Source organism: Salvia hispanica, chromosome 5 (genome assembly GCF_029641045.1).
Source record: "Salvia hispanica isolate PSC_SH4W2 chromosome 5, Shi_PSC_v1, whole genome shotgun sequence".
Classification (NCBI taxonomy): Eukaryota; Viridiplantae; Streptophyta; class Magnoliopsida; order Lamiales; family Lamiaceae; genus Salvia; species Salvia hispanica.
The window spans coordinates 10,965,532-11,036,698 of record NC_142696.1 but is presented as its reverse complement, the minus strand read 5'-3'; the positions used below and the strand labels follow the sequence as shown (position 1 = coordinate 11,036,698).

General features: G+C 36.8%; 6 protein-coding genes and 1 pseudogene across 15 annotated transcripts; 4 read left to right on the top strand and 3 right to left on the bottom strand.

Annotated features, from left to right (window-relative positions):
* Positions 1–15,161: 15,161 nt before the first annotated feature.
* LOC125186698 (uncharacterized) lies at positions 15,162–17,889 on the top strand. Its single transcript, XM_048083112.1, has 3 exons — positions 15,162–15,687; positions 16,450–16,884; positions 17,461–17,889. Exons 1-3 carry the CDS (start codon positions 15,264–15,266, stop codon positions 17,661–17,663), a joined length of 1,062 nt encoding a protein of 353 aa, XP_047939069.1. The 5' UTR covers positions 15,162–15,263; the 3' UTR covers positions 17,664–17,889.
* Positions 17,890–26,691: 8,802 nt separating this feature from the next.
* LOC148926275 (uncharacterized) lies at positions 26,692–27,519 on the top strand (annotated as a pseudogene).
* Positions 27,520–28,075: 556 nt separating this feature from the next.
* LOC125189143 (cytochrome b561 and DOMON domain-containing protein At5g47530-like) lies at positions 28,076–31,349 on the bottom strand. Of its 3 annotated transcripts, XM_048086381.2 has the most exons (4): positions 31,264–31,349; positions 29,633–30,228; positions 29,088–29,342; positions 28,076–28,694 (listed from the first exon to the last, which is right to left on the bottom strand). In XM_048086381.2, the coding sequence occupies exons 1-4, from the start codon at positions 31,301–31,303 to the stop codon at positions 28,383–28,385; spliced, it is 1,203 nt and encodes a 400-aa protein (XP_047942338.1). In that variant the 5' UTR covers positions 31,304–31,349; the 3' UTR covers positions 28,076–28,382. The 3 variants fall into 3 exon arrangements, with proteins under 3 accessions (XP_047942338.1, XP_047942337.1, XP_047942339.1); XM_048086380.2 differs by lacking the exon at positions 31,264–31,349 and having other exon boundaries at positions 29,633–31,137; XM_048086382.2 differs by lacking the exons at positions 29,088–29,342; positions 31,264–31,349 and having other exon boundaries at positions 29,633–31,137.
* Positions 31,268–34,171, bottom strand: LOC125189145 (uncharacterized). 2 transcript variants are annotated; one of them, XM_048086386.2, is made up of 4 exons: positions 34,025–34,171; positions 33,433–33,534; positions 32,773–33,267; positions 31,268–31,777 (listed from the first exon to the last, which is right to left on the bottom strand). In XM_048086386.2, the coding sequence occupies exons 1-4, from the start codon at positions 34,045–34,047 to the stop codon at positions 31,462–31,464; spliced, it is 936 nt and encodes a 311-aa protein (XP_047942343.1). In that variant the 5' UTR covers positions 34,048–34,171; the 3' UTR covers positions 31,268–31,461. The 2 variants fall into 2 exon arrangements, with proteins under 2 accessions (XP_047942343.1, XP_047942340.1); XM_048086383.2 differs by having other exon boundaries at positions 32,773–33,534.
* Positions 34,172–37,462: 3,291 nt separating this feature from the next.
* Positions 37,463–40,666, top strand: LOC125186833 (putative ADP-ribosylation factor GTPase-activating protein AGD11). Of its 7 annotated transcripts, none has more exons than XM_048083294.2 (10): positions 37,463–37,704; positions 37,818–37,847; positions 38,544–38,621; positions 38,703–38,787; positions 38,874–38,949; positions 39,505–39,668; positions 39,729–39,891; positions 39,962–40,078; positions 40,152–40,247; positions 40,307–40,666. In XM_048083294.2, exons 3-10 carry the CDS (start codon positions 38,564–38,566, stop codon positions 40,541–40,543), a joined length of 996 nt encoding a protein of 331 aa, XP_047939251.1. In that variant the 5' UTR covers positions 37,463–37,704; positions 37,818–37,847; positions 38,544–38,563; the 3' UTR covers positions 40,544–40,666. The 7 variants fall into 7 exon arrangements, with proteins under 7 accessions (XP_047939251.1, XP_088914091.1, XP_047939249.1 ...); XM_089057965.1 differs by having other exon boundaries at positions 38,528–38,621; XM_048083292.2 differs by having other exon boundaries at positions 37,771–37,847.
* An 8,436-nt stretch (positions 40,667–49,102) lies between these two features.
* Positions 49,103–52,002, top strand: LOC125186062 (U-box domain-containing protein 44-like). The gene is made up of 3 exons (XM_048082379.2): positions 49,103–49,911; positions 49,981–50,284; positions 50,367–52,002. Exons 1-3 carry the CDS (start codon positions 49,195–49,197, stop codon positions 51,800–51,802), a joined length of 2,457 nt encoding a protein of 818 aa, XP_047938336.2. The 5' UTR covers positions 49,103–49,194; the 3' UTR covers positions 51,803–52,002.
* A 3,660-nt stretch (positions 52,003–55,662) lies between these two features.
* EMB2765 (P-loop containing nucleoside triphosphate hydrolases superfamily protein) lies at positions 55,663–67,946 on the bottom strand. Its single transcript, XM_048082817.2, has 15 exons — positions 67,594–67,946; positions 67,154–67,296; positions 66,039–66,128; positions 65,353–65,415; positions 63,758–63,844; positions 63,514–63,663; positions 63,273–63,424; positions 62,427–62,661; positions 62,212–62,322; positions 59,897–60,955; positions 59,534–59,797; positions 59,083–59,268; positions 57,825–58,979; positions 56,758–57,108; positions 55,663–56,297 (listed from the first exon to the last, which is right to left on the bottom strand). Exons 1-15 carry the CDS (start codon positions 67,868–67,870, stop codon positions 56,088–56,090), a joined length of 4,533 nt encoding a protein of 1,510 aa, XP_047938774.1. The 5' UTR covers positions 67,871–67,946; the 3' UTR covers positions 55,663–56,087.
* Between the last annotated feature and the right edge of the window lie 3,221 nt (positions 67,947–71,167).

Genomic DNA, 71,167 nt, shown 5'->3' with positions numbered 1-71,167 from the left:
TAGGGTACCCAAAATTTTCGGATCGGGTGTCCGCGGGTATCCAATTTGACAGGCCTATGTATTTGCACAATTGTGAAATTTGATTTTCTTTTTATTTTTTTTATAATTTATTTTTGGGTGATTTTTTATTTTTTTTTTATTTTTTTGTGTTATATTTCAATTCAAATTCTAATTTTTCGACTAAGATGATAATTTTTACTTTCCGTATGGAACATAATTATGGCTTTTACAATCATTATTGTAATTTATCAATATTTGTAGGATTTCGGCAATTTAATAAAACAATGCTCCCTCTGTCCTCGAAAAATAGACAAGTTTTACTATTTTGGTTCGTCCACAAAAAATAGGCTAAGTTCAAAAAGAAAAGTTTTCAACCAATATTAATCATGCACATCATTCTAAATATGGACTCCACAGTCCACTAACACTCATTTATCACTACCTTTTCCCTCCCTCTCTTACTTTTTTTTCTCTCTCTCTCTTACTTTACCAATTATACATTAAAACCTGTGTCATTCACAATCTGGTCTATTTTTAGCGGACGGAAGGAATATTTATTTTATACTACAAATTAATAAAGTTTGCTATTGTTAAATTTTTCATTATGCTAAAATCTTTTTATTTTTTATATAAATTAAACACCTTCACGGTGGAGGGTTGAAGGGTTGAGTAGGACCCTCATCCCCTATATATCATCAAACCGAAAAGTCATACACTAAGACTATCCCAAAAGTGGATTGTCGAATAGAAGCATCAACTAAAACCATAACTAAAACCGGAACGGAAAACAAAAACTATTAAAGTTGAAGGAAAAGCAAAAAAGCCTCAATCAAAATCGGAAGTTCGGCATGCCCAGCTACTCCAATCTACACAATGCCTTGACCCGCGCTGGCACCGAGGATCCTGAATAAAAGACCTGTTCTCCAGACTGCATCCCGATCCCAGCAAGAAAATCCGCTGCCTTGTTGCCTTCCCTGTATATATGAGAGACTTTCCACTCTACACCACACAAATTCTTCTTAATCCTTAACATGTTAATACAGACTTCTACTGGACCGAGCTGGTCAGAAGCCATCCAATGCACCACCCTTTCCGCATCAGCCTCGATCCATAATTTCCTCCCTAGCTACGTAGCCAAAGACACACCAAGCAGAAGCGCCGCAACCTCATCCTCCAATCCCGAATTCCCTTCCACACCTGCAGAAAAAGCAGCAAGAATGACACCCTCCCAGTCACGCAGCACACCCCCACCCCCAGCCCTATGTAATGAGTGCGAAAAAGCCTCATCTACATTGAGCTTCAACCACCCCTCATCCAGAGGGCGCCAGAGGATCCTCACCACTGCCCTCCTACAGCCCCTTCTAACCTCTCCAAGCATCACATCCAGCTGCGGGAAGCAACCCCCCCACTGATCCGGACCTAACACCTTAGCCAAAACCAGATTTCTCAACTGGGAATTAACTCTCCTAATTACATTCTCAGCATCAAAGATTTTTTCCCTATAAACATTTTCATTTCTCTCCAACCAGATAAACTAAAGAATCAAACAAGGCATAATAGTACAAAGGTGCTGCCCTGTTCGACTTCCCAAATGTCTTTGCCACCACCTAAATCTTACCTCAATGTTCTCCCCCATACCTACGAACGCCGGGATCTGAGGGAACCACCTTGCAAAATGTTGCCACACTCTCCTAGCCACGTCTCCGTTCATGAAAAGATGTAATCTTGACTCCACTTGTGGTTTTACACAGCATCTGCACATTGATGCTAGTGAGATTCCTCTCCACTGCATCTTTGTATCCACTGGGATGCGATTTGCCAAGAGGCACCACATGAACATCGATATAGAGAGTCCAATGCTTTTACCCCAAATCATCTCATAAATCAGCCGCTTTCCTGCTCTTTTCCGTACCAAATTCCAGGCCGAAGCTGTAAAGAAGTCACCATTACTAGAGAGCTTCCATCGGCCCCTATCTCTAGATCCTCTATCAAAGGGTGTTTGCAGGATCCTATCAGCAATCTCCTCCGTAAGACCCTCTTCCTCCAACAGGAGCCTCACCCTTATCTCGTCCCACCGATCTCCTACCCATAACTCATTTACTTTCAAAGAAGGACTGGAAGGGGTTGAACTGCACAAACTTACAAGGGGCAGATTTAGGACCCAGGAATCGTACCAGAAACTGATGTTGCCATTCCCTAAAACCCACCGAACATGTTCCCGACAAATGTCTCCAACTTTGAATAGCCTTCTCCACATAGGGCTGAACCTGTTTGATCTATATATCACCAAGGGAAAAGAGATTGAGCAATACTTCTGGAACAAATATTGAGCCCACAAGGAATTCTGCTCTCTAAACCGCCACCACAACTTGAGGCTAAAAGCCTCTATCGAGTCAGCCAAGCTTCTAATCCCCAATCCTCCCTCATCAGTAGGAAGACACACTCTCTGCCATTTAATCCAATGAGTCTTCTTCATAGAATAGCAAGACCCCCACAAGAACTGAGCCATCACTTGCTCTATCTGCTTCACCGCCCCCTTTGTAGGGTCCAGCACCTGAAAAATATGTATTGGGAGAGCCCCACGGATGCTCCTTATCAGAGTGAGACGACCCCCAAACGACAAGTGCCTATGGCTCCAATTATGAATTCTAACCGAAATTTTATCCTGAATAAACATAAACAAACTTGTCTTTTTGGGTCCCCGAAAGATTGGGACTCCAAGATAAAGAAACGGGAGACACCCCTATTGAAAGCCACTCACCTCTTTTACTTCACTTGCCCAGGCGAGGTGTTTCTTATCAAGATAAAAATAGCTTTTTCCCACATTTACTTTCTGCCCCGAGACCTCCATGTCGTGGAGAGACAATCTTTTATCTCCAAAATAGTTGAACTTTGTGCCTGCGAGAAAATAATAATGTCATCTGCATATGCCAAGTGAGATAGTATACCTTGTTGTGCGATACAACATCTCCTTACACCCCAAAATGAGGCGATCAAGCAGCCTCGACAAATAATCAGCTGCCAAGACAAACAGTGAAGGAGAAATGGGGTCCCCTTGCCTAAGGCCTCGTGTGGATTTGAAAAATCCAGCCACACTCCCGTTAATAAGAACCGAAAACCAGCAAGGAGAAATGCAGTTTTCAATAAATCTTACCCATCGGTCCGAAAAGCCCATCATTTTTAAGATTTTAAGCAAAAAAGGCCATTGGACTCTATCATACGCCTTCTCCATGTCAAGCATTAAAAACATGTTTGGGGACACTACTCCTTTCCAGATTTCATGGAACAATTCTTTGGCCAGAAGCACATTATCACTTAATAACCACCCTTGAATGAATCCACTCTGATTAGGAGCAACGATCAAGGGAAGGATGGGAACCAGCCTTGCGGTAAGCAGCTTGGAGATAATCTTGTTCATCACATTGCACAAGCTAATTGGTCTAAACTCAGACCACTTTGACGGATTTTCCTTTTTCGGAACCAGGACATTCAAAGTTGCTACAATACCTCTTGGGATAGGGGAACCCGCAAAGAAATCCATAACAGCGGCAACCACATCATCCCCTATGATCTCCCAACACGATTGAAAGAAGAGGGCAGAATACCCATCCGGGCCTGCTGCACTTTCTGCATTGATACTAAAGACGACCTTCCTTATTTCTTCCACAGTGGGGGCCTTCTCCAGTAATTCCATGTTCACATGGGAAGGGAGGGTAGAAATGAGCTCCACATTCGGTTCTTCCAAGGGTCCCACCTCCTCCGACAGAAGGCCCTTGAAGAATTTTTCTGCTGAGCTCCGAATGTCCACCTCCTCGGTCAGGGTCTGATCTCCATCCTTGATCATGAGGATACGAGATTTAACTCGCTTCTGCTTAACCCAACCTTGAAAGAATTTAGTATTCCTGTCCCCATCCGCCACCCATTTCAGAGCCGCTTTCTGACGCCAGAAGTCCTCCTCCATCTTAAGCCTTAGAAGAAATTCAGTTGTAGCCCTGTTCATATCTGCTCGAAGCTCAGGGGAAGGATTTTCCTCATATTTTCCAAGAGCTTCTTTGGCCTCCACTTCCGCTTTTTTTAACCTCTCGCTAATATTGCCAAAGATCACTCGATTCCATATTCTTAGACTCCTCTTCAGCCGGCTAAGTTTGATCTGCATATTGATCATGCATGTAGTGCCCGTTTCCCCCCTCCAGCACCTTTCAACTTCCTTAAGAAACAAGTGATGCCGAACTCACATATTTTGAAACCGAAAGGATGGCTTGGCTCGAGGGCCCGGGCCTTGGCATCTCACCAAAAGCGGGCAATGATCTGACAAAAATCTAGGAAGGTTTGTTACTCTAGTCGATTCAAATAAATTTGCTCATCCTTCACCAATAAGAACGCGGTCAAGCCTCTCGAAAGTATTTCTCCTGGCCTAGGTAAATTTTGAGCCATCCGCACCCACATCAAGAAGCTGACAGTCGCTTATAGCCTCAGCGAAATCTATCATTTCTTTAGCCTTCCTCCCCTGCCTCCCTACACTCCCCTGCCTTTCTTCCTCAGAAACAAAGATATTAAAGTCACCCCCTACCAACCATGGAAGACCGTCCAGCTTAGAAGCTAGATCCCGAAGCTTATCCCACATTCCTCTCCTTCCCTCCCTAGTGCATTTGCCATAGGCAACTGAAATGAAGAAAGGGCCAGGGAAATCAGGAGAAACATATCTACCATGGAAAATTTGATCAGAGTCGTCCCAATCATCAACCTTAATGTCCTCAGCAACAAAAATCCAAACCTGTCCATTGCAATTACCCCCTAAACTGTAGTCCGAAGACCCTGCTCAAGAAGTCCGGTCTAGGATCTGTCATAGGCTCAATTATAGCTAACACTGAAATTCTATTCTCCCTCACCAATCTCTTGAGGATGCTTTGGGTGCCTGAATTGGCTACACCCCTAGCATTCCAAATCAGAATATTAAGCGACATGGGACACCGTAGATGCCAAGACCCCCTCACTGAGCCTTCCCTTCTTTGACACATTTTCCTCCTCCCTCTTTATCAAATCCAGAGCAGCCCCCCTTTTTTCCACCGTTTGTTCCTGCTGCATCTCTGAATCACAATCCACGTCATCCTCATCATCCCATTCCTTCTCATCTTCATAGACCTCGCAATCAAGTCCCCATTCGGAAGCATTTTGAGATATTTTGGCTTAGAAGAACCCCGAGCTAAGTCCCCCAGGGACAGCATATTCGAATCCACTACCATAGAAGACAAAACCGAGAACCTGTTTGTAGAATCAAGAAAAGGGGAATACTCATGTTCCCCCCCTCCACTTCGGACACTCTCACTGTCCGAGCCACCAAAAAAAGGGTAAGGCTCAGCCTCAAAGGAAGAGGCACTAGGGGGATCAAAAAAAAGAAACTGGATGGGTGGTGTTCCCCGACAGACCTCCTCCACCAGAACCAGCCAAACCCTCCAGAATCCCTTCCCCAGCACCCCCCTGCAAAACAGCCGAGCCCAACCCCCTTTTCCCCTGCTGCTGAAAACCCACCCCACCCAGATCCTCCCCCTTGTCACGCCCCTGTCCAGCACCAACCCCAACAACTTCACCCTGAACCCCCCCCCCCCCCCCCCCCTCCCCCTCAGCCGACAACCCTGACCCACCAGCAGACCCCCCAACCTCTTGCCGAACATTCCGAGCCACTGGTCTATCATAGACCCTTCTCACCGGCTTCTCCCTATTACCATTCGCATAGCACACTTCACTAGAATGACCAACATGCTTACATTCTTGGCAGTATAACGGAATACGGTCTCATCGAACTGATTGTCTGATCTCCCTCCCCTGAATATTAAGGATGATCTCTTGAACTTGCATTTTGGATATGTCTATCTCAATGCATACCCTAGCAAAGGACAATCTAGAGCGAGAAATTGTTGCATGATCCACCAATAAAGGTTCCCTAAGAAGGCCTCCAATTGCAAACAGTGCAGATTTTTCAAACAAGTGGATAGGGAGGCCTATCAAGTTGCACCACACCGCCGCAATAGGAGACTCAAAAAACGGATCAAAATCTGTAGTCCACTTAAACACTCTCATGGGGTGACGATCAACGAACCAAATAGGCATTCCATTAGGCCCATTTAACAATTTTGCATAGTCATCAATCAAGGAAAACTGCACCAAAATATGCTTAGCATTTATATACTTCCAGGAGAACTCACCCTTAAATTTCATGCCCATGAAAGCTTTCTGAATATAGAGCGATGAGGGGATCGAGTGAGAGAATTTTCCCACAATCGCAAACCCCAACTTTTCTGCCAAGTATAAAGTCTCTACGCTCGAAAATTGGATTGAAGGGAGCCCACAACACTCTCCCGGCACGCCCATTTTCTGAATCTTCTCTGGTTCAAAGCTCACCGGTAATTTTCCCCCCGAATGCACCCCTTCTGTCAAAGTAGCCTTATAGTTTCTTGTCCCAGCCCAACTGCTACCATTTACTTTAGAACTCATACCCCCCTTACTGATATTATTCATCATCTCCTTAACCGGCTGCTCCAACCTTGGCATCTCCTTTCCCCCGCCTCCTCTGACTTTGTCTTTGACTTTCGCAGCCCAGAGACTTTCCTTACACAGGGGCGGAAACTCCTCAGCTGAACTACCTCCACAGGCGCCTCCCCCGCTCTGCTCCCCCATAATACAATCTATCCCTCCAGATACAGCAGTAGCTTGTGCCACTTGCCCACCAATAAACTCCATCTCCTGCAAGGGTTGAGCCGATATTAAGTCCAAAGCTAAGTCCAGTTTCACCCCATCCAACATCAACTTTGTCTTCCCTGCACAGATAACACCCTCATCTGCCACTTCTCCATGAGAACTAAGAGCAGCAAACACAGGATTTTGGTCATCACCCTTCCCTGAAACCAACCCCACAGCAGCCCCAACTACTCCTTCAGCCCTCAATCCATCCCCTGCAACCACCAAAACTCCCTCATTAGAACCCAAGCTCGCAGCAAACTCCTCTTTCCCTGAAGCCAACAAAACACCAGCCTCATTCCCTTCCAGTCCTAGACCACCCAGAACCCCTTCTCCTACCTCCAGACATTCCGGAATAACAGGAAGCACAGACGAACCCCTATTCCCCACCCCTTTCTTCCCCTTTCTCAACACCGAACCCATTTCATCGGAGCTCTTCTTTCCCGAATGCCTCAGAGACTTGCCACGTAAGCCCCCCTTTCTCACCTCCAGCATTCTAATGAGAGGGGACTTAGGGCTCGAGATCGCCCGCCGATTCTTCAAAGGCGACGAGCGCAATCCCCTCCTCTGCGTAACCCTCCTTGGTTCAGCCAAATCAACTTTGCAAACATCAATTGGAGGCTGAGAGAACAGATCAGAAGTGAACCCATCCGCAGAAACCTCCTCCGGCATCTCCGCCATTCTCCCACCGGAAACCCCAACACCCAGCCACCCACCAGAGGCCCGCCGGCCGCACCCCGACAACCCACCGGCAGCACACCAGAAACCAACCAAAACCCCCTACAAACCTTCAAAGAAACAGCAGATCGAGAAAAAAGAGGCAAAAGAGGCAGAATGGAATCGTTGTGTGTGAATCGCCCATACACTGTGTGAAAATCGCACACAGTGGAGGTAGCCCAAGAATTACTATTGCTAAAATCTGTACTTATGTTATAAGTTAACTCAATTAACAAAAAATACATGCAGGAAGGGTATACATGTCTTTTCACACATATAAACAAATCATCTCATTTTACTCCCTACGTTCCACAATAATAATCACAGTTTGTCATTTCAGTTCGTCCCACAGTAAAAGTCACATTTCACACCATAAATAGTAAATAGGTCTCACATTAAACTAATTCACTGCACTCACATTCTATTATAAAACGAATATAAAAAAGCGGACCTCATATTCTACTAACTTTTTCAACCCACTATTTTATACATTTCTTAAAACTTGTGCACATCAAATGTGACTCCTATTATGGGATGGAAGGAGTATATCTTAAGCTATCAAACACTACTGTAAAATTGTGTTATCTTACAAAATTAAGATTAATCATCTCACGTTGAGTTATCACATAATTTTATAACATGTATCCTATCATGTAAATTGTAGTATCTCCTATCTTAACTACTTCTCTCTAATTCTGTGTTGGGTTGATCAAATAAAAGAAATGTCAGATTTACTCAACTGTCCACATAACTAACTCTAAAACGGCCCAACAACTCTAACTAACTAGCTGACTAGCTGAAGCTTCTTGGGCCCAAGACTCTTGCTGTGGATCACGCACCCCTGATCCATTATTTTGCATGGACACAGGATACACATAGGTATCTAAGAGTAACCACAATAGGCCACTGCGTGGCGCGGCTGGGCCGCGATGGTCTACTGCAAGTAGAGGTGCCCACGATTCCAAAACCGCGAGGGTGTTTCGCGGTTATGGTTCCAAATCCGCCTGTTTCGGTTTTGGTTCTGAATCGGCGGTTTTTCGGCGGTTTTTTTAACAATTTTTCAAGATTCCGAACCGCCGGCTATTTGCGGTTCTGGCTTGATTTCGGTTCGAAAATTTTTGAACCTGAACCTGAACGGAACCACGGTTCAAAAATCGACGGTTTCGGTTCAGATAAATTCTCACGGTTTCGGTTCGGAACTGTAATCGGCGGTCACGATTTCTGTTTTAACCGCCAGTTCGGTAAACCTTGGGCAGGTCTAAAGCAAGGTAGGAGGGAGCCGTGATGGTGGAGGAACAACCATGAACGCGGCGGGGTCGTGGGGGAGGCGGCAGAGAGAGCGGCGGCGGCGTGGCTCCAATTTCCGATTTTTTTAATATTTTTTATTTTCTTAATTAATTTTATATATAAACCTATTCCGAATTAATTTTATTTCATCCAATTAAAATATACCAACAATTGATAAAATAATGTGATTTTTGGCTATGGCGTGGTTGTACAAGTTTTTTGTGGATGTGCTGACTAAGCGGATAAGTTTTTTTTTGTTGTGGTTGGCTGTTCCGTCTTATTGTATACACTCTGACAAGAATTTCAATAAATACACATGATATTATTTATTTATTTATGAATTCAAATATTTTTATTTAATTTGATAACATATAATATATCTTGCTTTATTTAATTTAGTTACAAATTTTCTTTAAATGCAATATTTAATTCAGAACGATGCAAAATACAATAGCAATGGAATAAAAATGTTAAAACTCTTAAATCTTGTCCCACATCGACTTGGTGATAATCCTAGCTCCTCTATATAAGTATGGATAACCCTCCCCCTTATAAGGCCTTCTAAAGGGTGAGTGGCTCATATCTAATATAGTATCAGAGTGGGCCCAAGTCGGTGATGGACTATATCTCTTCTCTTGCCTACCCACGTGATGGAAGTCCGATGTGTTATCCCGGCCCACACTTAAGGGATTGTCCCACATTGACTTGGTGATGATCCTAGCTCCTCTATATATGTGTGTAATATGTATAATTCTTCCCCTTATAAGGCCTTTTAAGGGGTGAGTCACCATTTCTAATAAAAAACATCAAATCTAATATTACAAAAGTCTCACTTCAAGAAAAGAAAATAAACAAATTACTGAAAACAAAATAAGCTAAAATGGTTCCTCAATTCAGAAAAACAAACTTCACTGGTTTTACAAACAAAAAACAAACTTATACAGATATTAATACAGAAAAAGGATTTAAACACTTCTCAATGACTCTAAATTGCACCTCGATTACAACTACAATATTGCATTTGTCACATAGCTGCATCACATGTGATATTGTATTGCATCATATGTCCATAATATTGCATTATTAATATGCGAACCATGACTATATATTACACTACCATAGAAACTGAAAATAAAACCATGGAATTGAAAATGAAATAAAATACTTAAATATGGGGATGAAAATATTTTTAATTAGACCTGTAATGAATTATTGATACCCATGCGTCAATGGAATTATGGAATTTTTGATTGAGAGATTTTATGTACCATAATATTGTATTGAAGATATTGTATAGTATTGTATAACCATAAAAGAAAAAATAACTTCCCATATACTCCATAGAATAGTTAAGAGCACAGCACTCCCAATGGTGCCGGCTAAAAGTCGGCGTTTTTTCGCCGTCTATCGCCGAGTTATCGCCGACCAATGGGAGAGGTCGGCGATAATTCAGCGATTTTTCCTCCCGTTTTATCGCCAACCGTTGAAAAATCGCCGGATTATCGCCGAATTATCGCCGACCACTATGGGCGATAATTCGGCGATAAATATATTTTTTGTTTTTTTTTTAATTTCCCCCCTATAAATACACACCTTCTCTTCATTCTCTCCGCATCCTCATCCCTTTTCTCTCTTCATTCTCTCCTCATCCTCATCCTTTTTCTCTCTTCATTTATTTTCTCTCTCTCCATCTATATTTAATGAATTCTGAATCGTCTTCTCATTCTCGGTCCGACGAGGAGATATCTCATTCTTCTTCCGAAGAGGAGGTACCTCCCGCTCCCACCGGATGGGATGTCGCGGGTTTCGCCAACAACCCAGTCAACAACTATATCTCCCGTTTCATACAAAGCGAGCTTGCTCGAATGCAGCAGCCACCCCAACGGCCAATCCGCAGGCGGCGCCGATACATCCCCCGCGACCACGCTGGTGGGCGCGATCGGCTGTTCGCCGATTATTTTGCTGAGGAACCACGGTACCTGGCAGATGTATTTTGTCGCCGATTCAGAATGCGCCGCTCCCTCTTCCTGCGCATTGTTAATGCGTTGTCCGCGCGTTACCCCGAGTTCCGGCTCCAGCGAGACGCCACAGGGAAGCCCGGTCTATCGCCCCTGCAGAAATGCACTGTTGTCATCCGACAATTGGCATATGGAGGGTCCGCCGACATGTTCGATGAGTATCTGCAATACGGCGAGACGACTGGCAACGAGTGCCTGAAGAATTTTTGTCAGGGCGTGCGAGAGATATTTGGGGAGCACTACCTTCGCTCGCCGGACGCAGCTGACTGCCAGTTCCTGCTGGATTGGCACTGGAGGAGCCACCGCTTTCCGGGGATGCTCGGCAGCATCGACTGTATGCACTGGCAGTGGAAGAACTGCCCAACCGCGTGGCGAGGCCAGTTCACTACCGGCTACAAAGGTATGCATCCCACCATCATTCTTGAAGCCGTTGCCGACCAACGGCTTTGGATTTGGCATGCTTATTTTGGTATAGCCGGGTCGAACAACGACCTAAATGTTCTCAATTCCTCGCCCCTTTTCAACGAGCGGGTCAACGGGTTAGGCCCCTCCATCGAATTCATGGCCAATGGCAATGTGCATAACATGGGGTACTACCTGGCTGACGGCATCTATCCGCAATGGCCCGTGTTTTTGAAGACGATTAGATGCCCAATCGGAGATAGTAGAAAGTATTTTGCCCGAGCGCAAGAGTCTGCGCGCAAGGATGTGGAGAGGGCGTTTGGGGTGCTCCAATCGCGATTTGCACTGGTAAAGGGCCCGATGCGCTTTTTCTACCAGAGGGATATTGCCGACATCATGTATGCGTGCATCATCATGCATAACATGATCATCGATGATGAACACGAAGGCGTCCTCAACGTCACCAACGACACCAGTGTTGCATCATCGAGTCACGGTGTCTCAACCGAGTTCGAGTCCGCCCGCCGGGGTGTACCGTACAACGAACATGAACGGTTGCGTTCATGGACATACACCAGAAGGAGGCCCATCGAGCACTACAACACGATATGATCGAAGAATTGTGGGCAAATAGAAACCGCACCCACCGCCCTTGAATTTTTTTACTTTGAATTTTTTTTTCCATTCCTGTACTATTTTTTTTTATTAATTTTCGTCGTTGTAATGTTTACCCGTGTTTAATACAACGAACTTTATTACTATTATTTGTTTTGTCTTATAAATTAAATTAGCTAGCTTTATTATATACAAAAATAAAACAATTAAATTAGTGATGATGTAAAAATGAAATGTTGAGTTAGGGAGAAATAAGGGAGAAACCATTGGAGCAGTTGACTCAACTTATTTTTAACACAAGTATACCCGCAAGTGTACGGGGCTAATGTAGCAAATAGTAAGCAAAGAGTATCGTATCCACAAAGACAATGAGTGTCAACCTAATTACCACGAACCAACCTCAACTACTATCTAGATGAATCGGAAAGTTTGGGTTTTCTAAATCTACTTAAAAGCAAGATAAAAACAATTAAAAACAACTAGAGAACTGAAAGCAAATAAGAAAACGAATGTAGATCAAGGATGAGAAGGGTAGAATCCTACGGGATCGATAACAACTATCCTATGCTCAACTAACTTCCTAACTATGCCAACAAAGGGTCTCAAGGGTTATTAAGCTATCACTAAGGTAAAACTATATCTTTTCTCAAAGCATATAATTTGTAGTTGCTACCTAGAACCGAAGTCTCCTTCCTAGAACTAAGGCAACAACTCCTAATAGCTCCTAAGATACTTAGCTTCATTCAAAGGCTCAAATCTCTCGATTATATTGGCAAAGACGTCAATTTCTTCTCTTTCAAATTAAACTACTCACTTCTCAGTTCTTGTAGTAAAATCCACATGCATTTATAAGGTGATCAGTCAGATAAATGTATAAGCACGGAAGAAATCAAAATAACCACATGAGCTAAGGCATAGAAAAAGGAAATCAATTAAACATAAGAATCATTGTATCTCCCCCGTAGAACTCTGCGAAGGATTTAGCTACTCATGTTCATCACAAAAGTCAAAGAAATATTCAAAGAAGTATTCAAAAACATTGTTTAAACAAGAATAAACTAAAGGTAGAAACTCCTAGAACTGGATTGGGCGGATTGGAGATCTCGTCTTCAATCTTGCGATGAATACTCGTCCTCTGCTCGTTCTTCTCTTCTTTCTAGGTGAAAAAGTGGTATTTTTGGGGTAGGAGGCATGTAAGTTAAGTTTGGAGGCGTTTCCTAGGCATATATATACCTAGGGTTGACTTTGGGCCAGAAATAAGCTGTCCGACGAAGCTGGCGGGTCGCCAGGTTGGGTGTGCGTCGAAGCTGGCGAGTCGCCAGCTGCTTACGGCGTTTTTTTCGTGGATTGCTGGCGAGTCGCCAGGTTCGTTTGCATGCGAACCTGGCGGGTCGCCAGCTATGTCACTGCACTGCGCAGTCTTGGTAAAACGGCCATAACTTCTTCTACCGAACTCCAATTGAGACGTTTAAGATATCCACGCGAAGCTCTTTCAAAGAAGAAGAGAATGGTATGTATTACATGCGAATCGGACTTCAAAATCTCCAGATAAGCTGTCTCGAACATTGAGCAGCTGCACATCCACATATTTTGTACATTTTTCTACACATTCTTCACAAAATGGTCAAAATACCAACATAATAGAGAAGTAGCTATAACCATGTCTCAAAGTACACAATATATGATCAAAACCAAGTAAAACTACCCTCTAAAATCATGTAATATCCAAGTGAATCAGCAGTTGGCTAAAAACTGGGGATAAATTATGGTGCTGATGTGGCGCTGATGTGGCAGGAGTTAGGGAGAAATAAGGGAGGTTTTAGGGAAACTGTTGGGAATGCTCTAATACATCAAAAACACAGGGGAATTATAACTGATTGAATTAAGGGTAAAAATTGCAAGCCGATCTTTTTATTTCCTTCTCTACTCTTTAATGCAATACTCCCTCCGTCCACGAATAGGAGTCCCGTTTTTCCATTTTGGTCTGTCCACGAATAGTAGTCCCGGTTCATACATACCATAAATGGTAAAGAGACCTTACATTCCACTAAGTCATTCCACTTACATATCATTTAAAACTAATATATACAAGTAGGACCCCTATTCCACTAATTTTCTTCCACCCTCTTTTCTTAACATTTTCTTAAAATCCGTGCCGAATAGAAATGAGACTCCTATTCGTGGACGGAGGAAGTAATAAATAACCATAACCAAATTCCTAGGTGTAGAGGTCACCACGGTTCAAGAACCGCCGGTTCTCGGTTCGGAACCGTCGGTTCCCGGTTCGGAACCGTCGGTTCAGGTTCGAAAAAATGCCGAACCTGAACCGGCCCGCCTAGGTTCCGGCGGTTCCGGTTCGGACACGGTTCAACGCCGGTTCAAGACCGGCGGTTTCCAGACGGTTCCGGTTTGGACCGCCGGGTCAAGTTTGTTTTTTTTTTTAAAAAAAATTATTCATTTATAGTACTTATTACAAATTACACCTTGTAGTTGTAGTCTTTTACTATCGAATAAATAAATAAAACGAGAATGACAATTGACAAATAGAGTAGAAGTCGACATTGGAGTTGGACAACTGGAATTTTATTGATACGATTATACAAATTTGAATGATATATCGATATTACAAATACAAATGTTGAAAATTAAAATTACAAAAGAGTCAAAAGACTTAATACATAACATAATACATGCTTGTTAGCTTGTATAACAATTTAAATAAAAAAACTTGAAGTAAAAAATAATAAATTATAAATGTAAATAGATAGTATATATATATACTCTTAGTCGGCGAATGAGATGTTTCTAGATAACTAAATTGAGGATACCTTTAGCAATTCAACCTTAATTGTTGAGTTTAATTTAACCATCAACAATCATGGTAGAATTGTCAAAAGTATCCCGGATTTAGTCTTATAGAGAAGTCTTCTTCACCGATTAGAGTATATACAAATACAATTATATATTTTAAAGTTGAAACAGTTGAAAAAAAAAAAAAAAGCCTACCGAAACCGGCAAACCGCCGGTTTGGAACCGCCGGTTACGGTTCTTCATTTCTTGAAAACCTGAACTGGCCCGTCGGAACCGCCGAACCTTATCCGGTGCCGAACCGTCACCACAGTTCCGGTTCACGGTTCCGAACCGCCGGTGACGGTTCCAGGCCGGTTCAGCCGGGCCGGTTCGGTTTGGTGACGTCTACCTAGGTGGATTTGTCTAGATTGTCCAATGTGTTAATCTAATGATTGGTATTTGTAGGATGTTATAAACTCCAAATTGAGTTATTTTCAAAGTTGTTTTGAAATATAAAAAATACTAAATCTAAAATCAAAATTGAGATATTGAAAATTATGAAAAGAGAAAGTGGGAGGAAATTACAATAAAATTCAAACGAAGATTTGTTGCCTGCATTTTCTTGTCTTCCAATCTTCCTTAAGCTTAAAAGTTAAAACCCACCCCCGCCGGCGAAGCCAAAACAGACTTGAATTCCTCATGCCGACCTTCACTGCAATCGCCTTAGAAAACCTTCTCGAGCCTAGGGTTGCTGAATCCCTCAAAAAGCCCCACGTCGATGGCCGTTCCAGGCACCTCTACATATCCCCGGCTCTCTATGCCACGCCGGAGCAGTCGCCTATACCCGACTACTCCTTCCGTGACCCGCCCTCCCCTTCTCCTTACGTAGCTAATCACAAGCGCCGCGGCGGAGGCAACGTAAGGGTTCCGGAAACTGAGAGTTTTAATCTGGATGAGGAGGAGGAGGAGAAATGTTTGATTGAGTGCGTTGACAGTGTTCCTGAGGAGGATGAGGAGTGTTTCGATCCCAGGATTCAGGTTGATTCATCCGATTTCAGCCAGATTCAAACGGAGAGCCGAAGCTTCGTCTCGGCGCAAGGGGAATTTTTCGACGCAATTGATGGTATAATTCAATTATCTTTTTAGATCCCTGTTTATGCGACGGTTTTCAATGTCAATTGTTTTATTTTGATTTCCGAGTAGAAATAATTACTGCAGCATATGTTTTTGGGAATGGTTAGCACGCTTGGGATGCTGCAAACCGATTCCTCTTATTTGTTGTTTGTATGTTACTCCAATTGGTGTGGCACGGGTTTTAATGCATAATTGGTAAAGTAAGACAAAGATAGATAGATGGATAGAAAAAGATTTTAAAGGATTTGTTAGGGGAGAATGGGTTTCACAAAAAAGTTTCTAAAGTTAGAATGTTCATACTTTTCACAGTGACGGACTAAAAACGAAAGAGTTCATACTTTTCAGGACAGAGGATTATGAATTTTCTCTCTTGAGTGCAAGCAGTAACTGATAATGTGTTTTAAATTTGGGTGGTCTAGAGACATATTCGTATTCGTGGCGGCAGAAAGAAATCAGAAAATAGTTACATAAATCCTTTTGCATCATCGATTCTAGATCCTGGACAGTAAGTAGTATGAGAGAGATGATTCTTCAAGAAATCTTGTTAGCTTTAAGTCAAAGTAGATTTATGGATACATAGCTTTGACCTAATTCTGTTTTTCCTTGTTTATAATGTCTACCATCCTGGTTGTTTGTTTAGTCAGTGTAGGAGAAGTAGGGAAATCATTCTGAACTTCGTTACATCCAATACCTGCTATTTTTAGTTTGTGGCAATTTGATAGGAAAATTCATGGCCTCTCTTTGTTTACAGACTTCTCCTCTGATGGGTCCATTTCAAATACACCATCACGTGATCATAGACTTGAGTCAGAATTGCTCTCATCAAGGCTCAATCTTCTCGAGGAAATTGAAAAGAGGAAGATTGCAGAGGAAAATTTGCTTTTGATGCACAGTGCGTGGGAGAAAATCAGGATCCTTATGTCTGAAGCTGGACTTACTTTTCCTGCTCCTCCTGCTATTAGTGATAGCGTGCAGCTTGAGGATGAGGAGATGGGTAAATTTTCTCAGGAAGTTGTTGTTACTAAATTTGTTGCTGAAGCAATTGGAAGGGGTCTAGCACGTGCAGAGGCTGAAGATGCTGCTTCAGCTATCATTGAATTGAAAGACCTGGAGATACTCAGGCTACGTGATAGATTGCAGTATTATGAAACTGTTAATCACGAACTGTCGCAGAGAAAACTTGTTGGTAAGCTCTTCTAATTATGATGTATAGTTTAAGTTACCGTTCTGCAATCATTTAATGATGCATTTTTTCTCTCTTTACATTGGCATGGTCTCCAACTACTTGCTGTTTCATGTTGATTAAGTAGATTGCAGTTTCTCCTATGATAGGCTTTTAGAGAGTTAAAGTCAACAAATCAAGGAGAATTATCTAAACATTTGAATAGAGAGGAATGAAACTAAACCTCCTTGCTTGCACTCCCATTATGATTTACTGCAAATAAACTGAAGTGTGATCAAAGTTGTAATTTCAGTAAAGAGGTCATTCTGTAGGATTACCGAAGTTAATTACAGTACTCAAGTTGCTGAAATCAATATGAACTTCCATATACATATTCTTTGATATATGCCTGTAACTCAAATTGCTGAATTTGTACTTAGCCTCCTTCCTTGAGAATTAGTATTTCTTTCTTTCGAGAGAAGCTGAATTTGGATTACCTGGCTTTAATATCTGTTACACGCTCTCTATGATAATAAATTGACGGTGTCTGAGAGAAATATAAAATATTTTTAACTCACTTTGTTGAGTTTGTCTCTGCAGAGGTGGCACGTAGACAACAAGAAAGGAAGAGTAGAAGGAGGTGGGTATGGAGTTTTATGGGATTGGCATTTGGAATTGGGACGTCATTGGCTGCTTATTCATATATTTGTCATACCAATGAATGTGTACCAGTGCTGGAGTGTGCTGATTCTGCCGAGTCCTCCTCTACTTTTGTACCGGTAGAGACCTCCTGTGGACATTAGTCCGACTTATTTTCCAGAGCTACCCTATATTTTGTAGTAAGTGCTGGATCAGATCTTAGGTAGGTATCTTCTCTCCATATCGCAAGTAGAGAGAGGTTTAGTTTATTGAGCTATATCTCTTCTCTTCTCGGAAGCATGGTATCAAATGTTCATTTAGAAACTACTGAGTAACCTGTAGTTATTTTACCAAATTGCGGCACGAGTTTATACAGTGTTAAGTTGTTAACTTTGCCTTGTTTCATTTTAGCCTTTCAATTGTCAAAACTTCTTCAAAATAACTAATGTTACAGACATTCATTCTTGTCCTTAAGATCTTGTAATCGACAACCGAAAAATGTACTCCCTTCGTTCCGCAGTATTCAAGGCGTTTCTTTTCGGTACGCTATTTAAGAAAAATTGCGTTAAGTGAGTTAAGTAAAGGAATAACAAAGTAGGAAATGAATAGAGAAATTAAGAGAAAATAAAGTAAGAGAGAGTAGAGTAAGTGAAAAAAAATGTGTAAACTTTTACTAAAAAAATAATAACTTTACTACTATGGAACATAACAAAATAGCAAAATCACTCTACTACTATGGAATGAGGGGAGTATGTAAACATCATGCCATGATATTCTCATTTGTAAATATTACAGATATAATTGTATACGATAGGGGTGGCGAAACGGGTTACCCGCGGGTGCCCGTACCCGATTTTAGCTAAATTGGTTGTCCCAATACCCGCCCCGTGATATACCGGGAATACCCGATACCCGTGTCGGGTATCCCGTACCCGGCATTGCAGGTACCCGTACCCGACCCGAAATTCGAATAAAAAAATTGAAAACCATAATAATCGTCTATGTTCCCTAATTTACTTAATTAATATTGATGGTAAACTTTGAATAGATTAAGAATAAAAGTGAGGGGAATATAAAAATATTTCAAAAGAACTCTTAGAAACATAATAATATAAATACTCTTCTCTACATTATTATCTCTCTTACTTTATCTTTTATCCATTCTAACTATTTATTTTTAATTTTTTAAACTGAATGTGTATATGGCTATTATTATTTAACTATTTATTTTTTTCTCTAATTTAACAATTTGAAACGCCTCTATTAATATGGAATGGATGGAGTATTAAAAATGATATATGGCTCTGATACTAATAATAACGGGTATTAACGGGACTAACGGGTATACGCGTACGGGTAGTGGGTATACCCGCTACCCGCAAAACTCTAAAACACACTACCCGATCCCGCCCCATTTCCCGTTATCGTCGGGTATCGGGTACCCGATACCCCGCGGGTAGCGGATCGAGATGGGAATTACCCATTACCCGCTACCCATTTTGCCACCTTAGTATATGATGTCATTTTTGTCAATAAAATTTACATCTTAGATGAGTTATCTGACCTAAAGTTAGAGAAGGATCTTATTAATCAATTTCCTTCTTAGACGAAGTTAGGGAAGAATCTTATTAATCTCATATAGAGAATCTTATTAATCTTAATACAATATGTGAAAGAAGTCGGTACATGTGGAATTCAATAAATCTTCAGATACAATTATGAATTTTGATTTCATAATTTTTTAAAAGGTAGATTGTTGTAGCTACTTTTCAATTGGATTTTACTTGAATATACATCTAGAATTTCGTAGTCGTTTTCAGACATGAGTAGTGCGTTTAATTAATTTCTATGATGCAATATCTCTGCTTGTAAAGTATTACTTGATTATAGCACATTACTTTATAATAGAGGGAACAATTTTTATAAATTTTGTCAAACTATCATTATAGATTTGTGAACCTTGAAAATATTATTTGAGGTCCCATTAACTATGAGTTAATATCAATTGAAGTACTTTTTTACTATTTTCAAGTTTTTCCGGACGAAAAAATCCTCAAATATCTTGAAGAGTATATATTTTTATAAATATCTTTACTATATATTTTTTACGAATTTTCTAAATATAATTTGACCTATGTACAAGAAAAGTTCCTTCTTCAACGTTTTATAATTAAATAATTTTAAATTATTTTTGAGGTATAGATAGTCGTAAAAATTAATGTCCAATCAATAGACAATACTTGTGCTGGGAATTGGTGCCCCTTGCACAGCGGAAGTCATGCATTCACAAATAAATCATACATATGGATCTATTTTGACCGATTATGTGATTAATTAACCACATGTTAAACAATTAATTGCATACAAGAACACACATTAATCATGCTTAAGGAATTAAAACCTAATTCATGATATTATAAGGTCTAGGGTTACCGATCTAATTCTCCAAAGAATCGTCGATTGTTTGCACCTTCTCCACGTGATGTTCTTTGTACTCAACCACGAATCTTCTAATCTGTATCCCGAACTCAGAATCTGACCTTTGAGTGGGCAAAGCTTGTCAGAATCGAAAAGGGCTTGGATAGAAAGAAGACAGAATATCAGTTTTTGAGAAAACTGATTTTTCGTCCACTCCCAGAGGGGAGCACGAAAATTAATGAATAATATCAATAAATCTTCTATCTAATCTCCTTTTATATAGAGTATTATGGGTCAGATTAGGGATCCATGGAGGTTGGACTTAGGCCAAACTTATTAGACTTTTACTAATTAAATTGAGCCTCAATTTAATACAAGTCTGACAGAATATTATAATCAGCCACTACTATAAAATAATATTGACTGCCTATCCAATCCCAAATAACAAGTAATCCGGGTTTTACCTCTTTAATTTATTATTTCTCCTGTTTAAGATATAAATATCCATTAATTAATTTAAATCTGTTATTTGACTTTAATTAATTAATATCTTTTTCCAAGAGTTGTCTAGTTCAAAATCTTTATTTATTATTCTGGAATAAATTCCAACCGGCCGGGTTTCTGAATAATAAAACATTTTTCGAACATCTCTTGAGGATATTATCAAACTGGACTCACCCAGCACACAATTCATTGCAATAATAATACTAGCACCTCTAGACATTGCTCACCACTACCCAAGATATCAGGATTCTTGGATTGTGAAAAATCTGCAGCATTTGATAAATCAAAGTAGTGTATAATCAATATCGTATGCTCAATGTTATATCAACAATGATTAAGAAATAACAATCACCGAGACCTCGTCTTGGTAAATAGCAAGAAAGACTTATCTCAACTGTTAGATCCTTCAGTGCTATACCACACCAATGTCGTTTATTTCCTAAGGTAAGGAAACATGCGGACTGACACTGCAACCTTTCACGATAGGTAGCCAAAGCCTATCTAGCTTGTGAAATTATATTTCTCATCTACAAAGGACCGACTGCATCACCTTCTGTGAACATCGTTCACGACTAGTCTACTATGCAGAAGAATCAGACTTATTTGTTTCTTATACATTTAAATGTTTGAGAAACATCTTATAAAAGTTCAAGCAAACATCAATGCGATAAAATTACTTCTTCTCGTCTTGGGTTAAAAGTGGATTGTAGAATATATTAAATACAAGCAATTCTATCCGTGCAACATGCTCAAAATATGCTTTTCAGTATACCAATCCCAACAACTTGAATATTAATATATTATTAAAAAAAATAATAATATCAATAAATCAATAGACGAGGGACTGTGTTTGTGGTTAGAAATTGTATGTTGAAGGCCTAAATGCACATATGTTAAATGGACATCAGAATCATTTACTCCTTTCGTCCCATTCAAGATGGCCACATTCTTGAGTGGCACGAGATTTTAAGAAGTGTTGTGAAGTGGAATAAAGTAGAGAAGAAAAAGGTATTTAAATATTTTAATGAGAAGACAGGAGAGAGGAGGTTATTTCTAAAATTGAAAAGTGATCATCTTAGTTGGAACAAACGAAAAAAAGAATGTGGTCGGTCATCTTGAATGGGACGGAAAGAGTACTTCTCGTTAGTGAGGTAGTGTAACGCCCGCCGTTTTTATGCCTTAGTAATAGATTGTCGTGAAGGAGCACTTCATGCTAATTAAATTCAACAAGGAGCTAGCTAGGTGGTGGGCGGTGCTGGTGTAGTAGCACTAGATTGAGATCATTTCAGATTCGCTTGTTGCGTATAAACCTCAAGTGAGAGAGGCAGTGATGGTGGAGCCCACTCTCGATGATGTTGATGCGGTCGCCACAAAAATCAACGACTACCCCAAAAAATGATGATACATGTTCCAATAAGTTCGGTACTCATCCATGCGCTTTGTCGTCAACCTTAGCGTCATCATTAGCACACGCACACAGTCACACTCATCACAAAGATTTGGATTATATCCAAAATTGGGGTGCATGTTAGGATTGGTAATATAGATAGCATATGTCGTACGAATAGAATTGCTTGTATACAATAAAATTTAATCCAAGACGAGAAGAAGTAATTTTATCGCCCCCACTCGGCCATTCAGAGAGCCTAAACTTTTCCTTGAATCGAGCCGAAAATGGCATATCCGCCTCCTCCGTGGAATGTAGAAATACACTTTGTTTTCAATAAATGTCATATAAAATATAGTAATCTAATAGTTTAGGTGTTGTTTTTTTTTAAGAGATACAGGGATCAAACCTCAACAAGAGCATATATTTTTCGTTTTTTTACTCTTTTAGTTTATCAATTCATATTTCTTTCTTATCATCAAAGTTATACATATAAATACTTTATAAAATCAAAAATTTTACTAATTTGCATATATTATGTTGTTATATTTATTCTTTAGTTAAATTATTTTTAATCTTGTGTTAATGTTTTTTTTTTCCTAAAAGTACTTATAATTTGTGATCCATGCATCTTAATTATTCTCTATGTAACAAAATAAACATTTAAATATTTTTAAAATCTAAATATTTATTGCTCTACTTATATCACTTTTGTATATAATATTTTACGAAGATTTTGAATGTATATAATATTTACAAATAATTTTATATTTTTAAATGAGTAAGAGTACATATTTGCAAGCTAATGCATGTTTATATTTTATTAACGAAGCTAGTGCTACTTAAATATTAATATAATTTTATTTATTTTATTATTAAAAATAATATTAAATTAAATATTTAATATTTTAATATTAAATTTTCGGCCCCGCCATTTTCGGGGTCTGGATCCGCCACTGCAAACATTTAAATTTATAAGAAGCAAACAAGTCTAATTCTTCTGCAGTCGGCTAGAAGAGAAATATAATTTCACAACCTATATAAGTAAGTCTGCTTTATTCGGCTGGTTTCGGTTTTAACCGGACCAGTTAACCGGTTTAACATGGCGTGTTCTTCTTTTCAGCTCTATTTTCCGAAGCGGACCGCTACAGATTTCCAACTTCAACTTTCTTCTATCTTTTTGGGCTCTAGTTTGCACATTTTTCACAAAACGCGCAAAAATACCAAAATAAATTAAATATGCAAATAATGGTTGCAACTTTGAAACTCAAAACGAACCAAATAATGACCTTAAAATAGCGCAAAATCCGAGCGTATCACGTCTATCTATATCATTGTATATATATTAAATGCGGAAGGTTTAAAAAAATTTGGAGAAATTTTCATAATTTAAAACAATAATTCTAATTTGCTTCACACTCAATACTTACCATATGCACATGAAATATAATATTTTTAGAGTTCCAGTTGTCAAAACATTATTAGTTACCATTTTTAGAGAAATTTCCATAATTTAAAACAATGATTCTAATTTGCTTTTAACTCAATACTTACCATATGCACATGAACTATAACATTTTTAGAGATTCAGTTGTTAAAACATTATTAGTTGGACATACCACGTCATATTATCACTTGATATGTTAAGACTAGGGAATTTTTGCTCCATGTTTGGTTGACGGGAAAGTAAAGCTGGGAAGGAAAATAATTCCGAAAAATGAATACTCGAAATATGATTCCTACCAACTTTATTTTCCTATGTTTGAAAAAATATCATGATTTTAAATTTTACATTTGATTTAAATACTAAACTAAAAATATACTCTTGATTGGGGGCACATCACAATAACTACCTACAATAGATTAAATTGCTAGTTGAAATTAATTCTTATGGAAATCAATATGATATTTATTTTTATTCATTTTTTTAGAATGATTTGTACTCCCTTTGTTCCATGTTAATTGAGTCATTTTTCTATTTTGGAAAGTTTAAGATAATTGAGTCATTTCTATTTTTAGAAAGTAGTCTTTTCTCTTACTTTATTATCTCTTCATCTCTCTTACTTTATTCAACCTCTACTTAAAGACATTATTCTTAATCTCCGTGCCAAAAAGAAATGCTTTTATTAACAATAAAACAAAGGGAATATGTATGGTCCAATTAAAATCTATAAATTCTAAATACTAGCATAATCATAGAAATGTATTTTCTCATAGATCAACTAATGTAACTACTCCAATGTTAGAGTTTGTATACTAGAAATCACATTTCGAGTGATTGAATACTGTAAAACTCTTATTTTATTTTCCAAGGAATAAAACAGATTATTTTTGTCATAATATTGTTATGTTTTACATTTAATGGATGTTAATTGCATGTTTAAATGTATAAGTTAACTTAACAAAGTCTAAGTCTTTGTTTTAGTAGACCGGTTGTGGGCGGCGTCCACTTTAAGGTAATACGGTCAGTCCTAAACAAAGAAAAAGAAGAATTTCACGACCTAGATGGAATTAGACTATCCATCATGAAAGGTTGCAATGTTAGTCCGCATATTTCTAAGCCTTACTGAAATAAGATGACATTGGTGTGGTAAAACACTGAACGAATCTAACAGCAAGACTTGTCCTTGGGCTATCTACTGAAAGGAGAGGTCTTGATAAATATTTGTTTCTTAATCAACGTAGGTTAGCATTGAGCATACGGTATTAATTATGCATTACTTTGACTTATCAAATGGTGCGGGTTTTTCGTAACCCAATAATCCTGATATATTGGGTAGTGGTGATTAATATCTAGCAGTGCTAGGATTGCTATTATATTGAATCGTGTGCGAGGTGAGTCTCGTTTGATGATGTCCTCAAGAGGAGCGCGAAACAAGGTTTTATTATTCGGAACCTAGCTAGTTGGAGTTTGATTACTTTATGAATAATAAATAAGCGTTTCATGCTAAGTCTACTCTTAGAATTAATAAGAAGTTAATTAATTAAGTCCATAGCAGACATTAATTTATTAATGGACATTTTTATCTTAAGCGCGGGAAATGAAAGTTAAAACGAAAACCCGGATTACTTATAATTTCGGATTTGGATGGGGAGAGTTCAATATTAAATCTGTAGTGGTTGCTCGTAATATTTCAATTAAAACTTATATTAAATTGTGGGTTCAATTTAATTAGTAAAAAGTAAATTGGATGAGCTCATATCCAAAACCTTCCATAGATCATCTGGGCCCAAAAGGAACTTAATATAAATAGGAGAATAAAGGAGACAAAAATCATAAGTTTTTACAGTTAAAATTTTCGTCCCTCTCTAGTAAGAGGAGTTCGAATTTCTCTCCAAATTGGAAAATGATTTCTTCTGTCTTCTTTATTTAAGTGCTAGTATTCCGGTGAGATCAGCTCACACTGATATTGGAGTACAATTCGGGAACCAGAGAGAAGATCTGTGGTCTAGTATTCAAAGCGTCACGTGGAGAAGTCGCTAGCCATCATCAATTCTTTGGAGAATTAATTAGGTATTATTTCTGCTCCGTAGAAAAGCATGTTTTAGGTTTCAATATTCTTAAAGCATGATTAATTCAAGTTATGAGCATGATACATGTGAGAATTACGCAAATAGATGTTGTATAAATAATATGCTAAATAAATCTGATTATTATGTGATTTATTTGTTCGATTAATAATTATTAAATTATGACAATTCAGCGCTCGTTTCCGCTGCCAATTCCTTCATCCAAGTCATGGGAAGGAAGTTAATCCAGGTGCAGTAATTCCATTGCCATATTTAGATACACCTTTTACTACATAAACCTTGAAACAATGTTCTGTAGCTCAATCAGACACACGCATATACACCGACACTCACACGCACAAGCTAGCAAGTTATATTCACTACAGTTACTAGTCAATTCACTGCACAATCATCACAAGTGCATAAAGTTGACATCTTTCTTTGTTTACCACTTCTAGAAAATCTACCCAGTTTAAATAACACAAAAACAAAAACCATTTTTCTTGGCAAAAAATTAAACATTAACTTGACAACCATAGTCTTCAAGCCTTCAGCATAAATTATCATTTTTTGGAAGAATTTATGAGCATACCTTTCATTCACTCCTTCAAGTAATACATCGGTCAAATTGATTGAGAAGGATCGCGTCGATATATATTACCACATGGCCGGTTTGAGTGTTAGAATGTTGTGATATATTGTTTGATTGGTTGGTGGTATAGAGATGATGTCTTCCTAGTAGGAGATGAGGAAATGGACATTATCGATGGGTTGATTCACGGTGTTGCATCTGGATCGGTTGAGCTGCAGGATGCATTTCTAGTGGGAGATCAGGAAAATGGGCATTAGCGGCGGCGCGTAAGATTCATTATTGGAACATTCTATGCTCGCTCGTTGCGACATGTAAAAACACATCGCTCATTGTCTAATTAGAAATCTGCACGTAAAAAAAAAATAGAAATCTGCGCGTTGCATTATTTTTAGTTTTTTATTATATATAATTCTCAAAATTCAGATTTTATTATAAAGAATAATATAGTGTTCAACTTCTTGGTGCTAAAAAACACTTAGATCATGTTTGGTTGAAAATAGCACATTCCTTATATCCCTTGCTGAATGTAAATGATGAAAATGCCCTATTTTATATATAAAATAGCACATTCTTTATATCCCTTGCTTATTCTATAATTTATTTTGATTATATTTAATTGTCAGAATTCTATTTGGAAAAGTAATCTGATTTCTTATATTTTAAATTTCTGTCTTATTTTGATTTTTAATCAAATTAGGAATGTAATCAAAATCCTAAAAACAAAGAAAGTAGTACAATTTTTCAGGACTGAATCCGAACTTTTCTTAGGTCGGGGGGAGGCATGGTTGGCAGGCTGTCTCGCCACGCGCCAACGCCACGTGGCGGCTACGACTTGAACGCGTTCGACTGGGGGAACATGTACAATGTTTTGGATGATGCTTCCGGTTCCGGTTCGTCGCCGTCCACCCAAGGCTCAGCAACGCCGGCGTACCAAACACCATCTTTTCTAGTTGATGCATACTATCGTCCCGCCGGTCCGGAGGAACACACTTCGGAGGCGGTGGAGGACGGTGATGACAGCGGCCGTCATCCATACACACTAGCGGAGACGACGGTGCTCTTCGACGCTTGGATCAGCACGTCGAACGATCTCATCCTCGGGAATCAACAAACCCGCAAGTGTTTTTGGGAAAAGGTCACCAAAGTATACAACGCAAAAAGGCCGAAGGGGGCCTTCACCCGCAACTACAAGATGCTTCGCGCTCATTTTGAGCGAGCCGAAAGAGATGTCAAATGATTTTGTGGGATCTACAAGAGGGAAGCGGAGTAATACCAAAGCGGAGCTAGTGGAGCCGACATTCTGAGAGCAGTTTTGCAATGCTTTAAATATGACACCGGCAAAGATTTCAAATTTCCCGATGTTTGGAAGACGGTCAAACATCTTGATAGGTGGGCTGGCGGTGTCGATTCCTGCACGGGCTCGAACGCAAAACGCACAAAGCATACGGCGGGTGGCCAATACTCATCTAGTGAAGGCCGGGAAGGCAACACCTCACAAGAGGTTGAGTTCCCGACATCCGATGCAGGGGGCTCCTCCGGTACATGACGTCGGCCGCAAGGGACCAAAGCGGCGAAGGCGGCTAGAGGGAGGGGGAGGGACCGAGGCTAATCAAGCCAGGCGGGCTCCCAAGGGCCGCGAACACCCTAATGTCCATGTACTTCACCGCCACGATGGCTGACACTTCTCGCATGACGCCCCCCCAATATCAAGCCCATCTTGCAGGCATTGAGTATCTGGCAAATCAACTTAGTATTCCACCTCCACCTAGCTTGAGGGCACCGCCACCGCCTTCAGACGATGATTCGTCAGCGGAGTAGTTTTTATAATTTAAGGGTGCAATTTTTAATTTCTAGTATTTTAAATTATGTCTTTTTTATTTTTTTAGGATTTTAATTATGTGTTTTTTTTTGTTTTTTTTAGGATTTTAAATTGTAATTTTCTTTTATTTAATGATAGTGTGTTTTTATTAATTGAATTTGTTGGAAAGAAAAATAAAAAATAAAATTAAATGAATAGTTAAGGGATGAGATGGTTAAGAGTTGAATGGATGCAAGTGTTGTCTCTTAGTTAAGAGATGAGGTAAAAAGTGCAGTGAGACCCATGAATAAATAGTGAAGGGATGAGACAGTTAAGAGACGGTATTGGGACAAGGATGAGGATGGTCTTATAAAGTCAAACAATTTCTTAAAAATCGTGTCGATCGGATATGATACATTTAATTATGAACGGAGGGAGTAAATACTATGAGGAAACCTCGACTGATTACTTCACGGTAATTAATTATTGGCTCTGTCATACTCATAACAAAGTTAAGCAGTAGTATTTCTTTTTTAAAGGTCCGAACTAATCTTCATATCTAAAAGAAATGCCTAAACTTAGTTGAGACGGTGGGAGCATGGGAGTACACTCCAACGCATATCAATCCAGAGTGAACTGTGAACATACAGTAACTAATCATTCGCCACAACATGCTAATTCAAGAGTGGGGCTGGTGCAGTAGCACTAGATTGAGTTTTTTTAAGACTCTTTAACTTTTTAATAGCCTTGCGGAATTTAAGCCAAGTATAAAGCTCAAGTGAGGTAGCCACTGCCCCCATGAGTCCAAGGGCACCGACATACGACCATCTCCAGTGATGGTGGGTCCCACTCTCAATGATGTTGATACCTTGAAATATGTTCACCGCCGCCACAACAATCAACGAGTACCCCAGAAAATGATGGTACATGTTCCAGTATGTTCGGTACTCATCCGCGCGTTTTGGCTTCAGCCTTAGTGCCGTCATCTGCACACACACACACATACACTCAAAATAAAAATAAAAATAAAAATAAAAATAAAAATAAGTAAATGTATTATAAATATAGAAAGATGTCTTATTTTATAAACCTAGCTTTGAGGCATTGTTAGTTTGTGAATCTGTGATTAGTAAAATAAGAGTAAATAAGAAAAAGTATATAAAATATATGGAATGTGTGGCCCATAAAAGATAAAGTAAAAGAGAATGAAAAAAGACATTGACTATATTTATGCGGGAGAGAGGGAATAAATAAGTACTTTCATAGATAGAAATTAACTGATTGTTATGCACGTATAAAAATGACATAATATTTTTTTAAGGATTGAAAAAGTAAAACAAAGTATTGAGATAGTAAACGAAAGACATTGAGAGGTTTACTTGTATTGTTGTGAAAGTGAAAATCATAATGGCTAGAATCCGGTGGGTTGTAAATGTGTAGTGTTGGGAGGCTTGGCCGAGCCAAAGCCCTATGGCCCACCCGATCGAACCAAGAAGGTAACCCATACTCTGGCATCCTACGTGGAAGGCGCCCCACCACGTCACCCTCTTAGGGTGACATCTCAAGTACCTCACCACGATCGCACCCGTCGGAAGGAATATTCCCCACCCCACCATGTTTAGCACCCCATGAGCCTGCACATTATATATACATCCTTCATTTAATTTCTTGTTTCTTAATAATAACACATAAAATTATTTTTATTTTTGGCCATCCCTTAAAAATAGAAATTTTCAAAACCTTTTATTTTTGAAAGTGTGTCCCACAATCCACTAATACTATTTTCTCTACTTTTTCTCTTCATCTTTCTTACTTTACCAATTATGCATTAGAACCCGTGTCGTTTCATAAATTTCTATTTTTTCAAGAAGGGATGTAGTATAGAATTGTCTAATAAAAGAAGCATAGATTGTATGGTAATTACCGTTCTCATCCGAGTACGTTGGTTGGGGTCGAGGCTGAGTCGCTGTCCGGTGATGAGATTGATGGTCCGGGAGGCATCGAGGTAGTCAAGAGAGGTAGGGTGCATACGAGGCTTGTCAGCGTCGACGGCGGCCTTACCAATCTGCCAGACAATGTTGGCTCTGGAGGCGTTGTAGGCGTCGGGGAGGATGATGGTGGCACGGATGATGTAGTACATGATATCATGAAGGTATATGAAGTTGAAGTTTGTGATGTTGAGGCCGAGGTCGTCCGAGGGGCGGAGCTGGCAGCGGCGCTTGGTGGCGTCCGTGATGTTAAATTTGCGAGCAGCTAGGCCGGTCTGGTGCTTGACGCCCATCAAGGCTCGGGTGCCGGCCATGTGGGGGCCGTCCAGGTTGAGGCCCCAGGAGAGCCACGCCGTGGGGGACTCCAGCCTGGCCCCCACAGCCACATCCAGCTGGCGGGAGCCGTTGTCGAATTTCCAAGCGAATTCGGCTCCTAAGGAGAGGAGGTTGCAGTTGGTGCTGATGTTGAGGTTTTCCGCCTTGATGAGGAAATCATCTGAGCAAACGTGGGCTTTTACTAGCAACGGTGAGACTGAGAACAACACCATCGCCCACACAAATCCCAACATACAATTACAAACCATTTTTCTCAATGTGCAATTATGAATTTTATGCTACATACATAACTATATATTAAACGTCCCAAATTAGTGTTTACTTTCTAGATTCTTTGCTTCTTCACCTATAACAACGACGCAGCCTTTTCATTTTTTTCATCATGTTCTTATCTACCTTTTCCTTTTTATTACTTGCAACCATATATAGCTATGATGCTTTCACATTTATTTGTTGTACCTATTAAAAATTGTAGCCTGCTTTTCCTATTGAATTTATTTCAAAATTTATAGTTAAAAAGAGAGACAATAATTAATACTCGCTCTATTCCAAGGTAGTTGAAACATATATTTTGGGCACATTATTTAATAAATTGATATGGTAACAGTTAAAGTGTGGAGAAAAGTAAGAGAAATAAAGAGACGTTAAAGTATATTAGTAGTATGGGAGAAGGTGGACTTTTTTGCTAAAAAAAAAAATACTCAACTACCTTGGGATAACCCAAAAAGGAATACGACTCAACTACCTTGGGACGAAAGAAGTACAAATTCAAACATAGTACCACCTCTGTCTTTTAAATTTTGTCACATTTTGACCGGACATAGATTTTAAGAAATGTACTAATGGAAAGTGAGTTGAAAAAGTTAGTGGAATGTGGATCTTATTTTTATTTACTCCCTCCGTCCCATAATAATAGGTCATATTTCCTTTTTTGTCCATCTCATATAAATAATCCATATCCATTTATGACAACTTTTTTCTCCCTCTCTTTTAGTACTTTATTATCTATAGATCCCACCATCCACTACACAATTTCAACTACTTTTTCTACTCTCTTACTTTACTAATTACAAATTAAAACTCGTATCAACTCTAAATGGCCTATTTCTATGGGACGGAGGGAGTATCTAGCTAAATAAATTATCCTAACAAATCCCGTATCCAAATCTTGTAGAGATATACTTAGAATTGAGTTTAGCAATAAATCAGATTCAAGATTTGAAACTCATACCGACTAATAATGTCACATAGCTGTTGTATGCAATTAACATGAACGAAAAGGCAATCCGACCTCAGACGTGAGAGCTATAGAGTATAGTGGCTTTAACTCTACATTTCAAACAAGAAATATAAGTTACATTCCAAAAACTTAATCCAACCATGTTTCGTCCTACATTTCTGATAAATACTACTCGTACTAACAAAATTGTTACCGTGCCTTTGAAACTGCTTCATTAAGTTCATCCGGAGAAGATTGGAACAGCTCTATATAACGACTTCCCAGCGTCATTCTGTCCTTAGCCAATGCAGCTTTAGCATCTTCTGCAGAAGCAAACTCCACGAAAGCTTCTCCTGTGGGCCTACCCTCAAAATTGAAGGCGATATGGATCGAGTCTTCGGACAAAGTAAAGTTCTTGAAGAAATCTATTATATCATCTTTCCCTGCTGAAAATGGCAGTCCCCTCATCCGCAGTACGGGTGTAGGTTCACTAGTATCTTTTGCTTCTAATGATTTTGACATTAACCTGATTAAAAAATGTCATCCAATTGACTCAGAGCTCACAACTTAATGGTACACAACACAAGTAATATAAGTATGAAGCGACAGCACACAAAGTAGTTCAAAAAAGTTGAATCATCTACACAAGTACGAACCAACACAAATGCTCTAATCAGAGCCATGGAAACTCTCCTAATTTATCTAGTATCCACACCTTTCACAAAGGGTAGCCCGTTTTCAATTTATTTACAACTTCAAATGTGAACATTACAAACTATAGAATTTCAAATGTACATCTCATATCATTATTAGCTGCATAACACAACAATTTCTCTTCTAATAAATCCTACTAGAAATTAAATCATATATGGAAAATCCAATATCCTACTAACGATTCTGAAAGAAAAACAAAAATCACAAGCTTCAAGAGACACTCCTAAAATTTTATGGAAAGTACAGTCAACAAGTTATACTATTGAGGAATATGTCAAGGGACTGACTAATAAGAAGATAGCAATAACTCTGCACCACAGGATAGTTTAAATTCAATCGTCATGATTTCTTAAGATAAATGAGAAAAGTGTTGGTGTAGAGTCTAAATCAAAATTGTATTCACAAACCATCAGAGATCTAATTAAAGGACACTAAACATCAGAACCGACAGGTTGAATACAGCAGGAGATGGCCAGTACAACAGTTGACCGGCACACTACAAACTATAAACAGTCACCCTGATGGATATTGGATACTGCATGAGCACATTCCAAAATCTATGGTGTCTTGCTGGACAGTGAGGTTTCAGGAACTGGTTTTACATGCCAGACAAAGAGAGGTGACATGTTCAAGAAATGCATTTTACGCATGCCCAACAGCTAATAAGACAATACGAGTATAAGTTTGCTAACATATATATATAACACATAAAATTCAAGAAACATTGAATGCATCCAAATACCAATCAGAATGGGAGGATCCACAGCTACGAATATTGAATAAAAAAGAAAGGGTTAGGGCAGTTACCTCCCCCTTGAAGCAGCTTCTTCCAACTCCTCCCGTGATGCAGGGAAAAGCTCTATGTAGCGATACCCCAGAGTCATCCTATCCTTCGACATTGCAGCTTTTGATTCTTCCGGGCTTTCAAATTCCACAAAAGATTCTCCAGCTGGCCTTCCCTCAGAGTTAGCTATTAAATGAACTTTGTCTTCTGACAGCGCAAAATCCTTAAAGAAGTTAATAATATCATCCTTGGTAGCAGAAAACGGCAATCCTCTCAACCGCAGTACACCTTTAAATTCTGACAAGTCCCTCTCATCCATAGATCTTGCCCTTGGGGCACCACGACGAGGTGAAACGCCAGGAGCATCAGAAACTTCATTTGCAATAGCATTGTAGTATTCCTCTTTCCTGCTTCGGAAAACCTCAACATATCTCCTACCAATGTTTCGTCTATTCCTCTGCAAAGCAAAATCAATTTGCAGTGGATATCCCAATACACAATAAGCTTCTCCTGTAAACCTGCCACCCTTGTGAACAAACAGCACATCAATAACATCTAGACCATGGAAGAAGTCGACAATCTCAGCCTCTGCGCAATCAAATGGAAGGCCTCGAAGTCGGACAACTGGAAAAGGTGGCGGAACATAAGAAAATGCAGGAGGAATAGGAGGTGGAGCATCATACATATAACTAGGACCAGGAGCTCCAAAATACGAAGAACCCTGATCCATCAAACGCTGCCGTTTGAATCCCATTTCCCTTGCATCAGCACTATCAACGTATTTACTTCACATCCATACAATCAAAACATTCACCGAGTCAGCCAGATGCATTAACCTAATATTAATAAAGATGGCAGAGGAAATTGTAGTTCTAAACAAGATGCCATTTTACTTTGAATTACTAAGAACTAGTTCAAAGCGCAATTTTTATAGCTAGTTTATTGAAAATCCGAAATTGATACTTACTAAATTGAAACAACAAGAAACTACGAATTGATAACAAACTCGAAATAAAAAGAATGAACGCTTCTCAAGTGCAAGAAAGAAAAGGAATAAAACTCAAATACCTAATCAGATTGGCAAGAAAAAATTGCAAGCAAAAAAAGAGTAAAAATGCATAAAAAATGAAGATTCGAACCGATAAATCCAACGGAATCAAAACCTTTGGATCCAAAAAATCTTTCGTCTAAAATACGGATTAAATAGCAGCATCAACAAACCATAAATTGTTAAATGCGAAGCAGAATTGAGAAGATTAGTAAGGAGGTCCTTACCCTCTGTAAAACATCCTTTTCATTCACTGAACAAAATCTGGTGACCTAACGAACGAGAATGCCGTGTGCAAATCGACGCCCAAGGGCAAGGGATATGGGGAAACCCTTTCTGGATTAAACGTCGTCGTCGCAGCAATGTTTTACTGTTTAAATCGTATTAACACTTGTCAAATATGTACTTTCTAAATTTTGCGCTAAAACATCGGTGCGGGTCACCTACTCCTCCCTCCGTCCCCGATTAAGAGTTACACTTTTACTAGACATGGTTTTAAGAAATATAAAGAAAAGTTAGTTGAAAAAATTAATGGAATATAGAACCCACTTTCTTATATTGGTTTTATAATAAAATGTGAGTGAAGTGAGTTAGTTGAATGTGGGACCTACTTATCACTTATGGTAAAAATGAAGTGTGACTCTTAATCGAGGACGGACCGAAATGGAAAAGTGTGACTCTTAATCGGGGACGGAGGGAGTATTATCCTACACCATCCCCTACTCCACTCCTTACAAACATAAATAATGGGTCCACCATCATATTTTATGTTTGTGAAGGGTGGAGTAGGAGATGACATAGGATAAATAAGTAATAAGTGATCCCTCCGCTAAAACATGTGTTATTTCTAAAGTCTCTATAAATATGAGACAAAGGGATTATCATATTTAAGTTTGCGAGTTGCGACACCAGATATCGGGCTAAGAGTAATGGTTTCTTTTAAAAAATAATACTTTTATTTACATTTTAACTCAATACGAGTTTTAATAAATTGTTGGACTTTGAAATAAATAGATGGTAATATTATGATATTGTTAATTTTGTTGTTAGATTATTTCTTTCTCTTTTATATTTTCATTTCTATTTTATTCACTCGACACCGTTAATAAAACTCCATATTTTTAAAATTTTGTGCAGAAAAAAATACCTTTATTAGCAAGAGAGTACTTACTTATCTTCAATTTTACATTAAGTGAGATTCAAATTTTCTCATCTCGAAATTTTCAATTGAATTAACAACGATTAAAGTCATTGTAGTAAAAACAATAAATAGACTTGAGAATTATTGAATCGACAATTCAATTAAAAGTGTCGCTGCCTTTCAATTTCTCAGATCATGAAAAAATTATAAATTTGATCTTTAAATAAAGTTTTTGTAAGAATTTAAAGTTTCACTCCACTTTATTAACACTGCACATGAAGCTCATTTACTGTTAACAACCTGAAATTTAAACAAATACTTTTACATCACACGAGAACTTTTTATAGTTTTAACAAAAAATATGAAAATGAGTTAAAAAAACAAATTAAAAAGACAAGTGAAAATATTGATATTAAATTATTATTAATTAAATGAAATTTAATTTAAAAAAGAGTATAATAGTATATTGTATTATAAAATTATTTGAAAATTAATTTTGCTAGTAAATTATATTTTTTCCACTTTCCTTCTATACGTGACCTTTTATATTTATAAAACAATTCTTATAAACTTATTTTTTCATATATTTATTTATATTGTCCTTTTGTTCCAAAAACTAATTTATACTCCATTTCTTTTTTTAAATTTGGATCTCGTATATACATTGTGTTTTATTTTATTTTTCTCAACTATTTTAATACTATTTGTGATTTGGAATATAATTTGAAGCTTATAATTTTAAATATTTTCTATATAGTACTCCTTCCGTTTCTTTATAGTTGAGTCATTTTACCATTTCGGGAAGTTTCTTCATAGTTGAGTTGTTTCCTTATATAGTAATTTTTTCCTCTTTCTACTTTACTCTCTCTTACTTTATTCTCTTTACTTTATTCACTTTATACTTTATTCTCTCTACATCTTCATCTCTCTTACTCTCTCCGTCCCATTGAAGATGACCCACTTTCCTTTTTGGTTTGTCCCAATCAAGATGACCCATTACTTAAAATGGAAACACCTTTATCTCTACTTTATTCTTTCTCTCTTACTTTACTCTCTCCTCTTACCACACAAAATATAACTACATAAAATCCCGTGCCGCCCAAGAAAGGGGTCATCTTTCTTGGGACGGAGGGAGTACTTTTTTATCTATTTATTTAACACACTCAACATTCATTTCTAAAACTCCGTGTCAAAAAGTTTTGCCTCAACTATGAAAAAACGGAGGGAGTATATATCACAAGGAGAAATATGAAAAAAAAAATCAATATATGGTCATTTGGTACTACTGTCAAAATTATAGGAATACAGAGTTAATTATCTAGTAGTACGAGCATAGGTGGGCACCAAATGCGACGACCTTCCATAGTCAAATTATCTTTATCATGCACTATAAAATATAATAAAATATTAATCACAAAATAATTTAATAATATGAGTTTAAAAATTGTAGTGGTTTATTATATGATTCACTATATGAATTTATCTGGTAATCATACAAGTTATTTGGTGTCCACGGATTGGGACCATCCCTATAATGATATTTAACACACTATGAAATAATTATGAAATTAATATTTCAATGAAATATTGAAATTAAAGTGATTAATTTATTTAGAATTTCAACTTTTTATGATCATATCAATTTGTGCAGCACGAGCTATACATTAGAAGATTGTGTTATGTATGCTGATTCACACAATCTCCCATCATATTACCCTTATTTTATTAAATAATAGTAATAACTAATAAGTATTTTATAGCAATGTCATATATCCACATAATATCATTCAATAATAATATTTTTTTAATTATATAAAATTTTCATTTTGAAATCTTATCAATGTATATTACACTATATAAAATAGAGAAATGTTATATACTAGCAAAATAATATTTATAAAAGATAAAAAAAAAAAATACTACTACAAAGAAATATATTAAAGAAATTCAAATGAAATGTTTTCTTTTCAAACGAGCAATTTTTCTGTTTTAAAATTCTACCAATATGTACTAATATAATACTTGCGAAATTATAAGTTAGATATATATGGCATATTATGAGAGAAATTTCAACTAGAAGAGTATTTTGCCCAACTTTTACTTTGTAGAAAATTAACAATTTATTTATGTTCATATTATGGTGATAGTTTAAATAAAATGAATAAAAAAAAATTATTTAAAATACGATAAATAATTATTCTATCTAAAGTTTTATTGTGAATCTTTTAATAATGATAAATATTTTCAAGAATAAAATCAATTATGTATTTATTTTAAATAATATAAATGACTTAAGGAAAAGTTATAGTAGTACTAATTTTTCTGCTATGAATAGGGTCAAATTAGAGGTATATAATAAATGATGCTGGCAATTCAAATTTTTATTTTATTCAAATTTTGTATTTGCATTTTTTGTCAATTTACCTATATTCTTCGATTAAATACTTTTTGCTGATGCATTTGTGTCTCCGTGATAACTGCCAAGATTTCCATTCCACACCACCGCAAAAAAAGAAGTGTTTTTTTTTTTTTTTTTGTCGAACTTGACAAATCTTGTGATTTTTATTTTTATGATTGTCATCGCATATGTTTGGTTGCTAAACAAATTTATCCACAAATTTCGTCCATTTTCAGCTAAAATCTGAGAATTTGAATCCTCTATTTGATGAATTTCTCAAGTTGTAGTATTTAATCCATGCAATTTGCATCGGCGATGATTGAATATTATTATCTGATTTTGCAGCCGGCATTCACCTATCATCACAGGTAATACAAGTTTTGTTGGTTCGAAATAAAATTAATCTGTTTTATTTCACCAATATGAATTTCCAGATGGTTTCTCTTTATTTGGTGAATTGGGGGAATGTCTATTCATGAAGACAACACCACACAAACTAAAGATTCTCCAGGTATTGTAATTTCTCCTCTTCTAATTAATTATGGTTTGTTTTGTGATAATTTCTTTGTATGACCTCTTCTTGTTAATTACTGAGGAATTGCTTTAATTGTTTGGTTTGGTTTGATTTGGTTGGCCTCTCTGTGTGTAGGAAAGAGCAATGATGATTAAATATCTTGTTTTTGTTTGCATACTCTCTCCGTCCACCATTTAAACAGCCTTTTGATTCGCACGTATTTTAAGAAGTTGTTTGACTTTGCGTATGTAAAGGGAGAAAGTGAGTGGAATGTGTGATCCAATTTCAGTAGTATTAGTTTTATAATGGATTATGAGTGTAAAAAGTTAGTGGAATGTGCGGTCGGCATACTAAAAGTGGAATATAAAGTAAATAGTTCTATAAATCGCGGACAATCTATCATTTTATGGACGAAATATATCATTTTTTTTGCTAAAAATGATGTTTATGTATAAAATGATACTTGTAATCAATGAAATGATATTTTGTTTGTATAAAATGATTATATTCGATAAAATGACATTATGTATGTATAAATATGATATCAATATAAATAATATTCTGCTTGTATAAAATAATATTTTAGCAAAAATGATATATTTCATCCAAATGATAGGTTATCACCCTAAATATGAGTTATCATTCTAACGCACCCTTGTGGCAATGATATTAGATAGTGTGTTGTTTACTCAGGTTCCTCCTCCTGTCTTAAAATGGAGACCTCTTCAAATTGGAGTCGCTACTCAAAGAAATGGAAGAATTCTGCTTTAGGTAACTTAAATTAGTAGTATTTCTCTTCACTATCATATCAACTAAAACATTTATTTATAAAAAATGCAATGTGTCAACTAGGTGCACGTGCGAGGCTGGAGGCTTTATTATCTGAAGCTACCAATGCAACTTGTGCAGACTGTGGTGCACCAGATCCCAAATGGGTGTAATTCTCCCATCTAATTTTACTTTTTTTTCCTACATCAACCAAAATTAGCTTGAAAACTAAAACTCAGCTTGACAACAAACCAGATCTCTTACTACTGGAGCTTTTATTTGTATCAAATGTTCTGGAGTTCATAGAAGCCTTGGAGTGCATATATCACAGGTATGTATAGTATGGATGTCACTAATTGATCAAACACTTTTAACAAGTTCTGTTTTTGTTGATTTTTCTAATGCTTCCCTGCGGCACAAGTCCATAGCTCCTCTACCTATTTGCATGTACTACATACCTTAACAATAGGAGCCTTCATTTATTCAACTTTTGTTCGTCTACCAAAATTATTCTATATCGGATCATATTTTCCACTAACAATACTTCAACCATTTTTTCTCTCTATCTCTTTCTTATGGTTGATTCCTTATTTGTCTTCCTTTATGTTCTAGAAGGCCCCAAATATATACTCCCTACGTCCAGCAATATGAGTCTTACTTTTATTTTGCACCAGTTCTAAGATTTATAAAAAATAAAAATTGAAAAAGTCGAGCCAGATTTACTGTAAGAGTATGAGATTTGTTACAGCGAACGGACCAAAATGATAAAATAAGACATGTATTGGCGGGATGAATTTGGGATGTCTATATTTTATAAATGTAGATATAAGACATTGATTTTAGGTGGTTGTAGTGTTAATGCATGTATGTAATGTTTGGTATGCAGGTATTCTCTGTGAATCTTGATGAATGGACACACGAGCAAGTTGATGGTATAACTGAAATGGGTGGAAATGGTGTTGTGAACTTGAAATATGAAGCCCAAATTCCTGACAAGTATAAAAAACCAAATCCCAACTCTAGTGCTCAGGAGCGGACTGACTTCATAAGGTACCAACCAACCTATTTTCTTCGTTTCTTTAGTATGTATATACTAAAATATATTTTCAGGAGAAAATACGAGCTTCACGAGTTCTTCAACACTCCTCCGTCTTCTTCCTACCACCAAAGTTGCGATAAGAAACACCATAATGAGAAACCCGCAATCCATGAGCGTAGTCACCACAAGAAAAGATCGGAACATAAGTCTCACAAGAAACCTAACTCAAGCCAGGTCAATTTTGAATTCATTGTTTCTTGAATCTCTATATAAATATATCAATTAATTTATGTGGTTGGTATAGGCAGGTATGGTCGAATTTGTAGGGCTGATTAAGGTGAGTATACTGCGAGGCACCAACCTAGTCGTCCGGGATATGGTGACTAGTGACCCCTACGTAGTCCTCTCACTCGGAAATCAGGTTTGTATGTCACTCATTTTATATGTTAATGTACAATTACGATAATCTCAAGAACACGGGTTGATTAGTGCAGTCAATGAAGACGCGGGTTATAAAAAATAACATCAACCCTGTATGGAATGAATGCCTAATGTTGTCAATTCCATCAGATATACCTCCTTTGAAGTTGGTAAGTACTACAGTAGTTTTGTTATGTTTTTAATTTGTGGCAAGTAAGAATGAAGGTAGTTTTTATGTTGGCAGGATGTGTATGACAAGGATACATTCTCAACAGATGATTTTATGGGGGACGCTGTGATTGATATCGAACCACTGCTGTCGGTTGCTAGGGCTACAGAGTCATCCTCCACCGGTGCGGTCACGTTCCAACCGGGTAGAGTTAAGCAAGTTGTTTGCATTTCTTTACAGAATGTTGAACGAGGTTCAATCGAGATCGAGCTTGAGTGTATGCCTCTCACGCAATAGCATCATCTTTTACTCTAAATCCAAATATTACCTTTTTTAGTTTTTTTGCTTACGCTTGCTTGTATAATAGATTCCAAATTTTTAACTCATCAATTCATAATAAATGTGGTTTGGTTTGGTGGATGAGATAGATAAAATTTATCAGGTTGAATTATTTGTTATTTCTTGAACAAAAATGCCTTCATGTTTGTTTGTGATTACTAGTACTTAGTAAGTAATGAAATAAAGTTTGATAGTTTTAAGATAAATGTTATTAGCAGTTATTAAATAAAATCAGTTAAACAAAAATAATTGAAACTATTATTATGATAAAATTTGTCGATCAAACGTTAAGGTTGATCAAAGATTACGAGGCGAGTGTTTCATGTATCTACTTCTTGTCCTTTCTCATTCTGATGCTCTCTTGGCTGCCTTCAATGTCGTAACTCCCGCACCTTAAAACGACAAAATGTATAAGATACTAAATACGTTCTGTATTTATATTTTCTTAAAATAAGTTCAAATCGTATTATTGTACATAATTATTAGCTTGTGTCTACCGGCGGATTTAGATGAGAACAAATGGGTACAACTATATCCCACACTAAGAGTCATATTTTATCATTTCCGTCCATCCCACAATAAAAGTTATATTTCACTTTTACCACAAACAGTAAGTAAGCTCCACATTCCATCATTTTATTTCACTCTCATTTTATTATAAAACTAATATACTTCATATAAATGAGACAGAAGAAGTAGTACTTAAGATAGATATGAGACAATAACTTTTACAATAAAGGATCAGTGGTCCAGCGGCAGCTGAGCCTTCTAATCCCTCTACCTTCTACTCCCTCCGTCCGCGATTAGGAGTCCCGGTCACTTTTGCTCACCCGTTTTATAAAAAAAAAATAGTTAAAGTGGAGAAATGATAAAGTAAAAAAGAGAATAATGTTGACAAGAGTCTTCTCAACATTATTCTCTTTTTTACGTTACCATTTCTCCACTTTAACTATTTTTTATCATTTTTATAAAATATGTGCGCAAAAGTGACCGGGACTCCTAATCGCGGACGGAGGAAGTACATTTTTTTGTGGTTATATACCCCCTCCGCCGCCCCATGCTACTTGCGCATTTCATTTTCGGATTGTCCCAAACTATTTGCACTATTTCTATTTTAGATAAAAATTATGGTATTTAATTAAGATATTAGAGTTAGTTCGGATTTCCTTTATCAAGTGTTGTCTTATTGCACTTAAAATTTTAATTTAATTACACTAATTATTCATGTTTAAACTTATGTTATCAAAGTGAAAAGCATGAGTAGCATGAGACGGAGGGAGTGCATGGTAAGTAGGAAAGAGTAGTTTTTATTTTTATTTTTATCTTTTTAATATTTTTTATTTTTTATGTTTTGCAGATTTTAGGTAGATTCTTATGTTCCTACGTATGTAGGGACATTTTGGTAAAATGATTGACTACTTTTTTATCTCTTACAATTTTCTAATTTTTTTTTCTTTCTCCTTTTAATTCAACTTCATGCGTATGTATATTATTACCTTATTCATTACTGAAAAAACAACTACGACATGACCTCAATTCATGGTCAGCCACAGAAGAGAATGAGCCTAAACGGTCTTCTCTTCCATCTATTTTATGTCCAATCAGATATTTTACAATTTAAAGACTCTCATTAAATTATAAATATTTTATATTATTAAATTAAAATTAATACTAGTATATATATTTATACTATATAAAAATATTAAATATACCACAATTCATAGTTTTTCATTTTCTATAAATAAAGACTAAATTTAATAGTATAGCTTTACTCACAAAATATATATTATTTATCTAAATATAATCATGTTCCTTACTATATAATGAGAACAATTTATTCATCTATTCTCAAGATTTTAATTTCGTAATTCAATTATTGCTTTCGGATTGTTTATTCTCTTATTTATAAAAAATAGTCTAAAAAATGAGATTCACCTCATTGGGTAAAAAAATAACATAAAATAGATAGAGACTAATTTTGGTAGACGTGCCAAAATAGATACACGTAACTATTTTTCGTGGACGGATGAAATATTTTGTATTTTTCCATTTTAATGTTTTTTGCAATTTTTTCAATAATATAATGTTTTTAATTATTTTTATTACTGGTACTTAACTACTTACATTATTATTAAAAAAATTATAAAAAAAGAATATAAATTATAATCGTGTACTTAGAGGATCTCCGGTGGCGACCTTCCCACTAGGACTTTCCACAAAAACCTTCTGCCACGTCACTAGGACTTCCACTAGGACTTCTCATCCCACTACACAATGTAAGACTTCCACTAGGACTTCCCGCAATAAAATAAATTCACAATTACTCAATTTACGGAATTAAAATGTCGACACGGAATACGGGAAAATTCGAATACTTCATTTAAAAAAAATTACATAATACTTAAAAAAATACATAATTAAAAAAAATTACATAATACTTATAAAAAAACATAAATAAGTTAAAAATTACAACCCTCGGCTCTCACTCCTCCTCGTCCTCGTCCTCGTCCCCGTCGCCCGTGCCGCTGCCGCCTCCGACGTCCCCGCCCCCAATCTCAACGCCATAATCATCAATAGGTGGCATTCCTAAATCGCGCCGACATGTGTCGATCACATCCTTGCACATCCTTTTGTACACAGGATCGCGCGTGCTATACCACCTATGCATGGTCTGACTCAGGGTCTTCGTTAGTTGCACGCGGGCAAGACGGTCGTACTTATCTGGGGCTTCAGGGACCTCCGATTCGACCTCGACGGACCCGCTGCGGCTGCCGCTTCCCCTCGCCATCCGCTGCGCAGCCTTTTGCCCCATCGGGCGACGACGACGGCGGGAGTCTGATCGTGGTAGCGGGGACACTTTCTCGGCTTCGGGGAGCTCGTGCGAACCAGCACTGCTGCTGTACTCATCGGAAGAGTTGATCTTCGTCCGCTTCCAGTCCGAGTCGACACCCGCACAAAACTTTTGCGAATCTCTGACCACGAGAAAGGCCTCCCATTGGTCAAACTCTTTGAACTTCAATTCTCTGTCGGGGTACTGGGACAGGGCCCGGTTCTTCACATCATCCTCAGACATGCCGCTGGTTGCCATTGATGCACTTTTTATTAGCACTAAATAAACCTGCAAGTGTACAGAGTATATATAGTATAGCTAAAGGTTAGTACCTGATATCAAACACGGGGAAGACGAACACAAAGTGTCTATCCTCTACTAAGACTCAAATACTATCTGGAAAAACAATTGGATTTTGAAAACTTTTGAAAAACTAAAAACAATAGAAAGCATAGACCAACTAAAAGTGAATAAAACACAGAGAAAGACGATAGAGATAAGGGAATCCCAGGGATGTGTGTTCACAGTTATGGTTATACAAAATTCCAACTACAATACCTAACACAGTTTATACTTTGAAAGGACGAGTCACCTAGCTTATGCTCATGCAATACAAATGTTGATTACAAGATTAGGGTTGTCAATCCTAACACGTAACTCCAAAATGCTCCTAAGACCCTTGAAAAGTCCTCACTCTCAATTAACAGTGCCGTTTTAAGGGAAGCTAATTGTAGTGTCTACTAAGTGAATCTAACTCGCTAGAACTCTGTCACAGTTATGAAGCAAGTTATATTAAATCATACACGATTGTGTCACTCAATCATGCAGCATCAAAACTACTTAGGGAAGAAACAAAGTAAAAACAAAACGGATATTAGATAGTAAAAGGAATTTGTATAACCAAAGTCGTTACTAACACATCCCTAGAATCCTGTGAGTTTAGTTACACATAATTGAATAAGCTAAAAACATAGATTGAAGGTAAGACAATTTGAACATAAAACTAAAGCAAATAAAACTCGTGGGTTGAATCCTTGTCGTTCTTGATGTTCTTGAAATCATTCTCCAACTCCTTGCACCAATGAAGTACTCTAGGTCTTGATCTCTATGAATTATTTTGCAAGTAGAAGTTCTCTCTTTTTAATGAAGCTTGAGGTCTTATTTATAGGGGGAAAGCCACTCCTTGTTGTAAAAGGAAAAAATCTCCAAAATATGGTAAATCTGGGCGAAAATCTAGGGCTTCTCGAATTCGCCGCCTTTCTCCGGCGTGCCGTCGCACCTTGGCCAGCGGTCGCCGCGTTGGATTCCAGAGAGTCTGTTCCCTCGGCGGCGGACCGCACGTCTTCCGGCGGTCGCCGGACGAGACTTCTCTTCCAAGCACATTTTTCAGAGGCGGACCGCTGCATTGATCTGCCCGCCGGGCGCCGGCGGTCGCCGCACACATACGCGGCGGTCGCCGGTCGCCGTCTGACTCCAGATTTCCAAACTTTGCGTTTTGGCTCCCTTTTTCGGCTCAATTATGCACATTTCTCACAAAACACGTCAAAATACCAAAATAGACAAAATATGCAAATAATGGACGTGTAGAGTGACTTTGACATTAAAAATGGACCAAATAATGGCCTTAAAACAGTGCAAAATCCGAGCGTATCAGCCATGCGCAGGTTGTTTTGGTAGAGGGCGGCAAAACGACTGAGCTTAGGCCTCAACCGGTCCCACTGTTTCCGCCATTGCTCGGAAGTGCGAGGCTTCGCCCCAGCCGGTTTGTGTGTTAGGTAGGCCTCACTAATGCGATGCCGCAATCAGTCAATATACTGGTTCGCCCCGACATACGGATCCTCGACTACACCGACCCAGGCCTTCGCAAGCACAGCGTTTTCCCACACGGTCCAGATCGACCTCTTCTCACCCTCCTCCTCTGCCCCCGTTTTCGAGGAAGAGCTTGGGGCTTTCCAGTTGCCCTTGCCTCTGCCATTGGGGTTTTCCAGTTGCCCCTAGCTTTGCCCTTGCCTTTGCCCTTGCCCCTTGCAGCAGGCTCCGCCTCATCGGGAGTCTCACGGATCGGCGATAGCCCCAACTCCTGCCCCAACTGCTCAAAGGAGAAAGTCTCGATGCCAGCGTATTGAGTCTCCGGAACACTACTAGGGGAATCATCGGCCAACAAATCTATATATGGGCGATAGACAGATTCCCTAGGTGTCTGAGGGCGCCTGTGCTGCATCGACCCACCCACCCCCGCCATATTTGGCGTCATACTCCCCATCTCTGCCATATTTGGCGGCATACTCCCCATCCTCGCTGCCCCGGGCATCATCCCACCCACACTCGCCATATTACCGCCCATCCCCGCTGCCCCGGGTATCATCCCACCCATCTGATTCATCCAATTGTACATATTGTAGAACATTTGGGGAGTAATCCCCGCCATCCCTGCCATTTGGGGATTCATCCCCGCATTAAAGTTTCCCTCCGTTCCGGCGGGAAACGTGGGTGTGTTTCCTCCGCTCGTGTTGGGGGAGTTCCTATTGTACTCCATTTAGAACTGAAATTTGTAGATTTTAGAGAGAGAAACTTGTCAACACAAGTGTTGTGAATGAAATGAAGTTTAACGAGCCCTATTTATAGAGTTTTTTTTTTTTTTTAAATTAAAACTCGGACGTCTGACCTACGCCATAGCGGCGGACATCCGGTCGGACGTGGGGCGGATATCCGAGCCCATCCGACGGGCGTTGGGGACGGGCGTGTCCTACCTTTTTCCTCACTACGGCGGACGTCCAGTCGGACTTCCGCGACGTCCTACTGCGACGTCCGCCGTTGGAGATGCTCTTAGGTGGTTATTCATAAACCAACTAAAAGGGATAGTATGATTGATTGGAAAAATATTGAGAATGTGGAAATGATGGGAATTAATTAAATATTAAAAAAAAAGGGTTGATTAATTAATCTGCTTGGTGTATTGACTCGCAATTTATTTCCATTGAGCTATATCCATAAATGTATATAAATACCCATCCTTCCTACCATAAGCGAGGTGCCGCATTTTTGCACTAATTTTAGAAAAATTATAGTATAAAATAGTTGAAGTAGCGAAAATATAAAGTAATAGATAGAATAATATAGAGAATAACTTATCTACATTATTTTTTCTCTTACTTTACATTCTCTCCACTTTAACTATTAGTGGAATAATATAAAGTAGTGGAATATGAGTCTCACTTATATATACTAATTTTATAATAAAATGTGAGTGAAATAAATTAGTGGAATGTAGAGCACACCTACCATTTACGGTAACAATAAAATAAGATTCTTATTGTGGAACATATCGAAATAGTAAAATTGAATACTTATTGTGGGATGGAGGGAGTGACAATTGGTGAAAATCACCGGAGAAGAGAGGTAGAATTTTATGGGCTCGACGACACAACTAATATGTGGCCGATTTGTCTATGCTTTAATGCCGACTAGGATCATGAGGGTTCCTAAGCTAATGTAAAAAATAAAAATTATGTCTTCTCATAAAGTGCACCAACTCCTAAATTATCCTTCAAGTAATTCATTTTATAATACCTATTAACACATCAAACAGTTAATTACTTCACACATTAGCTCAAGTTTCTCAATTCTATGTCTAGGTTTATTCCATAGATGGGCAATAATTAAATAATAGTGCAAGAGCATTTAAATCAACCACATGAACCAATCATAAAGAAAAAACTTAAATAAACTAAAACCAAGTTCCAAAGTATCTCAACTAATAATACTCAGATCATTTTATTTCTATAATTTTTTTTTACTAATTTTATACTAAAGCATGGGTCGTGCACTAGTTGATAGAGAAAGTATTAAGAAAGTTAAGAGCATAATTAATTAAAATATCCTTTTTAGTGCATTGTTTAGAGCATAATTATTTGAAATATCCTTAGTGAGAAATCATCAGTGAAATAGACTAATCAGGAAAATAATTTGCTTCCATTCTATATCTTGAGACTTAAGACACTTTGCATGAAAACATTTGGATCCAAACTTATAACTGCAAGTGAGTGCAACATGATGAATTGATGATCTTAAGATTGACAGAATTATTTACCCATCGATGATCTCATTTTTGCAACATTTATAATTCCATGTCATTCGCACGTTTCATTAAATAAAAAAGGCAAAATACATTCTTAGGTCCTTATACTTTAATCAAAATGTTCATTAGGTCCTCATACAATATTTTCGTTTTAATAGTTATACTTTAATCAAAATGTTCATTAGGTCCTCATACAATTTTTTCGTTTTAATAGGTCCTTATACCGTTCTCATAAATTTCATCACACCCTCGTACAATTTTTTCGTTTTAGTAGGTCCTTATACTTTAATTATAACTTTTATTAGGTCCTTATACAATTTTTTATTTTAAGATATTCTTTTACTTTTATCTTGGATAATAATTTATATTTAATTAAATTTAATGAACCTTTCAATTTTATTATTTAACTTATCTTATAATTATAAATATCCAGGAAACGTATCTTTCAATATAAATATAAATAATCAATTGAAAATTCAGGTAGTTATTCTAAAAAAACTTCGATTTTAATCTTCAATCAGCACGGTTAATCTTTTTATTATTCTCTACAACGTATTGAGATTATTGGATAACAAGATGATATTATATTTAAAGATTATGCTAAGTTAAATAATGGAATATTAAAAAGTTCATTAAGTTTAATTAAATTTAGATTATTATCCAAGATAAATGTAAAAAAGTCCCTAAAATAAAAGATTGTACAAGAACCTAATGAAAGTTATGATAAAAGTATAAGGACCTACTAAAACGAAAAATTGTACGAAGACCTGAAAAAATATTGTGAAAAGTATAAGGGCCTATTAAAACAAAAAAATTGTACAAGGACCTAATGAACATTTTAACTAAAGTATAAGGACCTAAATATGTATTTTGCCAATAAAAAAACGTGTTTTTTAAAAATAAAGTACATAAAGCTACAATGCAGCGTTATATTTTTCTTTCTTTTTAAAAATATTTTTGATACCTTTTATGGTTGTTATTATTTTCATCAGACGCATTATTTTGTTTCTTTTTCGTTTTAGTGCCTACAACGTGTGGCATATTTTGCCTTTTTAATTGACCACATTATTAGTCTTATTATTTGGATTTTTTTTTTAATTTTATCCTCCTATTTATAAATAAATCGAATGTGATCCATCATAATGAAATTAATCAATATTCTATCCAATTTTTATTAAAATTTGTGATACTTTTAGAATGTGCACTATTTATAGGGATGGGGAGTATAAGATAGTGTTAATTATTTTTCTTGCACTAAAATAAAAGTAAGTTTCATATTTTTGATTAAACAAACAAAGAAGAAAACTATGGCATATATAAATAGTGAGGAATACATCTAGAACATAGTCTCCTTGTATTGAGGGCACTTAAAAAAGAAAAATATCTATTACTTTGACCAAAGAAAGGTGTGTGTGTGTTTTGCCTTGGTGGAAGTTGACTTAGTCTTCTAAACTATGCTTTCATGTTCACACAAACATATACAACAATAAATCACTTTCACCAATAAATAATCAATATTTTACGACTGAAAATGACACCTAAGATGCTTACTTTGCAACCATACAGACCATAACACTCCAATTCTTTCTATTTCTTCTCTCTCAACAACTGGAAATTACATAACAAACAACAAGTATAATAAATACAAGAGTTGGGTTGAAACCAAGTCTTACTACTATTTTTCTCTTTCTCACCACTCCGATGGAGGACTTCGAGTCATCGACGATAAACTCGAGATCATCGTCATCGATTCAAACAGAGGTGATTGCAGAGTTCATCGGCAAACTGAGTCCGATTTTGAGCGAGATCAGAGGCTGCGTCGAGGCAGCAGAGGTGCCGGCCTTGGAGAAGGCGATCGCCTCGTTGGAGAGCGACTACGATCGTGCGAGGGCAGCCGTGGACAGCCCTCCCAAGAACATCGAGAGCCTCATACAGAATCTTGGGAGATCGTTGGGGCTCACTCTCTTTGCAAGCCACGAAGCGCCACTGTCGAACAAGGACAAGGTCGAGGCGCTCTGCCGGGAGATGATGAACGTGCGTTTCGAGTCGAGCTCGTGGGATTTTGCCAACGAGGCGGTGGAGACAGAGTTGGAAACAGAGGATGAAACAGGGGACGAAACAGGGGATGAAACAGGGGAGAAAATAGGGGAGAAAACAGGGGAGATCATGGAGGAGACGAGAGAGTTGACGGTTGATGAAGCCATTTTAGAATTAAAGTATGGGAGAGAGGAGGGATTCAAGAATGCTCTTTTTGTTTTGGATGGATTCTTGAAAGATGGGATGATTTCAAGTGAGATGATTTTGGATGAAGATGTGGTGCGGATCTTGTGTTGTCGATTGGCTTCGTCCAAGGGGAACGACCGATTGATCATAATTCGAATGCTGAGATATATTTCTCAACACAATCACCACCACAAGGTACTCTACTTTTAGTTGAATTCCACCATTTATTTTCTCTTCTTTTAATTTAAGCAACATAGTGTGCAGGAAAAGATGAAAGATTCGGAATTCTTGTCTGCGTTGGTGAAATCATTGGCACGAGATGCAGAGGAGCAGAAGGAGGCGGTCGGGCTTCTGCTCAGCCTCTGCGATGACGATGCAGGAGTCATCCGGAGAATCGGGAGGATACAAGGTTGCATAGTGATGTTGGTAGCAATCTCAAATTTAGATGATGAAGAAGCTTCCCATGATGCAAGAATGCTGCTAAATATTATGTCTACCAACACCCAACATGCTCTTCACATGGCTGAAGCTGGTTATTTCAAGCCATTGATCACATATTTAAAACAAGGTAATCTCTTTATCTGTCTCTCCTATATCAAGATTTTGTTTTTTTTCCTTCTAATAGGAGGGTTATCAATTTCCTTTTCCAGGTTCAGAAATGAGCAAGGTTCTGATGGCAAGCGCGGTGTCAAGATTGGAGCTAACCGATCAAAACAAGGCCGCATTAGGGGAACAAGGGGCGATCGAGCCCCTGGTGAGCATGTTCAAGGAAGGAAACCTAGAGGCGAAGCTGTCCGCCTTGAACGCCCTACAGAGCATATCCAACCTAAAGTCGAACATCCAAAGGCTGATCGACTCTGGGATGGTGGCGTCCCTCCTGCAGCTACTTTTCTCAGTGACATCAGTCTTGATGACACTGAGAGAGCCGGCGTCGGCCATCCTTGCAAAAGTGGCCCAGTCGGAGACCATACTAGTCAAGCACGACGTTGCGCAGCAGATGCTGTCGCTCCTCAACCTCTCGAGCCCCGTCATCCAAACCCATCTTTTGGAGGCCCTAAACAACATAGCCTCACACCCAACCGCTTCCCGGGTCAGGAAGAAGATGAAGGAGAATGGCGCGATCCCACTCCTCCTCCCGTTGATCACGGAGAGGGACGCCCGGATCAGGAATGGCGCCCTCAAGCTCATCCACGCGCTTTCCAAATCCACACAAGAGCTCACACTGGAGCTAGACCAATCCCATATCCACACCATTGCAAACATAGTTCTAACAACAAAATCAGATTGTGAGAAGACTGCAGCCCTAGGAATCCTTGCAAATCTACCAATCAACGAAAACCGAGTCACTGAGATCCTCAAACAAGCCAATATACTACCTTTTTTGGCCTCAACCACCACTTCAACACCATCATCCATCATGCTATCTGAGAGCATTGCTTCCTTCCTGATCCGTTTCACGAATCCAAACGACAAAAAGCTGCAGCACTACGCGGCTGAACACGGCATATTCCCTCTCCTCATCAAGCTACTCACAAGCACCTCACAATGTGCCAAATCCAAGGCAGCACTCAGCTTAGCCCAACTATCACAAAACACAACAAACATGACCAAATCAAGAAAACTCAAGTGGCTCTGCGTGCCTCCCTCGTCCGATTCATTCTGCAAAGTCCATGACCGACACTGCACGATTAAAGGCACCTTCTGCTTGATCAAAGCAGGGGCGATCACTCCATTGGTACAGATTCTCCAAGGCGAGGAGAGAGGCGCGGATGAGGCTGTATTGGGCTGCTTGTCGACGCTTCTTAGAGACGAGATATGGGAGAGCGGGTGCAGGCATCTGGTGGAGGAATCGGTGGTGCATCCAATCATCAGAGTTGCGGGATGTGGGAGCTTCAAGGCTCAAGAGAAGGCCTTGTGGATGCTGGAGAGGATTTTTAGAGTGGAGAGTCATAGAGATGAGTTTGGCGAATCCGCGGAGAATGTGTTGATTGAGGTGGCGCAGAATGGTGATCCGATGCTCGCGCCGGTGGTGGCCAAGGTTTTGGCACAGCTGCAGCTGTTGCAGCCGCAGTCTAGTTACTTTTGAGAAGAAATGCATGCTTTGTAGTAGTATTTTTTGGTTTGTTGATCATTTTTATTGTTGATATATTGTGATTGATTCAAATTACATTAAAAGATGTAGTGTTTTTTGTATGCATATTTCAAGTTGGGAGGAAGTGGGATATGATGTAAAAACATGATCTTGTATTATTTCTAGTGATTAAAAGTCCAGCATGGTTTGATGAATTTGGGTTTTTTCTTCTTCTTACCTATGTGTATATTCATGTAATTATGTTCTTGGCATTAAGCGTATTAGCTAGAAATTTCACAATCTTACGGAGGCAGCAAAATCTCGACATTTCTACTTTTCCAAGGAAATATCATTGGCTAAAATAAAAATCAATGTTGAGGTGTAAAATCAGAGTCTTCAATATTGATGGAGATCGTTCTAAAAGAATAAGTTGGAAATCGTATTTTTAAGCGAAGTTCCTCAACCAATACAAATTTTATGGTGTAGTCAACTATTCCCTCCGTATCACTCAAGAATGTCCCACTCAAAATGTCCACATTCTTAAGTGATATAAGATTTTAGGAAAAGTTGTTAGGTGGATTGAGTAGAGAAAAAAAAGTACTAGTTGGATATTATAATGAGGAGAGAGATTTATTTTCAAATATTGAAAGTGAATATCTTGAGTGAAATAAACTAAAAAAGGAAATGTGAACGTCTTGAATGGGACGGAGGGAGTACCTTATATCGAGAACTAGTCAACAATCTTGCTAAATACTCCCTCTGTCCAACCGAAGATGACCCACTTTCCTTTTTAGTTTGTCCCAACTAAGATGACTCATTACTAAAAGGATAAATTGCCTGAAAAATCACAAACTTTGGGAAAAGTTTGCTTTTTCACAAACTATAAAAGTTGCGCCTAAAGTCACGAACTTTATCGGATCGTACAAATTTCTGGCTTGACTTGACAAAATTTCTGGCTTAACTCTAAACTCAGGTAATATAACCTCTTTTTGGCTGATTTCGAAAGCGCAACCCCAATTCAATCAACGTAAAGCATAATCGACAAGAGTGAAATCGTCAACAAACGGTTTAAGGATGAAATCGGCGACGTGTAGAGAAGATTCAATAAAAAAAGGATAAAATGACTTCGTTTTGTGCCTTGTCAAAAATTTTTGCCAAGTCACGCCTTCGCCATGCCACGCGGGATAAGTTTTAAACGGAAATATGTCGTCAGGTTGGTAGTTTGGAAAATTTGTACGATCCGATAGTTCATGACTTTAGGCGCAACTTTTATAGTTTGTGGGAAAAATCATACTTTCCCCAAAGTTTGTGATTTTTTAGGCAATTTTTCCTTACTAAAAATAGAAACACATTTATCTTTATTTTATTCACTCTCTCTTTCCACTCACTAAACAAAATTAATTTGCATAAAATCTAGTGGCTCTCAAGGAAAAGGTCATCTTCCTTGAAATAGAGGATGTATGTTTATTCAATTCTTAGGTAATATTCCCTTAGTCCCATAAAAGTTGAGACAAAACTTTTGGGCACGGAGGTTAAGAATTTATATTAAATAAATAGGAGAGATGAAAAAAGTAGGAAAGATAAGAGAGAGTAAAGTAAATGATGGAATAAAAAAATGAGTGATTAGATATTTTGTCTTTTTAAAAAAAAAATTACTCAACTTTTGGGACAGACTAAAAAGGAATACGACTCAACTTTTTTGGGACGGAGGGAGTACGTTTCTTCAATTCTTGGTGGTAATATTAGCATCTTTATTTGATAAGGCCTTGGGATGAAAAACAAGTTTCGATACTAGGAAATGCATTTTATAGTATCTCCAAACAAGTTTAAATTTATAATTTATATTAAAAACATTCGAATCATAATTAAAAATTTTAATTTAGCTACAAGTCATTTTGATTATTAAATTTATACTTTATTTCTTTAATTAATGTATTTAATAATGTCATATTAGTATATTTTTTATTTTATAGTACTTTCTAAAAATTTAAGAGAAAAAGAGCAAAAAGGATTTGACATAAAATAATTGAAAAAGTAAAATGAAAATTATCAAACCCAATATTAGAGATAGAGAATCTATCATACATAGTACTATCTCATTTTTATAAGATTGAACAACATAAATGATATTCCATACGTCCGGCATTAGGAGTTCCGGTTGACTATTTTCATCCGTCTGGAATTAGGAGTCCCGGTAGACATTTCCATAAAAAGTGAAATAAAAATATTATAAAATAAAACACTAAAAAGCACAAGTAAAAACACATCTAAAGAATAAAGCAAATAATAATGCAAATGGGTTCACATTCCATTATCACACACTCCAGTTATTACGCACTCAAACATTTCTTAAATCCAATATCCAACTCAACCGGGACTCCTAATGCCGGACGGAAGGAGTACTTAATCATTCACTTTCGCACATAAATGATACTTGATCTTTACTCCCTCCGTCCCAAAGTATATGTACTTTGGTTTCGGCACGAGTTTTAATGCAAAATTGGTAAAATAAGAGAGAGATAGAGATGAAAAGTAATTAAAGTGTTGTTAGTGAAGAATGAGTCTCACCTCTTAGAGAGAAAAGAATTTCTAAAATTGGAAAGTGCATATTTTTGTGGGACGGACTAAAAAGAAAGAATGCATAATTCTTGCGGGACGAAGAGAGTATTTTATATCATTTTTTGTACCTGATACAATTTTCACCCCAAAATACCCTCTAAACAAATATATTTTCCCAATTGTGTCATAGAGGATATTTTGGGTGTATACAAAACTAGTACAAAAGGTGATATTATAATATCTTCTCTCATTCTCCTCACTCTTTATATTCTTATTATTAATCAATATTAATATTATTATTTTGATGTTATAAATTAATAATTAATTTTTTTAATATTATTTAAATATACTTAATTATATTTAATTATTATAATAATATTATTGTTATAATACTTAACTTTGTAGTAATTAATAAATAATTATAATATAATTATTTAAATAATGAATTATATAAGATTATCTAATAATTATTATTATTTTATATTAAATTAATAACTAATTGATATAGTCTTGATAAAAATTTAAAATTGTGAATTGTATTCATAATTATATAAAGAGTGAATATTTTTAGTTGGGTGTTTCAACCCTAAAATGAGTATAAAATAATTTAATAAAAAAATATTCAATTGAATTAATATCTTTAAATAATTAATTTAATTAGGTGGTTTGTTCATGATTTGTATTATAAATGCAAGTAGATGTATGTATAAAACACTACAAAGAAAGAAGAAAAAGAAGAGAAAAGAAAAAAGATGAAACATAACTAAGGAGAAAAAAAAGGAAGATAAAATACTAAAAAGAAGAAATAAAATGAAGAAAAAAGAAAGAAGATGAAAAGAAATAAAAAAATGAAGAAAAAAAAAAGCGCATGTTTGATACTATTTAATTGAAATTTCCAAAAATATCCTCCGTAACAAAAAAGTCACATATTTGATACCTAATGTTATTTTTGTCACAGGTACCAAAAACGATATAAAATAAAGATCATGTACCATTTATGTGCGAGTGAAAAACCAGGTACCATTTATGTAGTTGACTCTTTTTATAAATGAACAAAATCTCCAAATATAAAATTGCTTCGGAGTGTATTTTCACCCAAAAATCACCATGAATAGTAAAAAAGTACCTTAGGTGATTCTAGCAAAGTCAAAATAAAACTTATACTCCAGTTCAGAAACTATTTTTTAAGTTCACCCTTACTTATAGTAGACATCTATTAATATCAACTATGTAAGATAATCATCTTAAGATCTGGGAACGAGTCAACAACACACCACAGGATCCCCATGTTCTAAATTACGAATTACACTAGAATATTGTAAACTCAAAATAAAGCTTTCAAGTAAAATTTGTTAATCTTTCACTTGTTTCTCTAGAGATAATCAGCAGATACAATCATACAAATAGTTGTTGTGACATTGATTACATATCAAAATGGTCCGACTTTTACCAAAATCCGAGTAGAAAATAAAAAATTTCAACTATTTAAATATTAGCAGCCGATTCCATACAATTGTCATACAAACCTTGATTCGAAGTAGTCGTCAGCATGATATGCCGCTCAAGACGGCAGAGGAAATTTGAGGGTGAAGGCACACTTCTCCCTACTCCAGCCACGGACTTGGAAGCCTCAGTCTCATTCTTCCCGCCCATATATTTCCATGGTTTGAACTTTCAAATCTCCGAGTCTATTATTGTCTCATTCTGCGATTGGACTATCCTCTTTCAGAGAAAAGCCTGTTCAGGTTGAATCATTTGGCTTACCGTCGGGTGGCATATCCATGACATCAACATTCACTGTGGCCTGCATTTCTACATCATCACCATTAGCTGAGGCTTGCATCTCAACATCGTCTGTACCAGTAGAGGTGTTTGGATTTGCAGTGCCATTTTCTACAGAATTATCATGTTCAGACCAAGACTCATTCAAATGATAGCTCACAACCCGTGACTGGTGCAAACAAGAGGAGGAAAGAGTTAGTATCTGAATTTCACTGGTACTCGTATAACCAGCTATAGTTCGACATGCTGAAAAATAGGGGCAGTGGCCGAGGCCATCAAGCATGAAAACAGCACAGTTTTATTGAGGTTTTATTATGTTGGGTTGAGTTGTACAAGTGCCTAGGGAAAACAAGCAAGCACAATGCAACAACGTAGAAGCTATAGCAAGGCCAGCATACATGCAGCCTTATCTGGACCACCTAAACTGAAGAATAAGAAATAATGACATAATATAATTAATATCTCAATAACCATATTCCTAGGACTGTATTGAGGCAGTAGAAAGTTAAACCTTTTGAAAGGATATAGCACATAATTAAACAACGGTCATCAATGAAGAAAAAGAAAAAGAAGCAAATAAGACCGGGGATACCAGTCTGCCATAAGACCTTAGCTAAGTATGGGAATACCTGGTAGACCTCATGCATCCTGTAATTCACCAAGTCAGCCATCTCATCCGGTCCACTAATAAGTTGGACAGATCCTGTGTCATCAACATCACGATCTGTAAATGCTGTAAACTCTTGTAAATTCAGACCAAGATGGTCAGGCCTCTGAAGCAGAAGTTGAAATGTTGGTTGGAGCTCATAGCACTGCTCGAAAAGAGTACGGCGGCAGAAAACATAAAGTCCCAATCTTGCACGAGACATTGCCACTATCAATCTTCTTACATCACGAAGGTGACCCACAAAACGAGTGCGCACGAGAGATAGTAAGACAAAATCATTCTGCTGCCCTTGAAACTTGTCAACAGTTGTTACCTACAAATGGAAACATGAAAGTAAGCAATGAACGTGTGACATATAACAAGAGTTAGACTGTGAGACGAAATAAATGTAAGAAGCACAACTATGGACCATTATTACTGCATTCTGGAAAAAACTAAACTTTCTCCAGTAAATTATCTTACAGTAAGCCTCTTTAAAACTAGTACGCTATAATCAACAACTATCTGTTCCTACATACTCTCCTTACAAATAAAATGAAATGATCCAATCGTACTGTTTTACTGGCTTATATAAGGTCAGGTGAGAGCTCCAAGAATGTGACAGTATCTGATCAAAAGTCTAAACCTGAAACTGTAAGCAAAAGGAGCTTACCTAGCAGGCCCAGAACTGAAGTGATGAGAACTATAATGCATAACAGACATTTGACCAGGATCTTGATCAAAAATATATCACTATAACTAGCAAAACTCTGCAATAGTGGGAAGTGTAACAGGCAAAAAGATGTAAAACTTTATGAATTTATTTTAAATTGAGCATGTAGCATCCACATTGAAGCACAAATGCATTCAGAGACGCACACGAAGAACCTTATGTAAACTAGAATTTAATATACTGTTGCTCATGAAATACAGCATTCAGAGCCGCACACAAAGAACGTTCACATCTACTTTCCACTTGCAACAGATTGCAATTCATAAACAGTATTTGCAATTGCAAGTATAGTCTATCAAAGTAAGAACATAAGTTACCTTGTGGGGTGGACCAATGAAGTCGTATGGGACACATCTACGGCTGATCACGTCACGAATTAAAAGTTTCTGACCATTGTATGTTGTCAGTATGGATATCTTGTTGGCTGGATACCCAAGCAAACGCATGTATATATACACACTAACAACATACTCTGCCTCTCCTTCATTTTGATAGAACCAGGGAGAAGGAGCAGACTCACCTCTCCCATGGTAATCAGGAACGTCCACCAACTGATAGTCAAAGGAGAATCCAGCATTCGCCCTGCGGAAGATATGATTCTCTCTCACATATGGAAGATCTCCAAGATCTTTATATCTCCAATTGTAAAGTTGAGCTAAACTAGGTCTAGCTCTTCCCTGGGCGTTGAGCTCAATGTAGGGAATTCCCAGACGGACAAATCTTGTGAAAAGACTTTGATCCATATGGCTGTACTTCTGAAAAGCCATATTTTTCACAACAGGAGGTAGCTGGTGATGGTCACCAATCAATATACAGCGTTTAAGACGAGCATAACCATCTTCCTGCCTTTGGAGTAACATTGGGATGAAAGTCTCTATTTCCAAAATTTGAGCACTTTCTTCCATTAGCAAGTTATCATATTTAAAGCCCAAATTCAGAAAATCCTTCCTTTTAAGAGCTGCATGGGTGCATGTCATGGCTACTATTTTTGCTTGCTTGGTCATAAGATAATTTGATCTATCAACTGTTGACTTCAGTAACTCAAATGCCCGGCACTCTTCAAGCTCCTGAAACATAGTTTTCAGGTGGCGGAAGCAACCCTTAGCAGCCCGCATATCTTTCTCAAAAGACTGGCCCGAGAAAATTGGATTTGGAGTGTCAATAAAGAACTCCTTAAAAGGAAAACGGTCTTGAATAAACGTTGGCTTATCCTTATTGTCAGCACAAGCAGCCAAAAAGAGTTCCCAGCGCGAATACACATGAAGCAACCAGAAAAAACCAGCTGTTTCACAAGTATAAGCTACATCTTCAGGCAGTTGCAGAGACCTCGCCAGGCGCTCCACTTCACTAAGGAGTTCCAACCGCCGAACGAGCATGGCATTCACACGGCCTTGGCGGCTGAAATCAAGGTCAGTAGCCAATTCTTGCTCACCTTGACCAAGTCGAAGTAGATATCGGGCTGGGACATCTCTCTGAATTGATGGACACAAGTTGAAGTTAGAATGGCATCATAAACAAGATGATCTAACTCAAGCATTGTTGCGAAGAAACATGAACACATCAAACAATCTATACCTCCATTATCTTTTCAAAAAGATCATTTAAAGCCTGGTTTGAATGAGTAATTATCAAAGTTCTCTGAGAAGGACAATTGTGGTATAGAACATTCAAAATCTGCACAGCTGTATCTGTCTTTCCAGTACCAGGTGGACCAACCACCATAGTTAAACCAGGCTGAATGCCTGAAATGATAGCTCCAACCTACATGCCAACACAGAAACTAGGAGATATCAAGAATCAAGACTGGTGAAGTTTATCACACTTTCAAGTATAAGAATTACGAAATTTTCCAACACCTGTACCATAAGGCTCAGACATAAGATGATACAGATTGAAAATCAGAGATAATGCAGGATATTTAAGAGCTACCATATACTAGGAGTTTGTTATCATTTTCATGTTAATATTTAGTACGGTTTATTTTCATTCTTATCTTTAGACTTTAGTAGGGTTTATTTTCAAGGACCTGGGTAGGAGTAAATCTGACAGAGTTCTGCTTTGGTTGATCTTGGGGATATGGTCCTGGATCAGGAGGAACATAAGACTCAACTACAAGTTCCAGTTTATCAGAATGATCATCTTCCATAGCATTGGAATTGTTTGAGGATGTTGTAGATGCAGCATTTCCAGGTTGAAAATGTACTGCGCCGTCAGGATTCTTGGGGAACTTAATACGAAATGGAGGACATGGATCAGAATTGTCCGTGCCATCTGAATGTGCAAAGTGAACCTGCACGAGAATACAAAGTACGGGAGGTATTAATACAAATTTTAGGACTACTGTGATGAAAAAATTGGGTAAAGAAAATAATGTAAGTTTGATAACAACCTGATAGTTCGGAAAGCTATCTTTGACATGAGCAGCATCAAGGAACGTATCTTTGAAATCAGCCTTTTCAAGGAGATCTGGCCTATTGATCCATTGGGCAGCAGAAGGATCACCATAACCCAAAAATATGTCATGTAACCAATCGGGAACAATACATGTTTCATTCATCAGATCCCTTATGGATTCCAAAATTGCTTTAAAGTTGTTCTCCTTAGGTTTCCGCCTCATCAATATGTTAAATGTGCTATATACATCATCTGCACCCTTCTCTGCTATGTCACAAACATCCATATGATACTGTGCAGTATCTAGTGCAACAGTCACAGTTCTCAGTTCTCCTTTGGGAGGCTTCCATTCATCATGCTTGATCCTCCCGGTGAAATCATTCATGAGAGTTCCCTCCTCATCACGCATTTCAATGATCTCACACCCGCGCACATACTGAAGACCAAGTTTCTGTGGAACAGTTGCCTTTTCTGCTTCTTCGGCACTCAGAGGCTCAAACGAATGCCGAATAGAGAGTAAAAAAAGGACATCATGCTCCTTAAGAGAATTCCATTCAGATCTTATTTGTGCTTTATAGCTCGAAACGCTAAAAGTAACTTCAGCTGTCACTGCAGAAGGCTTCACTTCCCCAATTTTTGGTTGCTTGACATCTCTTATCCTGAATTCTTTAATCGGCACTCCCATTCTTGACCAACCACGGAAAGCAGTTTCTCCTTCATTATTGGTATATGAGAGAAGATGTGGCACAGCTTCTTGAATATCCTCTCTGATTTCATAAGTTGATTCAAGGCGGAAGAGGTTGAAATTTCTAAGAAGGTAATCATGAAGTGTTAAAAACTGTAAATTTAGCTTTGGAAGTGCCAGACACCCTTCACCAGAGTAGTTGATACTTGGTACAAGGCTTTCATCCCACATTATTTGCTCATTGGGGTATAGTGGAAGAGCATTGATCGCTTCTTTCTGTGACTGTTGTTTCTCAAAAAATGAAACCATAACTTCTATAAGGAAGTCAACTCTTTCTGACCAAGGATCATCCTTTGATACCAGTTTGAGCTGCAGTGTCATTTTATCAGAGAGAAATGTCATTAGATATAATTCTAACACTAGCAGAAAAGAGAAACTGAATTTGCAGAACATTCTTTTTAATTCTTTTTGTCATGGTTGCATGTGCTCTATCAGTATGATCCTGTCAGGCCAAGACTCAACAAGTTTGACTTTAACAATTAGCATAACATGATAATTATCAATCAACTCTCATACTTAATATGATCTACTCATTTTACTCTTTATCATTTGTCATATAAAAAGAAAAGTGCACACGCATAGAAATTACTAAAACCTCGACTGGGGTTTGGATATGGCCCTTGAGAGAGCTAGCTGGGAGCAATATTATCCCAAAGCATAGTTATTAATTTCGTATAACATGGTACAGATATATGAATTCCTTCTTCATTATCCAGTGTTTCTTTCCATTATTAAATTTCAGGTTGCAATTCATTCACGCATATTTCCCCTTCTATTTATGATCACATATGTTTAGCTTGTTACTTTTCAATGATAGAAAGACTACTCTCTACTGATTAAGAACAAAATGGAACACAAAATAAACTATTCGAATATACTGCATTTCAGCATGAAGCTTTGACAATTAAGGCAACCAAGTGCTGAAGCAAACGGCATACAAAACTACAATCACAATAAAGCCACGTTTCTGGTCCCTTCCAAAAAAACTAAACTAATTTGCAGTTTAAAAGTTATAAAACTCTATACACTATTGAGTGTAAATTAAAAAATCAAAATAGGATATTTATCCATGAAAAGCAACATAGTTTATGAATTATGATGCAACTCAGATACATAGAAAGTAATGCTCAGTTAAATAAACCATAAAGAAATAGAAAATAAAGAATGAATGAAAGTTCACAGTATCTTCATCTTACTGACTTGCAAATATCATGATATTCGATTTCAATAGAAGATAAAGACAGTTTCCAACTGAATACCAGTATGGGTAATGGTCAACCTAGTAACTGCCACACATCATTAATTAGTCATTTATGTCTGTTCACCATGTTATATATGACTTCATAGCAAAACATGCAAGTGAATAAGCTCATCATCACTTCATAACTACACATTCTTGATGCCTGAACAACAAAACTAATTGTGCAATCACAAACTACCTTTTGATTCTCGTGTTAGCTCAAATGGAATTATAATACGTAGTTTAAAGTAAATTTATATGGCGCCGTATTTCACAAATTAGATTTTACAACAATTTCAGAAATATGTTTAGCAACTTAACTAACCTTAGCACATACTAAATCCCTTAACTCCTCAGCAGAAAGTACTGAAAGCTTTTTGGCAAGGTCAGCACGCTTGTTGATTGCACCAATGTTAGCCAATGCAAGTTCTCGTATCTGCAAGGACAAAATAGCAGGACATAAGATAAATAGAAGCAAATAATAAGAGTTCCACTTGATGTTAGAAGCCAATGTAAGAACTTTATAAATACTGTAAATACCTTCGGAACTTTTTTAAACGCAAGCAGCTGAAAAGCCTGAAGGCGCTTATAATGAGCTTGAAGCACCTCATCGTCAGTCATTTGTCTACCCTGATGATCGTTAATCTCAAAACCTTCATAGAACTGGAGCAAGTCAACCAACTGTCCAAAAAGCTTCCCTTTCTCATGGCTATACAGAGAACTTAAATGACATTTGGCAACTACTGCAACATCAGCAACAAGAGGTCGCACTAATCTGCATCGAAAAATTGTTAGGATAATCAGCATGGCCAAACAATATTCAAGTGAAATCCTAACATTCTTGAAATCATTCAAAAGGAACCAGAAGAATTTAGTGATAAACAGAGGTGAATACTAAATGCCCAAGAGCAATTTACAGATGCACGAGTCCGTTCCCCTTGGGAATATTACAAACTGAGTAAAGCTCTCATAGTCAAAAAAAATTCAAAAAAACAAACATAAGTAAGACAATTTTAGTGAAAATAGGGTGTCATTGTTTTCAGGCTAGCACACTTACAAGATATGCTGACTTCAGAAGGAAGTAGACGAAGACAACAAATAGATAAGCCCAAGTTACTTTGTCTTTGAAAGGAGTTGGAGGCTAGATATGTCATTTTCAGTGTTCTACTCTATTGTCCTTTTGGGCAATAATCAAACATATTTGTAGTGTACTATTGACTACAGCAACCATCACAATTAGATTAATCCTACTCCAACCCTCTATACACAGCAATAACTGAACCCAATGAGATCTTTGTTGCATAAAAAATTGAAAATAAAATTGCTAAAAAATATTAGATGCTAGTGTCATAAAAATGGAATTGGCATATAAGTTTGATACTATACCTCCTGGTAGGCAGTTGGCTCAAGAGGTCAATAAGGAATTCCATAAACCTTTCACAATAGAGGACACAGGCATCATTCACATACTCAGAACCATGAGCAACAGGATCATTTTCCTCATTGGAAATGGAAGAGAAAACCTCAGAATCAAGCACCTGGTAATAGAGAAAACAAAAGAACATTGTCATCTTCAGGGTTGAAATAATAAAAACAAAGATAACTTAAAAAATGTGCTGATTAATACCTCCAAAAATTCCTCAATGAGATTTCTCAAAAAGTTCGCTTCCAACATGGTTGTGGGATCAAAATTCCCCCCTTGTTTAGTTCCATCCCTTGCTCGTTTTGCAATTCTTCTCCACTTTTTTATCAGATTTTCATTAAGGCAAAGTTCCATCTATGGCAATGAGAACAATAGTAACCGAAGATATCAGAACACAGGGGAAGCTGAAAAAACTTTTTTACTAAGTATAAAGGTAAGGTTATGCAACCTGAAAACGTCCATACGATAGGCTATGCCAGCACTCCAGGCTCGCTAATCGCATAATCCTTTCACTCACTACTTCATCCTCCAAGCTCTATAAAAGTTAAAAGTTGGGTTCAGCCATCACACTGAAGCTAGAGTAAGGTAAAACCCCATAATGTCATAAATACGGCTTCAACAAGAAGCCAGTATATAATACCCACATGTTAAGTAGTTCTCTATATAAGAATCTGAGGCAAGCTTAAAAGAACATGACATCAGAGATCAGCTCAACAAATCTAAATCTAGTCACTTCTTCCCTAACTAAAATTTTTTCAATAGAAAAGGACAACCAGAGACAACATGCAAATTCATAGTCCGATTTCATGTACAAACTGAGAAGAGCTTCTACATTAGAAAGTCCTTCTGACAAACTTACTATCCTTCTATTTAACTATCTAACTTGTGCATCTGGAGGCAGTTCTTCAAGTAAAGTTTGCATAAGACCATCCGGACCTAAAGTTAATTACTAGATATGATCACACAAACCAATGTTATCAAATAGCGGATACGGCGGCGCCATGGCGCTATGGCATGGCGTTAGGTGGTGGAAACGCCATAGGACCATGGCGCTGCCATAGCACCGCCATATCCGCCATTTGACAACATTGCGTGTGTACTGCATTTAGGAATGGGGCATTATGCAAGAAACATGGATGTAAAGGTTGCATTTTATGCTTTATTAATTGTTTTAAGAGTTTTAGATGATATTTTTTATTATTTTCTTATTTTTGAATCATATATAAATATATAAGTATTATTTTATTAATTTAATTATTGACCGCCATATCCGCCATACTAATACGCCATATCCCTGTGGCGGTTTTTAGGCGAACCGCCATAAGCCGCCATACGAGATTGATAACATTGACACAAACCAAAAACAAGTGAAATGAAACAAAACAAGTAGAAATACGACAACAATATGAGCAGGTAGTAAGTGCTAATAGCAATCAGAAAAACTACAAACAATTGAAAAAGGGGGGAAATCTTGAATTCTAGATGCAAGTAAAACTAAAATTCAACCAAAACCTAGAAAGTGGTCAATAATCAACTGTCATACTATTCGCAAATATCATAAGAGGACACCCCGAACAAGGGTTCAAAGCTAAATTTGCTATATCAGAAATACTGAAAATTAACAAGATTTAGTCATTAGAAATACTAGATTCATTGCAACTTAAAATTAGCTGCACCAGAAAAGTAGGCAATTACTCCCTCCGTCCCGGAGAAGTTGGCACACTTTCCTTTTTAGTTTGTCCCACAAAAGATGTCACATTTCCCTTTTTGGAAAAAGTTCTCTCTCACATGAATATAAAAATTATACTTTCTCTCTCCATTTAACACACAAAACAAAACCTCCTAAAATCCCGTGCCATTTTCAAAGTATGCCAACTTCTCTGGGACGGAGGGAGTAATAAATAAAGACTGTGGCAATACGTAAAACTTGGTGAATCAGTTGAGACTTAAGTTCAGAAGATAACTAGAAGTCTGGCAACATAGCTGAAGCTGGAAGTCCAAACCATTATATGACTTTAAAATAGGCACATGATGAACAAGTACCTGAAAGGCATTGATCATGAAGAGTAGATAATTCGTCTTTTCTGAAACAGTCAGGCTTCTTCCCTGCAAGACGGGAGTAATAGTGTAATACATGAGAATTTGAATAAATTTGCTTCTAGAAAGATGTATTAGAGTCAACTTTGTGATTTAAGAACTAATGAAAAAAAGGCAGCACACAAGCAGTAAAATAACAACTTGTCAACCAAAGTCCGAAACAACAACAAAAAAAACAAGAACAACCAACAACTAAAAATGAACAATCCCAAAAGAAGAAGCCTTATAAACAAGTATACAGGACCCAGATACATATATCAACTTCCATTTAATTCTCATATACAGATATTTTGATCCTAGAAAATGTTCAGAACATTTATGCTTATGATGGGTAAAACATTGCAGGACGATATATGGGGAAATAACCACAAAAGAAACAGTTTTTTAACCAATATTTACTAGATTCAATCATTGATACTCATCAAAAGCTTTGCATCAAGGGTAATTTAGTTTGGAAAAAAAATAGCTCAGAACACAAAAAAGGAAACATAACTTAACAACACTCTTTTAAATACATTTATGAGAACCAAAAAGCAAGTATATTATAGAAATTGAAGGGAAAAAGTTTCATTGAGCTCAAAGTCAATGAAGATAACTTAAAAAAGAATTAGAATGTGCAAATGAAATAGTACCTCCTTAAGACGGAGTACCCTCTCAAGAAATGATTTAAACATATCCTTCCTGTCATAAAAGCATATCCATGCAGCGACGTTCTCCCGGAACTGCAATTTAAAAATCATGTCGTCAACAGTTCCTGCATGAAAATGGGATGGAGGCTAAACTACGCCTTCAGTTTCAAACTAATATAAATTTTGAATAAATTTGCCTAAACAGTTTTCATTCATCATCAATGTTGAACAGAATACTTGTGAAAACAACTAAAATCAGAAATCTCATCCAAAGGAGACATAAAACCATCCAACACTGAAGACACAAATCTTCAGATGAACAGTTGAAGTCAGTACGACCCTGACCCTCTTGTTTTATTAAATTTCTTACTTGTACAGTAGTACATATATGGGTTTGCTCATCTCTTTCCAGGAGTAATTGCAACTACTTTCTTATCCATAAGGCCCTCTCAACTAGGGAAAAATCATCCTTCTAGCAAATGACCTTAGCCGACCTAGTCTAAGGAACACCATCCCTACATCCTGGTCCAAGGGAGTATTCATTACAGATTTTTGTTTATTAGATCCACATAAACCTTCATCTCAGTCATAATAACTGTAACTACCAGAATTAAACTCCTGGGAATTTATAAATCAAAAATCAAAATCATAAGAAAGAAAATCAATATTACGCAAGCAAGAATAAACTAGATTTGTACTACTGAGTTAAGGAAAAACTTCCATGATTCTAGTGATGACATCTATTACAAATAAAAATAAAAGATGGTTACCAGCTCAATTACTAAGTTTGTTAACATTGTGCTACTGTGCATTAATCTTACAAATTCACATCCTAAGACTTTCTGTGTTTATTCATTATCTGTGTAAGGCTGAAAATTCTTCTTGAGCAAATAGCAAACTCATCCATCTCAAAATTACAAAATAAGCTAAACAACCTTTGATCAATTACATTTATAGCAGAAATCATATTGAGGCTCTTTTTTCTTCTTGAAGGAATCAAAGAAATATATTACAGGCAGGAATTTATTTCCCTTCGAGATAAACATTTGTTAATCAAAACGGAAACAATTAATTGAAGATAAAAATATAATCAACTGCAGACACATATATCGATATACCTTCTCATTGACCATGAGTATCATTGACATCACATGCTCAAATGAAGCAGTCTCTGGATTGAAGTTTGGCAATAGGTAATTCTCTAAGTACTGGCTCACTTCCAGTATCATTACCCTCTGCAGCGGCACTGGCTTTCTCCCCCCTATACTTAGCAAGAACACAAGTTGATAAAAATCACTCAACAACAAATGAACCTGACTTCATTTACTAACTAGAATTTATAACCCAGCTCCAATTATACGGCGCTTCTAATAATTCACTGAATTTTCAATACCTATAAATTCGATTTCCATGGGAGGAAGTGCAAACAGAATTAACCTACCCTAGAATCACATAAGCCCCAAAACATACAACTAGGCTAAAGTAAGCAACAGAGATCCCTCAAACCATAAACAAGTCACAGCAGAGTAAGATAATATTGAAAAGCAACGGCAAATACCTTTAACGGTCAACTCCGTGGAGTAAATTTCTTTGACAAGGTCCGGGCTGAAGGGCTTTGTTGGGGCGGAATCTGCGGTTTTCATCCAATTTTCGGCTGCAATTCTGGTGAGACGGTCTCTCTGAATCTCGCTTAGGGTAATAGAGCTGGGCACATTGGATAGTGGTCTGGATTCAGTTGGCTTTTCCGGCACAGGGGGCGCCTCCCCGTCAACCGGGTATTCAGCCACCCGGTGTCGCCGGAAATCGTAGACACCGGTGCCGTATACTTTCGTCATTGGATCGAACAGAGTGAAATGGGGTTTTTCACATGTGGAGACTCAAATTAGGGTTTTTATAACGACCATGTTTTAAAATCATGAAAATATTCAAATAATAGCCTATCCTATTCCCTTCCCGAGATAAACATGCATAATTTCTACGTACATAACTGGATATTTTAGGTATTTCAATTTAAAATCAATTTATTATTTTTAATTATTTTAAAATAGATTACTGTATTACATATTTGTACTTTAATAATACATCCGAAAAATTAAACTTTCAAATTAAAGATTATAGATTTGGAAAAAGATTTGCTTTTCTAATGTATATCTATTTAGTTATATCTATATCAAATGCAAATCATTATGAATCTTAAATCATTTACGTCAATTAAATGTTAGTCACATAGTTGTACAAAGAAAAAGGAAAAATATTGTTGATGTAGCTTTAAAATATTAAAAGCATTCAAAAAAATTAAAAACTACACTATAATTCTTATAATCAAAATCATAAACTCAATCAAATATTCAAATTAATTTATTTCATCGTATTGTTAATTGAGTTAAAAAAAACACCTACTCTATTCATCTCTAGCAAGTGATGGAGTACATTTCTTTTTTTCACGCGTGTTTTGAGAAAATAATAATAAATAATTAAAGTACATTATTCTCCCACTTACTTTGTATTTTCACCATTTAACTATTTACATTATTTTTTTCAAAACATGTGAAAAAAAGAAATGTGTCACTTACTTTGGAATGAGCAGAGTATAGTATTTTTATAAAACAAACTATAAAATATTATATACAACTTAAAAATATTAAATATCTGAGTTAGGAACATGTTATTATTATTTTATTGAAATTCAACTATAACATTCTAAAAACTAAGAATTTAGTGGAGCTAAAAATTTGGAAAGTGAAAAGTTAAAACAAAATTATGATATTCTAAAATCAATATCGTAAACTTAATTGTTGGTATCTTTAAATCATAATTGTTTCCAATTTTAATTTCTTTCATGATAAACTAAAATGAGTTAGGAAGTCTAATATTTTTACAAAGAAACAGAGAATATAAAATATATAAATTTAAAATATTAAAGATATTCCAAAAGTTAAGAGTTTAATTAGAAAACTAGAAATTTGGAATGTCAAGTAAATGGAGCTAAGGTATTTAAATCAAAAGATATTTAATATTTATTTTTAAAATGTTAAGTGGATAAGTTACGAACATGTAATTATTTTCTAATAGAATTTTCCTGTAAAATTCTAAAAAATAAGAATTTAATAATATTAAAATTGAAAATTAAAGTGTTAAAAATAAATTATAGTCATTAATAGCCAGGATATGGTTTGTTGAGTACGGGATAGTAATTATAGGATAAATAATTAAATATTATTTAGCTTCAAATATAAAATAAAAGAGTTAAATATGTGTGATTTTTTTTAATCAAAGTTCAACACGTCCCAAAAAATAATAATTGAATGAATTTAAAATTTTTAAAAATAAAAGATAAAACATGAAAGTTTATGAAAATATTTAAAATAAAATTGTATATTCAATTAGGATTACAATAACATATCTCAAATTCTAATTTGTTACCTCATATTGTGAATCGAGCTTGAACTCTAATATTTTATTTAAAATATGAAGTATATAACTCTAAAATACTATATTAAATAGATGAGTTATGAACATATGGTTACTTTTTTATCGAGGTTCGACCGTAACATTTCAAAAATTGAGAATTTGTAGAAATTAATCTTTTGGAAAGTAACGTATTCAAATCAGAACTATGAAATTTTATAAAAATTAAAACTGAAAACTCAATTAGTAGTACTGAATTTTAGTTTGCCACATTTATAGTAAAGTGAACTCAGAAACCTAATATTCATTTTATATATATAAAAAAAAAGAGAAATATTATATATTATATATTCATAATACTAAATAGATGAGTTAAGAACATATTTTTTATTGAGGTTCAACCTAACGTTGTAAAAAATAAGAAGTTGAAGAAATAAAAATTTTGAAAGTGAAGAGTTAAATTAAAGTTCTTAGTAGTATTAAACAGAAAACTCCATTATTATTTCAAATTTTAGTTTGCTGCATGATATAGTAGTGAATTGAGCTGGGACATATTGGCCACATTCTTGAGTGCCACGGGATTTTAGGAAGTGTTGTTAGGTGGAATAAAATAGAGAAGAAAGAGGTAGTTGAATATTTTAATAAAAAGAAAGGAGAGAGGGGCTTATTTCCAAAATTGGAAAGTGACCATCTTGATTGGGACAAACAAAAAAAGAAAAGTGACCATCTTGAATGGGACGGAGGGAGTAACATATAGCTTTAAATTAGTATGGAAGAGATGAATTAAGAACATGTGATTATTTTTTTTATTGGAGTACAAATGCAACGTTTGAAAATTTAGAATTTAAAAAACTAAAATTTTGAAACCTAAATAATTACTATCAAAAGTATGAAATTTTTAAATATAAAAATCATAACCTCAATTAGTATTAATATATTTTATATTAAATTTTAATTTTTACATGTTATGTTGAATTGAATTAAGAACAATAAAAATAGAAATATTAACTATATATCTTAAGATAATTTGATAGATGAGTTAAGAACATGTAATAATTTTTTTAATTGAGGTTTAACATAATGTTCTAAAAATTATGAATTTTCAGAAAAGAAGATCATAAAGAATTAAATCAAAAATTATAAAATTCTTAAAATCAAAATTGTTTAATTAGTAATAATATATCATATGTATCAAATTTAAAATTCTTTAAATTCTTTTTTTTTTGAACTTTACTTTGAACCCCGATAAAAAAATAATAAAATATACTACTTTTTTAACTCATTTAATTAACATTTTATAGATATAGCTAAACTGAACTTTGCGTTCCTGGTCGAGTAATTTACTACTTAATATTTTCAATTTTTATGAGTAAAATATGTTGGAGTTGTGAATAGAGTTATTTAATAGTTGTGGCCCGAGTTGTGGCCTGCGGGGTTAAGAGCATCCTTAACCCTGTCCCGGATTTGGGCCGCAAGTCCCCTCCACGTCATCATTCCCTCAAATTAAGGGTTCCAGGCCACAACTCCATTAACACCGCAGGCCACAACTCAGGCCACAACTATTCATTTCACAACATATTTTAATCGTAAAATAGAATACGTTGAACAATTAAAACCGAGAAAATTCATTGTTCAGTCAGAAAATAGGAAAAGAAAATTACAAATCCTAGAAATTTTTTTTTTACCAATACTAGAAAAAGAAAATTACCAAACCTAGAAAAAAG

Bases quoted from the DNA above. Each gene is read 5' to 3' on its own strand.
- LOC125186833 (XM_048083291.2), top strand. From the start codon at position 37,812: ATGAAGACAACACCACACAAACTAAAGATTCTCCAG. The intron at 38,788-38,873 runs GTAATTCTCCCA...ACAACAAACCAG, and splicing joins GCACCAGATCCCAAATGGGT to ATCTCTTACTACTGGAGCTT. The intron at 39,892-39,961 runs GTCAATTTTGAA...TGGTTGGTATAG, and splicing joins AGAAACCTAACTCAAGCCAG to GCAGGTATGGTCGAATTTGT.
- LOC125189145 (XM_048086383.2), bottom strand. From the start codon at position 34,047: ATGAAAAGGATGTTTTACAGAGG. The intron at 33,535-34,024 runs GTAAGGACCTCC...ATGGATGTGAAG, and splicing joins AAAAGGATGTTTTACAGAGG to TAAATACGTTGATAGTGCTG. The intron at 31,778-32,772 runs GTAACTGCCCTA...TTTTTTAATCAG, and splicing joins GAAGCTGCTTCAAGGGGGAG to GTTAATGTCAAAATCATTAG.
- LOC125186698 (XM_048083112.1), top strand. From the start codon at position 15,264: ATGCCGACCTTCACTGCAATCGCCTTAGAAAACCTTCTCGAGCCTAGG. The intron at 15,688-16,449 runs GTATAATTCAAT...CTTTGTTTACAG, and splicing joins ATTTTTCGACGCAATTGATG to ACTTCTCCTCTGATGGGTCC. The intron at 16,885-17,460 runs GTAAGCTCTTCT...TTGTCTCTGCAG, and splicing joins GTCGCAGAGAAAACTTGTTG to AGGTGGCACGTAGACAACAA.
- LOC125186062 (XM_048082379.2), top strand. From the start codon at position 49,195: ATGGAGGACTTCGAGTCATCGACGATAAACTCGAGATCATCGTCATCG. The intron at 49,912-49,980 runs GTACTCTACTTT...CATAGTGTGCAG, and splicing joins AACACAATCACCACCACAAG to GAAAAGATGAAAGATTCGGA. The intron at 50,285-50,366 runs GTAATCTCTTTA...TTCCTTTTCCAG, and splicing joins GATCACATATTTAAAACAAG to GTTCAGAAATGAGCAAGGTT.
- EMB2765 (XM_048082817.2), bottom strand. From the start codon at position 67,870: ATGACGAAAGTATACGGCACCGGTGTCTACGATTTCCGGCGACACCGG. The intron at 63,664-63,757 runs GTTGCATAACCT...TCATTGCCATAG, and splicing joins TATCGTATGGACGTTTTCAG to ATGGAACTTTGCCTTAATGA. The intron at 60,956-62,211 runs GTTAGTTAAGTT...ATGACACTGCAG, and splicing joins GGGATTTAGTATGTGCTAAG to CTCAAACTGGTATCAAAGGA.
- LOC125189143 (XM_048086380.2), bottom strand. From the start codon at position 30,280: ATGGTTTGTAATTGTATGTTGGGATTTGTGTGGGCGATGGTGTTGTTC. The intron at 29,343-29,632 runs GTAATTACCATA...TATAATGTGCAG, and splicing joins AACGTACTCGGATGAGAACG to GCTCATGGGGTGCTAAACAT. The intron at 28,695-29,087 runs GTAAACCTCTCA...GTGTGTGTGCAG, and splicing joins TCACTTTCACAACAATACAA to ATGACGGCACTAAGGCTGAA.